General features: G+C 42.1%; 2 protein-coding genes across 4 annotated transcripts in view; both read left to right on the top strand.

The window, feature by feature from the left end:
- LOC311011505 (spectrin beta chain, non-erythrocytic 1-like) overlaps positions 1-3,270 on the top strand; it is a 34,084-nt gene extending 30,814 nt beyond the window's left edge. The window contains exons 31-36 of the mRNA XM_084006480.1: positions 953-1,062; positions 1,138-1,186; positions 1,508-1,719; positions 1,797-1,970; positions 2,327-2,369; positions 2,971-3,270. Coding sequence (XP_083862606.1) covers positions 953-1,062; positions 1,138-1,186; positions 1,508-1,719; positions 1,797-1,970; positions 2,327-2,369; positions 2,971-3,186 — 804 coding nt within the window. The 3' untranslated portion in view covers positions 3,187-3,270. The remainder of the gene's footprint in view (positions 1-952; positions 1,063-1,137; positions 1,187-1,507; positions 1,720-1,796; positions 1,971-2,326; positions 2,370-2,970) is intronic.
- Positions 3,271-9,662: 6,392 nt separating this feature from the next.
- LOC311010396 (echinoderm microtubule-associated protein-like 6) lies at positions 9,663-66,583 on the top strand. Of its 3 annotated transcripts, XM_084004868.1 has the most exons (43): positions 9,663-10,489; positions 21,079-21,238; positions 22,115-22,213; positions 22,345-22,413; positions 22,820-23,005; positions 24,096-24,231; positions 25,024-25,225; positions 25,311-25,448; positions 25,658-25,914; positions 26,604-26,813; positions 27,310-27,477; positions 28,516-28,622; positions 28,699-28,799; positions 30,089-30,275; positions 30,354-30,459; positions 31,722-31,815; positions 32,635-32,735; positions 33,306-33,508; positions 34,437-34,548; positions 37,205-37,332; positions 38,031-38,172; positions 41,972-42,124; positions 42,204-42,335; positions 43,013-43,101; positions 43,176-43,343; positions 43,437-43,638; positions 46,771-46,897; positions 47,000-47,078; positions 47,149-47,278; positions 47,370-47,468; positions 49,782-49,802; positions 49,881-49,898; positions 56,055-56,228; positions 57,026-57,234; positions 57,315-57,472; positions 58,188-58,302; positions 59,171-59,359; positions 59,442-59,614; positions 59,703-59,865; positions 60,063-60,166; positions 63,554-63,707; positions 63,814-63,914; positions 65,378-66,583. In XM_084004868.1, the coding sequence occupies exons 1-43, from the start codon at positions 10,293-10,295 to the stop codon at positions 65,400-65,402; spliced, it is 5,886 nt and encodes a 1,961-aa protein (XP_083860994.1). In that variant the 5' UTR covers positions 9,663-10,292; the 3' UTR covers positions 65,403-66,583. The 3 variants fall into 3 exon arrangements, with proteins under 3 accessions (XP_083860994.1, XP_083860995.1, XP_083860996.1); XM_084004869.1 differs by lacking the exon at positions 49,881-49,898; XM_084004870.1 differs by lacking the exons at positions 49,782-49,802; positions 49,881-49,898.
- The last annotated feature ends 3,732 nt before the right edge of the window (positions 66,584-70,315 follow it).

Below are 70,315 nucleotides of genomic sequence, written 5' to 3'. Positions count from 1 at the left end.
AGTGCAGAGACCAGACCAGACTATGTGGAGACTATGGCTACGTTCACACCGCAGGTCTTAATGCACAATTCCGATTTATGGCTCAAATCCGATTTTTTGTTTGGCTGTTCACATTACCTCTTTAAATGCGGCCTGTCTACGGATTGCTGTGTGAACAGCTCACGCTCCTTAAGTGACCCGCATGCGCAGTTGATCATTGATGACATCACGCCACAGCGGTGTTTACGGAAGCGAACATGGCAACGGCAACCGGTAACGTGGGACTGTATGGCTTCATGCTAAAAACAGTGTGTGGCGGCAGCTGGCAAATTTGCTTCGCTGCTGTCCTCCATGTTTGTTTTGGCTCCCGCCCGCTTTTCAATCAACTTTATTTGTCATTCATTTACAAAACAGTGCAGCGCGGGTCAGAATGACGTCAAAGTCGCGTTAAATGCGACCTGGCTGTTCAGACTGCGGTCGCATTCAAAAAAATCCGATACGTATCCGATTCAGTACCACATTTAAATGTGGCCTGAATCTGATTAGAAAATGTCAGATTCAATGCGACTTGTGCTGTTCACATTGTCAAAAGCAAATCAGATATGGGTCACATATGAGCGAAAAAATCAGATTCAGGTCACTTGTAACTGCGGTGTGAACGTAGCCTTTGTGGTCCAAACAACAAGGTTGTGGCCATATTCTAGATGACCTTATTTGGAGTGTTGATGGAGCAGCTACAATGTTAGCATAGCATAGCACCCATCAACCAGACTCCATTCTGCTTCCAAACTCTCACCTTCCTGACGAGAACAAATAAACACAAGTGCTAGTCTGTTTACTTAAAAACGTGGCGACCCTTAGTTTGTTTTCTTTTTGTCTCGCAGATGTTGATTGGAATGGAAGAAAATGTGAAATACAATGAAATGAGGCAATCACAGCTGTCTGTCTGTCTGTCTGTCTGTCTGTCTCCCAGCTGGAGCTGCTGGAGGTGAGGAGGCTGCAGGAGGAAGAGGAGAGGATGAGGAAGCCGCCGACTCCAGAGCCGGTTGTGGTTCAGCAACAGGACGAGGCTCAGCAGCAGAGGTGACCATCTTCACTGACGGCCGGGACAGGAAGTGCAGCTCGGAGAGTAACTGATGTGTTTGTGTGTCTCTGCAGTGGCGTCATCACTCAGAACGGACTCCCATCAGACCAGGACTCTCCTCAGGTCAGTACGCTCATCGATGACATCACTGGATCCCTTCATCTCAGTGATGAAGTCTGTTTCCACCATGTTGACCACCAGAGACAGGAAGTGAAGCAGTGCCTTACATGAACTGCTGCAGTTTATGTCCTGATCTCAGAACAGCTCAAACTCACCAGGGATCATTGATCCCGTTGGATCGATCGGACATCCTGACCTCAAAATGACCATTGAATGATCCGAAATGAACTGTTCACCTTCTCAAATCACAAACACAGTTTGTAATGGAAGTGAAAGGAGCAGGTCCCTGATTGGTTGGTTAACATGTGATGGGTTCCTGTTCAGGACGGATTGGATGCTGGAGATCTGGTGAACGGTGTGGCGGAGCGGAGCTCCAAGGAGCCGAGTCCCGGGGCCTCGCCGACCTCCGGCAGGAAGAGTAAGACCAGCCAGTCGTCCACGCTGCCCTCCAAGAACCAGGACTCCTCCTCGCAGCTGGAAGGACTCCTGCACCGCAAACACGAGTGGGAGGCCCACAACAAGAAGGCCTCCAACAGGTAACTGCAGTCCTCTGCTGCAGCAGACCTCTCGCTCCACCGTCCACCACCTGACCCCGCTGCTCTTTGATTGGCAGGTCGTGGCACAACGTGTACTGTGTCATCAACAACCAGGAGATGGGTTTCTATAAGGACAGCAAGGCGGCGGCTCAGGGAGTCCCGTACCACAACGAGGTCCCCATCACCCTGAGGGACGCCACGTGTGACGTGGCTTCAGACTACAAGAAGAAGAAGCACGTATTCAAACTCCGGTGAGAAGCGTCGTTATTTATCCATGCACCAATCTAAAGTGTAAACCCTTCACTTTTAGTTTTTATTTGATCTATCTATGATATTTTTATTGAAATCGAAATTGGAGTACATTATACAGCACAACATGTATACATCATTTTCTTTTTCTTTAAAAAATGGAGAAAAAAACTACTAATTATATACTTATATTTGTATTTATGTATATATATATATATATATATATATATATATATATATATATATAGCTGCCATTGTGAACCCAACCTTCTCGTCAGTGTGTACAAACTGTGAAACTGAGCAGAACTAAAGACGAGACCAGCTGTCGGTCCTGACTTCCTTCCTGTCTTTGTTTCAGAGTCACCGATGGAAACGAGTTTCTGTTCCAAGCCAAAGATGAAGTGAGTTTGATTGGGTTTCTTTCACTGACATCCACTAAATTAGACTCAAACCTCCACTCTCTTAATCTTTCCATTGGAGTTTCAATGTCTCATCGAACACGTCAGCAGAACTGGAAGAAGTACTCCTATACCACCATCAAACAATTCAATTTCAAATGATGCTAGATTCAGTTTTTCAGTGCAATCATTCAAGTTGAGCAATTAAGATATAAATGGTTCAGTTTCTAGTGATGAAAAATGTCTGCCTGTAGGCTTCCACCAGTAGAGGGCAGTCACTATGTATGTTGACAACACAATATGTAGATTATAAATACTTTGCACTTGAATGTCCAGTTTTGGACCTGAATTAATGAACATCACTATAAATACCAGACACATTGGTTTTAGCTGTTTTGGGGGTTTAGTTACTCTTTAGTCATTTAACTAAAGCTGTCAGATAAATGTAGTGCAGTAAAACGTTACGATATCATATTTACTCTAACAAGTCGAAAGTAGCAGAATATGGAAATACTCAGTAAAGTTAAAGTACTTAAGTACAGTTCTTGAGTAAAAGTTGCTCCTCCGTGTGACGTCTCTGACCCGTCTCTGTTGCCCCCTGCAGGATGAGATGAGCACCTGGATCCAGGCCATCCTCAACGCCAGCGCCAACCGCTGCGACTTCCAGGGCAGCAACCCCGGCACGCCGACCTCCGGGCGCGCTCAGACGCTGCCGGCCGCCGTCATGCTCACCACCGAATCGAGTCCTGGCAAAAGAGAGAAGGACAAAGAGAAGGACAAGGAGAAACGCTTCAGTCTGTTCAGCAAAAAGAAACAGTAGAAAATCAATCGTGAGGCGCTTTGGTGAAACCGGCTCAGTCTAAACCCTGACACACGCTCTGACGTAGGAGACTTCCTGTTTAGCTTCTCATTACCTTCAGCCGGAAAATGAAAGAACCGGAACCTGCTGCAGAGCGTCGGTCCGGATTAGCTGCGTTCAGCTTCATGAAGGTCTTTTCCTGCTGATGCTGCACACGGGAGAACAGGTGAATGCATCGCTCACCTCGCTCTGAGAAGACCTTCGTGAAGTTTGACTGTTTAGCAGCCTCCGACATTTCCTGTTCCTACAAACCAGTCTTCAGTGCTTCAAATAGTAAACTCCCTGATGTCCGTTAGAGGACGTCTGAAGAGAGTTTAGCCACAATTACATCAGAAAAAAATTAAAACACATAATTGTCCTCAAGTTGTGACACTTTGTGCTCAGATGACTTGAATTTGGTATCAAAGGTTGCAGCTGTTAATGTCTGATGATGAACATCCATGAGCGCCATAAAAGACATCACAGGATTTCCATTCATAACGAGTGATTCCTCAATAGCCAATGACGGAGGTTGACAAGCGAGGAGCAGAAAACTGTAAAAGTTTCACCAAAGTGTGACATTGGATTGTTTTTTGCGTTTATTCTCATTCTATTTTGTCTGTATTTTTTATATTTCTGATTTTGTTCCGGTGGTTTTTCTGGTCGGGAGGCCCGTTTCGCTTCAGACGATGTGATGTCACAATACGTCATTATTGACGGGCCGACAGACAAACGAGTGAGAGTGGCGGCACTTTCTGTCTCAATGTTGTGATGTAACTGCTTGGTTTTAGACTTTGTGATGTAATGGAGACGCTGCTGCTGCTTTTGGTTCTAAACTGCAGATAAATCCCAACGTTTTGACAGAAAGAGTCTCGGCTCTGTCGTCTGATGCTTCGATAGTTTGCAGACGATGAACCGCTGTATTTCACCGCGTCATGAATGACACCACTCTCTCCTTAGCTGCTTGGTGTGTTTGCTGGTTTGTCAGTGACAAACTATTGGTGCACCACGGAACCTCTCGCTCTTCCATCTGTTTGCCGCTGATTAATCACTTTCATCTGCATCTAAACCTCTCGCTCTGCTGTCTGACGGCTCGTCAGTTCATCAACAATGACCCGCTGCTTACGTCGACACCGAAGCCGCCGCCTCTCTTGCACTGACCACACACTTCTCTTTGTTGTCGTTTGTTTCATTTTCTTTTGGTTTTGTTATTTTTTGTACTTTTTTGTTTTTTGAAACAGGTCAGTTTTGTGAGGGTGTCTTCAGAGACGACCCGCGTTATTCCTCTGCCGTTGAGAAATTGGACCAATAGTGCATTTTGTTTTATTGGTATTTTTACTTTCTGCCACAAAGCAACCGTTTCCTGTTTCGTCTTAAAATCGGCCAATCACCTTCCAGAAGGTGTGTGATGTAGAAATATCCCACCTGCATGCTTCGTCAGGCACAGAGAGTCGCCTGAAACACTCACCTGAAACTAAACATCTCTTTGTTTTGTATCTTTTATGTTCCAGATAAAGATGGTCAATATGTATAATAAACACTATAAAGCGTCGATGTTAAATGGTAAACGTACATCATGTACCGCAGAACGCCGGTGGAGAAATGAAGGTTGCTTGCTTATCGTCGGCTCTTCGCGCTGAGTTCAGATTTTCTGCTCTTTGATACTCGTGTTGCTCTGCGTCGCTGTATATCTATTGTACTGAACATGTATGGAAGTTAACGCCATCTTACTGCACAATCAGAACTACATCTATAGGAATGAAGAAGAAGAAGCTGAATATTTAAACTGAAGTTAGACCATAAAGGCTTTTCTCATGTATGAAACTGCACCTGTAGACTTTAAAGCTCTCTCTCTCTGTCAAATATGTGCGATGTCATTAAAGCTTTTAAACTTTACACTTCCTGTTGTATCCTCTATTTTCTTCTCTTTTACAAACAGGTGATTAACTATTCATACAGTCAGTTCTTTTGTTTCTTTAGTTTAAAATCACAGTAGACAAACAAACTGGAACTGGAGGATTTCTGATATTTTTGCTAAAAACAACAACAAAACATGAAATATTCCATGTTGCATATATGTTTCAAAACAAAATCCGAAAAACTAAAAAAGCAACTTTGTTTTTTGCTTTAAAAAACAACGGGGAAACATAAAAACAAACGGGGACAGTTGTGTTTTGTGTTGTGTTTGTTTGGTCCGTGTGATGCGACGGTGAATGTCAGCGAGCAGAATCCATGATGGAGATGCAGCCTCGTTAGGGGGAAGCAGAACACAGCCAGGAAGTTTTGTTTTAAACTGCTTGTCAAGAAGAAGTTAGTACGTTTAACGTGGACCGTTCTGGCCACACTTGACTTTGTTCATGAACCTTTTGAGACGAGACGCACTGGAATCAGAACCGCCCTGCAGCGTTCTGGAGTCCCGCAGGGCTGTGACTGAGGTCAAACCAGCCTCCACGTTGTTTTGCTATTTGGTATCCCGGTAAGAGCGTGGAAGAACTTCAAGATAAAAGCAACGTTCTGGTGAACATAGTCAATACTTTTTTCAGTATAAATGAATGAATAAATAAGTAGACAAACAAAAACATAAATTAAAGCAATATAAATGGAAATGATACATTTACAACATTTACTGAATGATAACTCAAAAAGAATAATTACCCACTGCAAACTATAAGCCAGACAAAAATATTATTCCAATAATGTGAACATTAAGTCAAACTTCTGAGTAAATTATAGAATTCCAAAGACCAATATGACTTTAAATGACAGTACAACACCTGAAACTCAGAAATTCATAGCAGACCGTTTCAAAACTGCATTCAAATCCTGTCAGGACGTCCTGATGTAGATTTTCATGATTAAAGCCGATGCGATGTCATTCAGAGTTTCTTTGCTGTAAAATCGGATTAGAATAACGAGGAAATGATCTACTTTCACAAACTCATTTGACTGTAGATTAATAGCAGATCAGCTCAGAAGGAGAATCTCCTGATACTGTCTGAAGTACATTCTCAGGTGGTCTGCTATTAATAAGCAGTGAAAATAGTGCATGACTATGGCCCCTTTCCTTTTACATTTAATGTGAAATTCAAGGGAAGTTCAGATATGGGATTTTAAAGGCAGAGTAGGTCATTTGGAAAAACCACAGTCTTTGAACACATCACCGAACCTGAAAAAGTCCCGCCCCCTTCATTCAGACCTCTGTTCAAAGCCGCTAGATCGTAGGTTGTTAGTCTCATGTTGTGCAATAAAAGTTAAATCTGTTAACAAACACCTCATGTGCTTGATAATATTAATAATAATCATAATAACAACAATAAAATAGGTAATTTATATAGCCCTTATCGAAATGAGCAATTAACCTACAGTGTGCTTTAAGAGGCAGACATAAAAAACACACACATTAAATATAATACAGTATAACTGCCAAACTACTTAGGTGCAATAATACTTATATGCATAATATATTCTATGATACTACTACCTCAACAGCAGATACATTACTATACTGTATAGTGTTTTATGTACATAGATAATGTTCATACATTACTTTATATTTTTATACTTCTTTCTTTCTTTCTTTCCTGACTCTTATAAAGCAACTACAGCTTTCCACATTTTCCCGAGGTTTTACTAAAATATTCTCATTCTGATTTCCACAGATATTTACAAACAAATATAAATAAATGCGAACGTGGTCGTAAACTACAGATAGCCTACAGATCGCGTCTAACAGGATGTAACTTTTGGAAACTGTCTGTCTAACTGGAGCGCAGCTTTTAGGCTCCGCCTCCTGCTGCTGCCACCTGCTCTCGTCTATTTTCCAGGCATCTTTAAATCCTAGTGACGTCCCTGAACATCGCCATACATCCTCTGAGAACCATGTATCTCCAAAAGAAAAACCGCTGATCCAAGGGGCTTTTTTTCAAGAGTTTATCGATTCAGTAGCAGGGGAGTTTTCTCAACACATAAAGTTTCCTCGGTGTGTGATTATACAATGACTATGTTGGACTTGGTAGTTTTCTCTGGTCCCCTGCAGACTTGGCTAGTGATGACATGTGTCGAGGTGTCCAGATAAGCATGTGGGCTACAGAGATGGAGCCTGGTCTGATTAGGAGAGATAACAACCACCCCACTTTGATGTCTCTTATCCACAAATAATGCTGAGTTTATTAGTAGTCCTAAAACTTGACAAGCCAGAGATGAGACCAGGAAGCAGAGTTGCAGTCTGACACACTTCTTCACCCTTCACCTCCCCAAAACACATAAAAACGCTGTCTGAGGGATTTCACATGAAAACTAATAAAAATGTAACTACAAAATAATAGATTTAAATGTGGACTCTTAAACATCAGACCTCTGTCCTCTTGCAGTATTAGTCAATGACTTATTATCAGATAATCATATTGATTTATTCCGTCTGAAACCTGGGTGCGTGATGAAGACTATGTCAGCTTAAACTGCACTTTCACAAATCTACCTGAGGTACCCAAAGTACCTCAGCTTTGTACTTCAAGTACAAAGTACTTGTACTTAAAGTCGAGCTGAGTCATCATTTCCAGAGTCTCCGTCTTCTATGGTTAGTTAAACGGGACAGGAGGCGGGACATAACATTAATTTGATGGTTGAAAAGATTAGTGCACCTCCTTATCTAGCTCTTAAGCATGCGTCATATTTAGTTTTCCAGGAAGAAAAAACATTGGATTTTAATATAGAAATATGAAGAAATCATTATTTTGTTTTTTCTTTTGGCATATGTTGTTACATGTTACAAAATGACCGAGGATGTGATCTAAAAGGGTTAAAAGGCAAGTCTTTTTTCATTTCAGCTCCACCTTCAGTAAATGGGCTTTGTACATAGCTGTAAAGATAATCCTGTATAAATAGAGCTTTTCAGTCGTAAGAATATCAATATAAAATATTATTACAGCAACCCATATCAAAGCAGTAAAAAGTAACATGAAGTAATTAGACTGTGGTTCTGTTTGTCGATGTAAAAACATCACTGCGAAATCTGCTTTTATCTGTTTCGGGGTTTTGAATCAGAGAGTTGCGTCTGGCTGTCAAAGCATCTCTGCATCCTGCTCGGTACCAGTTAAAATACTACACCTCCCACCGTGCACCGCGAGCCCTGGGTTGATCATCGTGAAGACGCTGCGCTCGCGCGGACCTCCGCTGCTGCACTAAAATCGCACCTGAGCTGACTGGAAGCAGGAAGCTCGCGGAGGCTAGGGCAAAGAAGACCGGAACTCGGGAGATCGGGCTTCAGAATAAAATATACGTAAACGTTAATGACTCAAAGTAATAGATAAATTAAATCAAAATACACATATCAATAACTTAAAAATGTAATACTACTACACGTACCATTATCGGGTCCAAGCTGTCAGACTAGAGACATTTTACACTGCAAAATGTTGGCTTCACTTCACTACGCTAGATGTGCTTTCTTCTACTATTGTGGTTAAAATATGAAATAATTGTAACAGTTAATCCACATCCATTCATTATTAATTATTCATAACAATACATTTAAAACAAACCTAATTAGCCTACTTTATTCTGAAAAATGCTAACAGGAAGTGTAGATGTTTATTCCTTCCGTATTGACGATGTCAGTGAGCCCTGGGATCACCGTTAATATCCCGGCTTTCCTTCATCATATTTCTGTGTTTTCCGAAACAGCGGATCTTCTACGGGTCCCTGCCGGGTTCAAGCGTCTCTCGTCCGGCCTGCAAGAGCAGGTGCAGTCGGTGTCGGATGGTGCGGATGGTGGCTTCGTGGATGCGGACTGACAGAGATAAATCGGCGCCGTAATCTCCGGATCTGAAGTGGAAACAGCGAACAGACGGCGGAGGGATTTTCAGTCGTTGCATTAAAGGGAGCATCGTTCGGGATGTCGAAGCCGTCCTAACGTCGTTCCAGGCGGCTGCAGGCTCCGGGACATGAGGCGGAAAGCGACCACTGAAAGCCTCCTCTAATGGACTCACAGCTCCGGTAACCTTCAGGAAACGTTGCGGGAATGATCTGGCTGGGGTCAAACGTTCCCACAACCGTTCCGTTATTAAAACGGTCCTGCGAGAGACGAGTTCACGAAGAACACCGTGAAGATGGATGTTAATTATCATCATCATTTAAACTGAGCAGAAACACTAGAAACGCCTCTGCAACATGAAATACCATTTCAGAACTTTTATTTGGTTATTGTCATAATTTATGATAGGCCTAATGCAATCTTGGTTTGGAGCCAAAACAGTAACAGATTCACATCCCTACTAAAATATTTTGACCATGTTTCTGCAAGCTAGAAATATTTAATTGAGTTGTTTCTAAGTTTAATATAAAGGAATCAAGTCACTTTATAGTGTTCAGATGTGACTCGATTCCCATAAACTGTTAATTTACTACAAAAACGTAGTACGTTGGTATAACCACAATAGTTTTAAATGTATATTTCCTTTTTCTTTTTATTGGAATGTACCGAAGTGACCACATGGTGTTACTGCACATAGAGAGGAGAAAAAAATAGCTTTTTGTCACAACGTTAACAACTTAATGTTTGTGGTGACTAAACAATTTCTATGAACATTTAAGGAAAGACGGATTCCCTCAGAAGAAGCAGCGTGACTGTGTTCAACTAAATTAGATCTATTTCCCCTGAGAAGATTATCTCTAAATGGACTTAAAGGGACAGTCGTCAATGAGAGGCCGCAGAAACATTAAAGGCACAGAAACGTGCTCAGTTAATTATTTTAACTGAAAAACTAAACATGACACGTGAATATAAAAGTAATATTAGTAAGTATTGTTGATGAATGATCGCAACACAAACTTCTGAGTCGGTGCGACTTGGCTAACGTTAGTTAGCAGCAGCGAGGCTGAAGCTTGGAATTATGGGAAGTGTAGTTGGAAGTTGGTTTGTCAAAGAGACTACATTGATGGACTACAGCTCCCAACAACATTAGAATCAAAAGCACATGATACAACAACAAACCTGTCCACAACTTGTCAGACTTTCTTGTTGAAACCAAGAAGATTTTTTTTTTTTACTTTGTGGATCTTTAACGTTAACTTTTCAATTTGAAGCCAACATGTCGGATAAGACGGCGCCGCGCTGCCAGCTGAGGCTGGAGTGGATCCACGGATATAGAGGTCACCAGTGTCGGAACAACCTGTACTACACTGCAGGGAAAGAGGTGGTTTACTTCGTGGCTGGGGTAGGCGTAGTCTACAACACCCGGGAACACACCCAGAAGTTCTACCTGGGACACAACGATGACATCATCAGGTGAGGAGCTTGCTTAGTTTATATGTATAACATAGTTCATTGGTATGTCTAACTGAAATTAGACCTATCTGTTCATTGGTATCTTACAGTGATTAGACCTATCCGTTCGTTGGTATATCTAACAGTGATTAGACCTATCCGTTTATTGGTATATCTAACAGTGATTAGACCTATCCGTTCATTGGTATATCTAACAGTGATTAGACCTATCCGTTTATTGGTATGTCTAACTGAAATTAGACCTATCTGTTCATTGGTATCTTACAGTGATTAGACCTATCCGTTCATTGGTATATCTAACAGTGATTAGACCTATCCGTTCATTGGTATGTCTAACAGTGATTAGACCTATCCGTTTATTGGTATCTTACAGTGATTAGACCTATCCGTTCATTGGTATATCTTCCTGTGATTAGACCTATCCGTTTATTGGTATATCTAACAGTGATTAGACCTATCCGTTCATTGGTATGTCTAACAGTGATTAGACCTATCCGTTTATTGGTATCTTACAGTGATTAGACCTATCCGTTCATTGGTATATCTAACAGTGATTAGACCTATCCGTTTATTGGTATATCTAACAGTGATTAGACCTATCCGTTCATTGGTATGTCTAACTGAAATTAGACCTATCCGTTCATTGGTATGTCTAACTGAAATTAGACCTATCCGTTCATTGGTATATCTAACAGTGATTAGACCTATCCGTTCATTGGTATGTCTAACTGAAATTAGACCTATCCGTTCATTGGTATATCTTCCTGTGATTAGACCTATCCGTTCATTGGTATCTTACAGTGATTAGACCTATCCGTTTATTGGTATATCTAACAGTGATTAGATCTATCCGTTCATTGGTATGTCTAACTGAAATTAGACCTATCTGTTCATTGGTATCTTACAGTGATTAGACCTATCCGTTTATTGGTATATCTAACAGTGATTAGACCTATCCGTTCATTAGTATATCTAACAGTGATTAGACCTATCCGTTCATTGGTATGTCTAACTGAAATTAGACCTATCCGTTCATTGGTATATCTTCCTGTGATTAGACCTATCCATTCATTGGTATCTTACAGTGATTAGACCTATCCGTTCATTGGTATATCTAACAGTGATTAGACCTATCCGTTCATTGGTATGTCTAACAGTGATTAGACCTATCCGTTCATTGGTATGTCTAACAGTGATTAGACCTATCCGTTTATTGGTATCTTACAGTGATTAGACCTATCCGTTTATTGGTATATCTAACAGTGATTAGACCTATCCGTTTATTGGTATCTTACAGTGATTAGACCTATCCGTTTATTGGTATATCTAACAGTGATTAGACCTATCCGTTCATTGGTATATCTAACAGTGATTAGACCTATCCGTTTATTGGTATATCTAACAGTGATTAGACCTATCTGTTCATTGGTATATCTAACAGTGATTAGACCTATCCGTTCATTGGTATATCTAACAGTGATTAGACCTATCTGTTCATTGGTATATCTAACAGTGATTAGACCTATCCGTTCATTGGTATATCTAACAGTGATTAGACCTATCCGTTTATTGGTATCTTACAGTGATTAGACCTATCCGTTTATTGGTATATCTAACAGTGATTAGACCTATCCGTTCATTGGTATATCTAACAGTGATTAGACCTATCCGTTTATTGGTATATCTAACAGTGATTAGACCTATCTGTTCATTGGTATATCTAACAGTGATTAGACCTATCCGTTCATTGGTATATCTAACAGTGATTAGACCTATCCGTTCATTGGTATATCTAACAGTGATTAGACCTATCCGTTCATTGGTATATCCAAGGGAGTAGGTTTGATATTGAGATTGGTGGGGACACAAAAGTGCTCCAAGGCAGCACTCATGAAAGTTGACCTTTTTTTGCATTAGCAATCATAATTTTGCGTCATGAAGATGTTATAGGTTAGATTACTTAATATTAATTAATTATAATTTATAATTATAAAATCACATGCTCATCTAGAATCTGAGGTTTTATTGTATTTCCACCACAAATTTTCAACCGTTGCTCTCTTCTAAACAAATACATGAAAATAAGAATTAAAAATAACTTTAAAAAAGTGTATCTCTTTGGCATTAAATATTCTCTTTTATTCAATATCTGTATTGTTGAGCCTCTACCTATACACCCTTGAAGCAATTTACACTTTGACTCCTAAAGAAGTCTCTTATATCCACTTTTCTTTTCTTTGACATCCTTCAAATCCTGTACAGCACACACGCACACACGCACACACGTACACGCACGCAAACAGACACAAACACAAATGTAAATGACACCACTGATATTAAAATCCATCTCGCTGACGTGACCCAGGAAGAACAAATGCCGAACATGTTGACAACCTGCAGATAACATGCACTGCCTCTTGTCCGGTCCAACTAGCAGGTTGCAGGTAGTTTTAACAAGCAAAAGGAGTGACAGTGAGGACAGCCAATCACATGTAAGTTAGCGAGAAACTGGCAGCCGATCAGGGAGTGGTATTTAGGTTAGAGGCGGGACTTCTAGCAGAGACCGACATAACCCTTTGTGTGCCATAATCATTGACTAAACACTACGGACAGCGGTTGTATTGATAGTGACTACACAGTAGCGGCTGAATATTGGTAGGGACGTGTCCCTAGCATCCCTACCCAATTCTACGCCCTTGGGTATATCTAACAGTGATTAGACAGATCCGTTCATTGGTATATCTTACGGCACTTTTTCGTATTAGTACGTCATGCCGTATATACAAGAGGTTCCGTGTTCAGGCCCGGTGGGACCTGGAGCAGTGTGAGTGCAGGTCAGCGGGGGACACATGTGCCTTGTTGTCTCCTTTTACAAAAGCATCTCAGCTTTGCGGAGCCAGAGAGGCCTTGACGTGCAACACAACAGCACCACAGCCATGTGACGTATTAAATGAGAGTCCAAAATCCAATTATCTTGAACACACCAAAACAACAATGAAAGGTGAACTGCCGTCTCAGAGGGGAAACATTCCGTCACCAATTTCTGTCTCCGTCTTTATGCTGCTGTTTCGTTGCTGGAGCATCACGCCTTTTTTCCGCACGTCGTCATTGTAAACGCTACCGAGATGGAAAGGGCTGACAGAATGTTACGCCTCTGAGACGCCAACGGAGGACTTCACAGAGCCGCATCAGAGCTGGAACAGTCGGTGATGTTGTGAAGACGTGTTACCAGGGTGATGCACCAACGGATGATTTACCGAGCTCAGAACGGTAATTGTACACAGCAACATGTGACTCTCCTTTCCGTGATTACGGCGGAATCTTCTGTGTAAAAACGCAGAGTATGTTTTACAGTAAAGATGGTGTGGGGAAAAAGGAGTGATACACCTGCAACGATAAGGCAGTGTAAAAGGGACAGCTGGAGAGACAAACAACCATTCACACTCACATTCACACCTACGCAACATTTAGAGTCATCAATCAACCTATCCTGCATGTCTTTGGACTGTGGGAGGAAGCTGGAGAACCCGGAGAGAACCCACGCTTACACGGGGAGAACATGCAAACTCCACACAGAAGGAACCTGGGAATCGAACCCCTCTCGCAGCCCAATCAGATTGTTGACATTCAAACACACACACACACACACACACACACACACACACACACACACACACACACACACACACACACACAGATTTAGATTATTTTTTACTATATATAATTATATATATTAGAAAATGTATATTCTTGTATTGTATAAATTAATATAATCCATACATTATTTTATCAAGATCATCAAGTCATCATAGTATTTATTTATATAGATACAATAAAATATATATTCTAATATATGCTGCTTATCTTTGGTCCCAAATTCCACTCTGTCCCTCTGCAAACACATCCACAACCTCCAGTCACTCTGGACAGCCTGAAGAATATCTCCTGTCTCCATCCATCACTCTCTTTCCTGCCGCAGAAACACTGATCCATGTTCAGGGCTCCACACTAACTTCATATATCGGTCACTGGTGTGCCTAACTTTTTCATTTAGGGGAACCAGCACATCATTTAGATACACCCACAATTTTTCGCTGCGCCTTTTGGCACCGCAATAATACACCTATTACACCTTTTCTTTATATTTGGTAATTTCTTAACATTCAGTCAATGAACATGAATAAAGATAAGAAAGACAGAAAACTTAAGATAAATGTTTTTTTCTTTATTAAAATCTCAACACAAACAAGAAATCAAAATAACCTAACTTGTTTAAAAACCAAATTAGAATGCTGGTCTATGGTGATATAATAATCAGTGTTAAATGTTATTATTATGTCTGACTCCTCGCTGCTCCGGTTTGTGGAGCCTGATGCTCAGAAAAACATGCCGCTACACACATAAACAGACCAGCTACATGTGTGCGCCCTAAATGGTAGCACTCTGGAGCCCTGCACGTTTCATCACCACCAGACCAGACTACTGCATTTTGTACAGCTCATCATCCAACTCCTCAACAAACTCCAGGACATCCAGAACTCTGCTGATCAGCTGATCACCGAGACCACATGACCTCATCCATCACTGCCCCCTCCCTCTGGAACTCAAATGTATTATTATTATTATCATTATGACTATCATTAACCTCCTTGGTGATGACTTTTATTATTATTTTCTGCAGGTCCATTTTTATAGAAATGTATTATTAATAATAACAGTAATAATGTTAAAGTTTCTCTCATCACTTGTCTCACAGTGTAAAACCCTCTCCTAGAAACAGTCAGTTAATCTGAGTCTGAACAGAAGCTGATCGTTTCGAGATCAAACCTCCATGAACAGAAACGCTGCTGGCGATGATAGACTGAGGCAGGAAGTGGGGGTTGGTGTTTGAGTCCCGCGGCCTGATGGGATCTGACATCCAGAGGAAAACCCTGATGATAAAGGCGAGCTGATGAAAGTGCTGAGTCCTTCCCATCATCCCCTGCTCTGTCCTGTCAAGCCTCTGACCGGCTCAGTTTGTTGTCTTGTTCCGACGTCAGGTTAAAACAGACAACATAGAACATCAGTGTGACTGCCTCTTCCTGATGACGTCATCATGTCTGATGTCATAGGCCGATTATGAGACAGTGGGCCCCGGACACAGACATGCCAGAGTCCTTCACAGGACACACACACTTTATGGTACTTCAGCCTCTTGTTTAGTAGTTGTATGTTTATTTGTGGTCGTTTTGAGACTCCCTGGTTAGTACTTCAACTTCTTCAACTTCACTTTATTTATAGAGCACTTTTCATACAAAAACATGTAACACAAAGTGCTTTACACACATCAAAAAGAAAAAAAGAAAAAAAAGAAAAAACAATTACAAATAAAGCCCCTCCCTCCCACCCTCCATACTGCACACGCACACACACACGCACACACACACCTGCACACTCTCACTTCTGACAATAGGGAGACATGGCATGACACTGATGATTGAGGAAACGCTATCTTTGGGGCCATCCACACTGGGAGGAGTCGCAGGCTGTGCCACAGGGGCACCAGTGCCCAGGCCCCCCGACACCGACAGACAACAGTCAGCCGAGCCGAAGGGACCCAGGGACAGCACCCACAGCAGCAGTCCAGACACAGCTCCCAGTGTGGAAGACCCCCCTGAGGAAACACTGGAATTAAAGCTAAAAAACTAAAACACAAAAAATAAGTGACCAGCTTAATAAAAGATAATAAAGATAATAACATAAAACAATACCAATGATAAGTAAAACAACTAAAATGATTTAAGATCAATATCATCTAAAAACAAGATAGAAGCAAAAATATCAAATAAGATAGAATCACATAAGAACGTTAAGAAGAATTTAAAATACTAGTTAAAAGCCTGATTAAAAAGGTGTGTCTTTAACCTTCCTTTAAAAATATCAACTGTCTCTGCGGTCCTGAGGCTCTCTGGCAGGCTGTTCCACAGGTGGGGGCCATAGTAGCTAAATGCCGCCTCACCATGGGTTTTAGTTCTGGGTTTTGGTATGGATAAAAGGCCGGTGCCAGAGGACCTCAGGGTCCACGAGGGTTGATATGGTAAAAGCAGGTCAGCTAAATAAGAGGGCGCAAGGCCGTTAAGACATTTAAAAACTAGTAAAAGAACCTTAAAATCGATCCTGAAGCGTACAGGGAGCCAATGCAGCGACGCTAAAACTGGTGTAATGTGCTCCCGCCCTCTGGTCCTTGTCAGCACGCGTGCGGCTGAGTTCTGTAATAGTTGGAGATTTAAAATACTCTTTTTGGGAAGACCAGAGAGCAGGGCATTACAATAATCTAAACGACAGGAGATAAAAGCATGCATCAGCACCTCCGTACTGGCCTGAGAGAGAAACGGGCGGACTCTGGCTATGTTCTTAAGATGATAAAAACCTATTTTCGTCATATTTTTGATATGTGGAATAAAATTCAGCTCAGAGTCAAAAATCACGCCCAGATTTTTTACTGACTGTGGTGGTTTAAGATCTTGTAGTTTTGGAAAAAGTTTCTCTCTCTGGCCTTCAGGACCTATAACTAAAACCTCAGTCTTGTCCTGGTTGAGCTGTAGGAAATTCTCTGCCATCCATGACTTAATGTCTAAAATACAGTTAAAAAGGGCGTCAATTGGCCCTGTGTCATCAGGAGACACGGCAATGTACAGTTGCGTATCGTCAGCATAACTATGGAAGCTGATGCCGTGCCTCCTGATGACGTCCCCAAGGGGCAGCATGTAAAGATTAAAAAGAAGTGGACCTAAAATTGACCCTTGGGGAACCCCACATCCAATTTCATGGGTTCTTGAGGAACATGTATCCATACTTACATAAAAGCATCGGTCTGTGAGATAAGAACAAAACCAGTTAAGAACAGTACCAGAGATGCCCACCAGGTGTCTGAGCCTATTTAATAAAATGTAATGGTCTACTGTATCAAAAGCTGCGCTTAGATCCAGTAGAACCAACACTGTGAGCTTTTTATTATCAAAATTCCACCTGATGTCGTTTAAAATCTTTAAAAGTGCTGACTCGGTACTGTGGTTTTTCCTAAAACCAGACTGATGCTTCTCTAAATGTTAATTCTGTTTAAAAAGTCGTTAACTTGGTTAAAAACCAGTTTTTCTCAAATTTTACTTAAAAATGGTAAGTTGGATACAGGTCGGTAGTTATTAAAAACACTTGGATCTAAATTGTTCTTCTTCAGAAGGGGCTTCACCACCGCCGTTTTAAAGGCGCTGGGGAAGACACCCGTCTGAAGAGAGCAATTCATGATGTTTAAAAACTGTTCCTCGAAGAATCCATAAAACGATTTTAAAAGTGATGTGGGAATGGGATCTAAAAGGCAGGTTGTTGGTTGTTAGTACTCGTCTTTTCGAGTGCCGTTTGGTAGGTGAAGGCCAGAGACCCTAACACTTTGGCCCCTGGGCCAGGGCTTGGTGGGCAGGTAGCTAGACTTTGAAAACTTTGTCCCCTTTGTTAATCAGAGAAATTGCAATAAACATCCATTCTGCTTGTTCTATAGACCCTTGTCTCTTAGTTAACACAATGACACATTTTTGGCCAAATATTTCAAATAACACTTGCTCACAAGTTGGATTGGTTTATTAATAATGACTGACTCATTATGTACCGCCACTCACTCTCCAGGGCCCAAGGCTTAATGAGAAAGTTAGCATCTTTGGAAGCTTAATCGTTTGTCTGATCTGAGGACTGTATTATCTGTGGCTGATGGGTTATGTCTTAAACCGGCTCCTCTGTTGAGAGATGGGTCATTCCATGTAATTTCATCAAATGCCTCCCACCTGACCATCTCAGAATGTCCTGAAAAAATTCAAGTACAAAGACACACATCCAAAATATTAGGTCTCTACTGCACTGGCGTAGCCAGAAAAAAGACATTGGGTGTGCACCAGCAAATACTGGGTGTGCCAAATTTATTTTCAACAGTGTTACACCTCCACAAACATTCAAAAGAATGTATCTCTTTTCGAATACAACATTCATAACACAAAAAATACCCACACGTTGTGTGCTTCTATCAGTAATAGTCAACAGTAGTTCACATCAGGTCGAAACATTCACACATGTGACATGCTCTCAAATAAATCAATAACAAGGTAAAAAGCACACTTTGTGTTCTCAAAAATAAAACACCGCAAAAACATACACACAGACACAGTGCCCAATGAGATGAACATAGTGAAATATTGTAGCTCTGCTGGTGGATTTAATCCGGTTTACAACTGAAAACATGCGCTCCACAGAGCAACTTGTAACAGTGTTATCAGAATACGCAGTAAACAGTTCATGTTGGGAAAAACATCTTTGTCACATGAGTCCAACACTTCAATAATGGACGGGAACTGATGTCCCCCGTTCACTTTCCGTTTGATGAGTTGCGCAAACACAGTCAATTCAGAGGCCTCCAAACCAAGTCCATAATGCCTGCTCGGCCCGGGCAATGCGTCCAGCTGGCAAAACGCGCCTGATGCAGGCAGCAGGGAGGCAGCAGCCTTCATTATTCCATAAGAGTCACTCTGAAAACGGTTGTTCAGTTCGAACAGCTGTCTGTCAAGGATCATAATCCACAACGACTGCAAATCAGAATCACTCCTGATGGGTGCACACCTGCCCACTGTAGAGGCCACATGCGCGTCAGCAAACTTGGCAGGTTGCCAGGTGACGGTGTCGCAACGCATCGTCTGACGGCAATTTTTGGGGGTGTGCCAGCTGCCTCTGTGGGTGGCACCGGCACACCCTGGCACACCCGTGGCTACGCCATTGCTCTACTGTCAATCGTTTTCTCATGAAACATCATTGAATGAAGGGGTAAGGCTAAATTTATCAGCATTTAGTCACATGTAAGTCTTTGGTAAATGGTAAAAAACACAATTGAATTGCCCTGCTGTGATGTTTACTAGTAGAATATTAGGACATGCAGTACCAAAAACGGCCACAAAAACCCCACCAATATCAGGATTTAAAAAAATCACTGCGACAAATTGAGGCAAAACACCCTCCCAATTTTTTAATATGATTTTAACAAGAATATGATCTTTCAAAAAAAGTAAGTTTGGACCTGATACGTGTTGTCAGTTTTTTGGAATATGACTCTGAAGTTGGGCAAAGATGTGTTTACTTCCATATTTGAGCCTTAATATCTGTGAAACCAATAATCTAAGAGAGACCATATTTTGTAGAATGTTTAAGCTAACACCAGAGATAGAGGCAGAAGTGATAGAAGTCTTTTATCTGCAAAAATGGGAGCTCAGCCACTCTTCAAATGTACTACTTTATTTCAACAAGCCACATTTTAAGTACCTACCATACTAGGTTATCATTGAGCTACACCCCTGATATTCCATGTCTGGAGGCTATTAGTAACAGATATACTCTGTAAAGATTTTGAAGGCCACAGGTGAGATAGTTTTCCAGATATTACTGTTTAAAAATGGCTTTTCAGAGTATGATGCCAAAAACCGTCTAAACTACCCTTCATTCAATGATGTTTCATGAGAAAACTATTGACAGTAGAGACCTAATATTTTGGATTTGTCCTATTAACAAGTGTGTCTTTGTACTTGAATTTTTTCAGGACATTCTGAGATGGTCAGGTGGGAAGATTTTCAGAAATTTGATGAAATGACACGGAATGACCCAGATGGTCCTTCCAGTTTGACTAAAAATGGCTTCTTTAACCCCTCTCAGACATCATCGTCTTCCTTGGCCACACTGTGAACATTGGTGTCCCTTGTCCTTCAGATGTAGATGGACTGCTGAGACCTGAATGGAGGAACTGGCTCTCCTGTGTTGTTCCATTCGCGTTTAGTTACTCCAATGTACGGGTCTGCTCATTCCTCACTGCTTGGGACTGCATCACCACATTAACCAGATTGTTTCTGGGTATTCTGTCCTTGGGATGGACAAGCTTTATCCCAGAGTGATGCTAGGCTTGAAGTGCACAGGGATGTGGTGTTGGTTGAATATCCTCCGAAGTTTCTCAGAGACATCCGCAATGTATGGATGACAATGTTGTTGCATATTCTTTTGCACAGCTCTATTCTTTATTGAAGAAGTGAGTACCAGAGTTAACTATGAGCTAATTTACATCTGTAGTCCCTGGGCAGGAAACGGAATACCATCTCTGTTGAGAAAATTAAACTGTTAATAAAAACACAATTACAGGACCGAACATATTCACTGTACGACAACAACATCATCATCAGCAACAACAACAAGATATCACAACATTACATTTGCATTTATGTGTGGTGGGTACATGATTGATTTGATTTGCGTTTTGTGAATTTTCACAGTATGTATTAAAAAAGCATCGGACTCAGCGTGCAAGGTTTCTGTGTTTAACTGTGTTCTCATTGAACGGATGAAAAAAAGGCGTGCAAACAAAACGGACTCGGTGTGCGAAGGTTGTAAATGAGTGAAAATGAATCTTTGATTTTGCAGTTTGTTCATCATGATGTTTGTAATGAACTCTTCACCATGTACACCGGACTTAACACTGATATGTCTCTCTTTCCTTGCCTGTCTGTCCCTCTCCCTGACTGTCTCTCTCTCAGTCTGGCAATTCATCCAGATAAGATACAGGTGGCAACGGGTCAGGTGGGGAAGGACCCGTTCATCTGTATCTGGGACACCTACGCCATGCAGACTGTGTCCATCCTGAGGGACGTCCACACACACGGAGTGGCATGTTTGGCCTTCGACTCTGATGGACAGGTCAGACCACGCCCCTTCATGGTGACGCCACCGTGGCAGGGTCCATGTGCCTGAGAGTTTTTTCATTTTCTTCATAGAATTTATTTTCATCTGGAAACTCGTCCCACAAATAAGTTGTTGTTCTGCTACTAGCTGTATTCACTATGAATAGCAAGACCGATATCGCCTGCTTTAATACAGCAGTATGAACCCAAATCAAACAACTTTGTTGTGATTTAATTACAATAAAGGAAGTAACAACGTGTTTAGTAAAATGCTAACACCGTACCTTCTCCGTAAACACTTAAAATAACGTAGTCTCAGCATTAATATGGCAGCGACCTTGTTGTTCATACCACAGAAGTTTATACTCATACTTCCGTTTGGTCTTGGTGTTACATGATAGTAAATATTATATTTTGTTGTTTTAGACTGTAAACACAGTTGATGACTGTCGGATGTGGTGATTTTTACAGTTTTCTGATGTTTTATAGACCAACGACCAATTGATTATTCTTGAAAATAATCCATACATCTTTAATAATTCAAATAATTGTTAGTTGCAGCCCTATATATTACTAATATTTCAAGCACCTTTATGTACATGATATATATACAGTATATATATACATATATATATATATATATATATATATATATATATATATATATATATATATATATATATATATATATATTCCAGGCCTCAGTTTGCTGCCTTGAGGGACTCCAATGTATATAATTTACTATATACTCACATAGTGTCTGAATACTCACTGAACTCACTTAATTATGACCCGTCAAGCAGTTTACGAGTGATAGCATCGACCATCTCGTGGTGGAGTGTTTTAAATTACATCACTTCCATTCATGTGCTTCTTGTTCATGTTTTCGTAGCGCCTGGTGTCGGTTGGTCTGGATGCCAAGAACACACTGTGTGTTTGGGACTGGAGGAGAGGACGAGTCCTCGCCACGGCAACCGGACACTCGGACAGAGTATGACAATTCATTAAATCTGACTATTTGCAGATGTTTGTAGCCCAAACACAGAAATCAATGCTCGGCCCTCAGTGAAGTATACTGAATTCTATTAACTCTGGGAATCCCTGACATTTCTTTCCCTGCAGATCTTTGACGTGGCCTGGGATCCGTTTCAGTCCAGCCGTCTGGTCAGCTGTGGAGTCAAACACATCAAGGTGAGTCACAGATGCAGTTTAACCTGCTGCATGATTTCAATCAATGGCATTATTTAGGACTTTATGACGACTTGTTGGGTTTCAACTATGTTTTTTTTTTCAAGTGAATGAGTTGTAATGAAAAAAATAAGTGCAAATATATAAATCCACAAGGTGCACATAGAAAAATATATGATGCCAAATCTATGGTTAATGGTAGTGATCAGTTCATCATCAGTTCTGAGTTTTTAGTGGATACATGGATACAGATTGTTCATTATTATGTCCGCATTATGTATGTATGTATGTAAAATAATCTGATTGTCGTGTCAGTTAGCTGTGGATAGTTAAATAAACATGAGTCACACTGTTTTAAAGATAATATTGATGCACATAATTTTTGACAATAATACTCCTGTTCCTGTAGTTCTGGACTCTATGTGGGAACGCTCTGACTCCAAAGCGAGGGATCTTTGGGAAGACAGGCGACCTGCAGACCATTCTGTGTGTGTCTGCAGCCAAAGAGGAGCTAACATACTCTGGAGCTCTGAATGGAGACGTTTACGTGTGGAAAGGAATCACTCTGATCAGGACTGTGCAGGCTGCACATGGGGTATATACTGTATATATATATATATATACTGCATATATATATATGAGCATAAATTGAAAAAGTTGTAACTTTGTAAATGTTTGTGCACCACATTACTTCTTGGATTAACCTCTTTAACCCGAGCATTTCCATAAAGCCAAGTTATAAATAACACAGATCTGAAAATACTGAAATAGTTATAAACACAATAAATCTTGATCAATATTCATATGACTGAAAAGACCTACGCAATACAGACAGATACATGGAGAACACAAGCCCACAGTGCTGAAAAAGATTGAATTTGAATGCTCTGTTTGAGTGGATTACAATGATACCACACTTGCTGTCTGCCATCTGGTGGCTGTATTGAAACCCAGAAATCTGCTGAAAGAGCAAAAGTTGAAGTTTGAATGTGATCGTTCAGGATTTCTACTTTCCAGGCATGTTATTGTAGCCTGAGAAAATGATCCAGGATCTTTGCTTGTATATTTAGGTTAAATTTGTTCGACTTCATTGTTAAAATACTGAGACATTGTTTAGTTTTTGGCTGGTACCTTGAACAGATTAAGCCTCCACAATATCACAAATCATACAATCAGCAGCGTTAGCAGGGCTAACAAAGTTAGATTACATTGACTCGCAAATCCATTCGTCATGTTGGTGACAGTATGATCTTACTATTAAATCTTAGCCTGTGTTCTATTTATATATATCTGACTAAATGGCTTCATGCATCTTACCTTGTAAAAAGTCAGACAGTAATTGACAAACAGACTGTGGTCTGGTTCGATTCATAGGGTCGTCCAAAAATGTCTTTTTTTACTTGCTTTTTTCAATTGCTGAAAATACTAATATGATAATTTATATACGTTGCTTGAATATAATTTCCTGCTTTTCTAACCAGTTTTTGAAAAAGACAAAAATGCATACTATAACATTCAGCCCTGTCGAAAGACATAATGCAACATCTTAAAACAAGTTTTTAAAGAAAGTGAATCAAAACAAGTACTCACTAGTAGTAACTAAAGCACCAGCATACTTATAATATAAATTTGTGGAGGAAAAACTAGTATGAAGAAATATAATTTCATTGTAACGTGTTGTTCAGGCAGGGATCTTCAGTATGCACGCCTGTGAGGAAGGATTCGCTACGGGAGGACGAGACGGCTGCATCAGACTGTGGGACGTGGACTTCAAACCCATAACCAAGATTGACCTGAGAGAGGCCGAGCAGGGATACAAAGGTCAGACCTGGAGGTAGACTCCTGGTATCGGGACCCCAGGTGTTATTTTGTGATTCTCACCGCTGCACCGTCGGCATTACAAGTCATTAAAAATGAGTCATTACTAAAGTCATGCATCTTGTATAATGTGATGAGTAATTGTTCACATTCTTGGTTGGACCGCAGTAAAGTGGTGCCAGTCCTCTCCATGTGAGAATCTGTCCCCGACTTACTGAGTGATGGAGTTACACAGTCGTCGGCTGAGTGTCGCCGTTGCTCTTTCAAAATGACAACGGTCCTCAATTTACCGTATTCACATGGCAGCCATTTTCCTCTACTTAAAACTTAGGTTGTAAAGTAATCTTGCAGTTTCAGTCAGGTGTATTTCCTGTTTCAGTCAGGTGTATTTCCTGTTTCAGTCAGGTATGTTTCCTCTTTCAGTCAGGTGTGTTTCCTGTTTGAGTCAGGTGTGTTTCCTGTTTGAGTCAGGTGTGTTTCCTGTTTCAGTCAGGTGTGTTTCCTGTTTCAGTCAGGTGTATTTCCTGTTTCAGTCAGGTGTATTTCCTGTTCAGTTAGGTGTGTTTCCTGTTTCAGTCAGGTGTATTTCCTGTTTCAGTCAGGTATGTTTCCTCTTTCAGTCAGGTGTGTTTCCTGTTTGAGTCAGGTGTGTTTCCTGTTTCAGTCAGGTGTATTTCCTGTTTCAGTCAGGTATGTTTCCTGTTCAGTTAGGTGTGTTCCTTGTTTCAGTCAGGTATCTTTCCTGTTTCAGCTAGGTGTATTTCCTGTTTCAGTCAGGCGTGTTTCTTGTTTCAGGTCTGTCAATCCGAAGTGTTTGCTGGAAGGCCGACCGGATCCTGGCAGGAACGCAGGATAGTGAGATCTTTGAGGTCATGGTGCGAGACCGGGACAAACCTGTTCTGCTGATGCAGGGTCACAGCGAGGGCGAGCTGTGGGCGCTTGACTTGCACCCCAAACAACCGGTAGCCGTCACTGGGAGCGACGACCGCTCTGTCAGGTCGGTCTGAATACTGCAACCACCGCCACCACCACCACCAGGCTTCGTGTCCGCTGAGTTCACCTCTCGCCTGTATGTCTCTCAGGTTGTGGAGTCTTCCTGACCACACACTGCTGGCTCGCTGCAACATGGAGGAATCCGTCCGCAGTGTTTCCTTCAACAATGACGGCTCACAACTTGCTCTTGGCATGAAGGATGGATCTTTCACCGTCCTGCGTGTCAGGTGATCTCACTTATGCAACGCTGAAGGATGATGTTGATGATGATGTTATTACTGTCATGTGACAACACTATAAATTATTGTTATTTCTTCAAATAGAAAGGTAGTTTCTAATTGTCTAACCAAACAGCTACTTCAGTTTGCCAGCAAATTGCCCAAAAATTTGATCCCTGCTGAGAAACTTAAGGTAACAAGCCTTTTTTCCCCCTCAGGGACATGACAGAGGTTGTGCACATCAAGGACAGGAAGGAGGTAATCCATGAGCTGAAGTTTTCACCGGATGGTTCCTTCCTGGCAGTGGGATCAAACGACGGGGTGGTGGACGTATATGCTGTTGCCCAGCGTTATAAGAAGATGGGTGAGTGCAGTCGCTCTGCCTCCTTCATCACCCACCTCGACTGGTCGGTCGATAGCCGCTTCCTGCTGACCAATGACGGTGCTGGAGAGCGGCTCTTCTACAGGATGCCAGGTACCTTCTGACTCTGAAGCTCCAACACACTGAAACTCAAATTGTTTATATTGCCTTAGACCTATTGATTCCAGTAGTACTTCGGGGCTCACCCATCTTTACTTGGTACTTCCCTGTCTAGAGCGGGACCTTATTTTGGGCTTACCAGTCTAGACTGGAGACTTGAGGTACCTGTCCAGACCTGGGACTCAACTCAACTCAACTCAATCAATATATATATATATATATATATATTATATATAGCACATTTAAAACAACCATCTGTCAACCAAAGTACTGAACAGGAATATAAATAGTAGAAGTAAAACAAAATACAATACAAACAAAGAGAACACATAAAAACACACTAAAAGGGGTGTCTTGCTCAGCCAGAATTAAAAGCTAGTGAGAAAAGGTGAGTCTTCACTTAGGATTTAAAAGGCTTTAGGTTCTGGGCAGATCTAATGTCCAAACGTAGGCCATTCCAGAGCCTCGGTGCAGCACTACAAAGGCTGGGTCACCTCTGGTTTTGAGCCTTGTCCTGGGGACATCCAGCAACATTAGATCTGCCGACTTCAGTGCTCTAGCTGGAGTGTGACAAATTAAAAGTTTGGCCAAGTACAGAGGTGCCAGCCCATGCAGAACTTAATTGAGACTTACTAATAATCTCCCATATCGCTGACCTTTTGTTATCCTTCTTTGTCTTGCAGCAGGGAAGCTGGTTCCTAAAGAGGAGGCGAAGGGGATCCACTGGATGACATGGACAGGTGTCATTGGGCCAGAGGTGAACGGCATTTGGCCCAAATACTCCAACATCACCAACGTGAACTCTGTCGATGCCAACTACAGCAGTGCCGTCCTGGTGACCGGAGACGACCTCGGCCTTGTCAAACTCTTCAGGTTCCCCTGCCTCAAGAAAGGTTGGTCCTTTTTAGCCACTTTTAGACTTTATTTCAGTTGACGCAACCAGGGTCTGTGTTCAGTTCCTGGGCCAAATATGTCCCTGCTCTGGAGGAAGGCCTTCTGATGCGTCAACAACTACAGTGGAAATCTTTATTCTTTGAGTTTTACTTATTTATAATGTTAAATGCTGAAGGTGAAGACAAAGCTAATTGTGGCTCCTTTCCTGTAGCAGTGCATCCGTTAGTCTCACATTATAATTCCAGATGAGAGACTCCTCTGTTTTTTTTAAATTATTATTATTTGGCCTTTTTTGCCTTTATTCAGATAGGACAGTGCTAGCGTGAAAGGGAGGAGAGAGAGGGGGATGACATGCAGAAAGGATTCGAACCCGGGGCTGCTGCAGTGAGGACTTGGCCTCGGTACATGGGGTGCCAACTCTACCAACTAAGCTATCCGGCACCCCAACTCCTCTGTTTCACTCCGTAATCTGTCTGCATCTTTATCCTTAAACAGGAGCCAAATTCAAGAAGTACATCGGTCACTCTGCCCATGTGACAAATGTTCGCTGGTCCAATGACCTGCAGTGGGTGGTCAGCACCGGTGGAGCTGACCACGCTGTCTTCCAGTGGAGGTTCCTGCCCGAGGGCGTCATGAACGGTGTCCTGGAGCCACTCCTCCAAGGTAACACCAGTGCTTAAAGTGCTTTTAAAGCTGAATTCTCTCTGCTGGCCACCAGGGGGCACCTCCTAGTTTGCCCTTCAATCCAGCATGATGTTCATTTAGTACATTATGGTTCATTTAGAGTCAAACAGACCAGAAAGCAGGGGATGACAGGTCGCTACCGCACTACCAATGCAGTTAGCTACTAAGATGACTTTAACACTTGTGTAGTAATGAGCTACAACTCCATTTCATTGTGCATCCCTGTGTTGTACAATGACAATAAATTATCCTTGAATCCTTGAATAATCAGTACACCACACTAGGGCTGTTGGAATGAACTTCAGGAATCATAATAGTAAAACTATTTGAATGCTGAAATATGATGATTTGATTTGTATTTATTTATTTTTTAGAAAGTGTTTTCTAACATTGGCAAATTGCACCTACCCGCTTAAAAAGATGCTTCTGACACATGAAGTCTGATGAACAATTAAGTTTTCTGAATCACAATCTCACTATCAGAAATAGCCGACAGCGGCGCATCACGGAGATAACCAAGTTGCAGCACTCGGTGAAATGAAAACAAAGATATTGACAGACCTCTAGAATTCACTTTCTTAATTATTACTAATCTAGAAAGCTGTCAGCTGTTGGTAATTCAACACATTTATTGGTAATGTTTTTGGAACACCCTCTCGTGGACAGGAAATAAAACAACCACATTGCTGATGAATGGCATTGGCAACGTATACGCCTGTGTAGTATAGTTAATATTAATAATAGGCTGAATTTGAGAATTAATATTTGATTATAATTTGAATATTGAAAAAAAAATTGAATAAAATTTGAGTAGTATTATAGAGGAACATTCACAACTCTACACCACACTGACCCACCATTTGTTTGGTATTATTTGATCTGGAATCAAGATAATAGTCTTAAACACCAGTTGCTATTGGTTATCCCTGCACACACAGATACCTTTTCATGGTTTCCTGACCTCAGCTAATTTAAAATGCCATGTAATGAATGTGTTTTCCTGGTTGGTGTGTTCAGAGGGTTACGCGGACTCCAACAGTGGAGAGTCGGACTCTGACGTGTCTGACGTCCCGGAGCTCGACTCGGACATCGAACAGGAAGCTCAGACCAGCTACGAACGTCAGGTGACTAGGAAACAACACCAGTCACACGCTGTATGTTACCTGTCTGTCTGACTGACTCACCTGTCTCTCTCTGCAGGTGTACAAGGAGGACCTGCCTCAACTGAGGAAGAAGCTGATTGGTTCCCTGAAGCGCCAGAAAGTTCCAGAGGAGGGGCTTCGTCTGCAGTTTGTTCATGGGTAAAATATTTTCACTTCTGAAGCCAAGTATTTAATAAACTTTAACATGGATATTGTAAATGTAATGCACATAAAACTTTATTCTCTAAATATTTAATTTAAATTAATTAATTAAATGGATTATTAATTAATTGTTTTATTTTTATATGGACCCATGTGTCTGAAATAAAAAAAATGAATACAAGAGATTGTAACTTATGTTCATTAGTCATGTAATAAAATAATATGAAATAATACATGAATGTAAAATGTTGACTGAGAATGTCTGAGTCAAAAAAGTACCATAATATTATTATATATTAACATTTTTTCCCAGGTTTTTTATCAGCATCAGTCCTGATCATAACTATTAAATATTAATTCATTGTTTTTATCAGTACTTCAAAGACACATGAAACTGAGTGAATGAAAGATAATGCCATGCAGTGTACACCTCTACAAAGATGCACACCGTTTTTCCTGGTTTCAGTGGGATAATTTTCTCCTAATTTGCTGAGTCAGATTTGTGTTTACAAATCTAAAACTGCATAAAAACTAAAAATGCATCACAGATTTCTCCAAATCCTCATATAGACCACTCTCTCACATCCATATCTACACACCCACATAATTTGTGTTGCATGCATGTACTCCACTGGCCTGCTATGATCTGTAATACAACCGACAGTTTGGAATAGGGAGGAATTTTCTCTGTGTTCCTAAAATAGGAAATTGGCTTTATCTGGTGGAAAATAGTAAAAACTACAATTCTGCAGCACAAAGTCCAGAATGACAGAAAAAAAATTCATGACTGTATGCTGCAATGGCCCTGGGGTCAAAAATGAGTTTCAATGAGGACACTTTTGTCTCTAAGGGTCACAGTGTAACAACAGTGTGTACACAGTGTATTATAGACATAGTATAGAAGGTTGATAAAAACAAATCCCCAAAATACACCCTTTGGCATAAATGTATGCCATATGCATTCACACAAAATGATCGTTAAAAACAAAAATGAAAAATCCCCAAGGGTACATAAGGGTTAAATTTAGAAATTTAACAATACGTCAACCTTCAAAATCATATCATGATGACTAAAAAATGACGTTGAGTACTAAGTTATCATTTATATTTTATGTAATAATGTTGAGATTCTTTTTGTCCTCCACACAGCTGCTGGATTCGAACAGCAGCAGGGAGAAGAGCTCTTTTCTGCACAAACATTTTAGGTGTAAAATAACATCGTAACGATGACAATAACAATAATACTGTCACATGGTGTTTCCTGGGGTTTTTCCTGTTTCCTGCAGGTATCGGGGGTTTGACTGTCGTAACAACCTGTTCTACAGTCAGACGGGGGAGGTGGTGTACCATGTGGCCGCCATCGCCGTTGTCTACAACCGGCAGCAGCACAGTCAGAGGTTTTACCTCGGCCACGATGACGACATCCTCAGCCTTACTGTACACCCGCTCAAAGACTATGTGGCCTCTGCACAGGTATGCCCGACCAATCAGAATGCAGGTTCACTGTCAGACTGACTTGGAGTGTTTCTGAATGGCTGTCTGTGTGTTCAGGTGGGCAGAGACCCGGCTGTCCACGTCTGGGACATCCAGACTCTGAAGTGTCTGTCTCTCCTGAAGGGACACCATAGCAGAGGAGTGTGTGCTCTTGAGTTCACAGGTACACTCACTGCACAGTGTACCATTCCGTACCCCTGAACCTGTATTACATAAATCACATGCAATCAGTGGTTAGTCCCATTTAAACCTTTATTCATCTTTTCTACATTTTAGAATATATTATTCCGAAATCACAACCATAAATCACCATCTGTATTCCTTGAAAGACATTTTATTCCTGATTCATCCTCGAGAACTAAATTAATTATCCCATAATCACCATTTAGGTGGGCACGGTGGTGTAGTGGTGGGGACCTGTCTGTCTCTACATGTCAGCCCTGTGATAGACTGGTTACCTGTCTGTCTCTACATGTCTCCCTGTGATAGACTGGTTACCTGTCTGTCTCTACATGTCAGCCCTGTGATAGACTGGTTACCTGTCTGTCTCTACATGTCAGCCCTGTGATAGACTGGTTACCTGTCTGTCTCTACATGTCAGCCCTGTGATAGACTGGTTACCTGTCTGTCTCTACACGTCAGCCCTGTGATAGACTGGTTACCTGTCTGTCTCTACATGTCGGCCCTGTGATAGACTGGTTACCTGTCCAGGTGTATCCTGCCTTCGTCCAATGACAGCTGGGATTGGCTCCAGCCCCTCCATGACAATTTACAGGCTAAGCGGTTGATAATGGATGGATGGATGAATCTATCATCTTTTGCTATAACTAAGTCTCATCCTGTAAAAACCCTAATACCCTACTTCCTGCAAACATTAAATTACAATTAGTTTCCCTGGTGGTTCCACCTGTTAACCGTAAGCTTTCTATCATCTGTAATCCCTAAATCAGGGTTCAGGTGTTCACAGATTCTGTTTCAATAGAACAACGTCATTGTAAAGTTAATTTCTGTGTGTTTTGTTATATGGCTTCTGATGTCTCTGTCCTTTGCCTCTTGTTCCTCTGTCTTTGTTTTGATCTTCTCTCTTATCTCTTGTCACCTTGTGTCACATGTATCTCACCTCGCCTTCTTTGTCTCTCTGTGTCTTGGATATTGTCTCTTTTCTCTTTGATCTTTTTTCTCTGTCTCTTGCATTGTGTCTTGCAAATTGTCTCTCTGTACCTTGTCTGTCTGTCTCTCTGTGCCTTCTCTCTCTGTTTATTGTCTCTTGCCTCCTGTCTCCCTGTCTCTTGCAAATTGCTGCTCTGTCTACTGTTTCTCTGTCTCTTGCATCTTATCTTTCTGTCTCTGTTGGTTCGTCCATTGAATCTTGTCTCTTGCATTTTGTCTGTCTTGTCATCTTGTCTCTCTGTCTCTGTGTCTCAGCGGACGGGAAGAGTTTGGTCTCGGTGGGAATTGATGAATTTCACTCCATTGTAATTTGGGATTGGAAGAAAGGAGAGAGACTAGCCAAGGCCAGGTACCCCTGAACACCTGTACACATGAACACCTGCACACCTGCAAATCTGTACACCTGCACACCTGCACACCTGCACACCTGCACACCTGTACACATGACCACCTGTAAACCCAAACACCTAAATACCCGTACACCTGCACACTTGTACACCTGCACACCTGAACACCTGTACACCTGAACATTTGCACACTTGTACACCTGGACACATGAACACCTGTACACCCAAACACATAAATACCTGTACACCTGAACACCTATACACCCAATAACCTGAACACCTTTACACGTAAACTCCATGTACACCTATACATCTGAACCCCGGGCATCTACCTTCTGCTTTACACACCTTAAGCCTTTAGTGATATGTCATGTTGAGAGAGGCCTCAATAAAACTTGATTTAATAAATGTAAAATTAAATTTAAAGTAAACTTAGTTCTGAAATAAGTTGAAATCATATTTCAAATTAGTCATATTTAAAATGTAAGTTGATATTCTTTATGTTGAGACTCAAACCAGCAGTGAAGTGTCTCTGATTAAAACACATCAATCCCACATACAAATACTCACTCGAGCAGGAGATATTTATGGTATCCATCTGCCACTGAAAATAGTCCCCAACAAATCTGCTATTTCCTCCTGTGGGTTCAATCAAAGCTCAAGTGACCAGCTGAGTAGGAATCAGTGCTCCACAAACAGGAAGTCAAGTCATTGTGAGATGGACTGACATGTTACTGGTTTGAGTCTGAACATGAGATTTATTGATGTTGATAATAAAATATAGAACAACAGCAGACCTTGACGTTGTTTCTGTTCTTCAGGGGACATAAAGACAAAACCTTTGTGGTGAAGAGTAACCCGTTCAGGATGGACAAGCTGGTGACGGTTGGCATGAAACACATCAAATTCTGGCAGCATTCAGGTAATCTTCTTCCTTCCTTCAAATGTTTACACTTTTTTTCTACATTTTTATTCTTGTATTGCACACTACTGTTCTTTTTTTGTTTAGTGAGTTGACTGGTTCTTCTTGTCCACAACATTTCATTGCATTGTGACTGCGTGTCTACGTGCATATGACAAATAAAGCTTGAACTTGAATCTGGTTATTGATATTAAATCACAGCTAAGTAGTTTATTTGGGGTTAATCTGACTGTGGTAAACCAGCCTGCGTGTGTCCTGCTAGATCCAGTTAATCCAGCTTTCTATAGTGCTGATATGAATAAAAAACAAAAAAGTTAAAAGTTAGTCTCTTCTTTCTCTTTTTTCTTCCAACAATATTGCATGTTGATATCGTCACATTGTGTGTTTGATGTTTGACTTAGTTGTGTACAAAAATGTTGTAGACAACAAACTTAGTTGTAGTTTTCATTCAGTACATTCTTATCAATAATAGTAATGATAAAATAAATAAATAATAATAATAAAAATAATACATACATACATACATACATACTTTTTGGGATGAATCAATGATTGTGTCTCCTCGTACAGGTGGCGGTCTGACATTTAAACGGGGGATTTTCGGGAATCTGGGGAAGCAGGAGACGATGATGTCGGTGTGTTATGGTAGATCTGAGGACCTGGTCTTCTCCGGAGCCAGCAACGGAGACGTTTACATCTGGAGAGACACGACACTCATCAAGACTATCAAAGCCCATGACGGGCCGGTCTTTACCATGTGCTCCCTGGACAAGGTAGCACCTGGGTCAAACAAATAATGTATCTGTTTATAATGATTCATAGTTTTCAAATGAGGATGTGGAAGGAGCTACTCATATTATTAGGAACCACTGCTGTTGAAAGATACGTTCATTTAAAGAAAAAATAGGCAAAGATTACTGTATTTTAATGTAATGTCATTATTTTACAAGAATAATTTTGATTATTGTAGGCTACAATATGTAGTCATAATCTAACAAGATACACCTGTCATAAGATTTAGTTTTAATTTTAGAAATGTAACAAGAAAAAGTAAAGACTAATATTTTTTGATATTGCTTTTATAGTAAAGTACAGTTGAATATAAACAGAAAAGGGGAGAGGAGGAGGGATTCAGACCTGGATAAGGTGCATCGTGCCTGCTCTACTGATGAGCTAGTAGGTGAACAACTAGGTGAGCTAGCAGGAGAGCTACCAAGTGAGCTAGTAGGTGAGCAACTAGGTGAGCTAGCAGGAGAGCTACCAAGTGAGCTAGTAGGTGAGCAACCAGGTGAGCTAGCAGGAGAGCTACCAGGTGAGCTAGTAGGTGAGGTAGCAGGAGAGCTACCAGGTGCGCTAGCAGGAGAGCTACCAGGTGAGCTAGAAGGTGAGTTAGCTGGAGAACTACCAGGTGAGCTAGTAGGTGAGTTAGCAGGAGAGCTAACAGGTGAGCTAGTAGGTGAGTTAGCAGGAGAGCTACCAGGTGAGCTAGAAGGTGAGTTAGCTGGAGAACTACCAGGTGAGCTAGTAGGTGAGTTAGCAGGAGAGCTAACAGGTGAGCTAGTAGGTGAGTTAGCAGGAGAGCTACCAGGTGAGCTAGCAGGTGAATTAGCAGATTTGCCACCAGGATGTTGATGTTACAAAACTGATAAAGCTCATGAAGTTGATCAGGGATGTTTTTTCCGTGTTGCGTTCACTGTCCAGGGTTTTGTGACCGGCGGTAAGGACGGCATCGTGGAGCTCTGGGACGACATGTTCGAAAGATGTTTGAAGACGTATGCCATCAAGAGAGCCGCTCTGTCTCCGTCATCTAAAGGTCTCGCTGGTCTATATATATATTTTTTTATTTGTCTTCATGAAGACGACGATACATAAATTATGATTTCATTTATTGCACACTTTTAGCTGATGTGTCAACTGAGGTTTTCACCTTCACAGTCCTGAGACTTTTCACCTGTATGGGTTACCTGAAATACATTTTTTTTTAAAGTTTATCAGTTACTTAAGACTCTGGAGTAACCCCTCATAACTGTTACACCTTTGATCTGCCTATCTCAGGCCACAAGTTAATTTCCTTCCATGTCAATCTCATATTATCAAAACTAATATGTTTCGTACAATCACATTCCGAAATATTAAGAATATCTACTTGCCGGCCCTCTCTAATGGAATTGCTGACTTCCCTAGCAGAGTGACTTTATCTACCACAGACAAACTGGTATCTCACTACAATGATTTACTTCATACACTGTTTAGCTCTCTTGCGCCTCTGAAAACTAGGTTGGTTTCGTAAACCCACTCAGCTCCTTGGTTTGCGCCAGCACTATGCCAGCTCAAGACCAAAGGCCAATGCCTGGGGTGCCTCGATATAAAAACCGGCCTTGCAGTTCATAAAAAAAATGTACCATAACCACATACTCCAATACAAGGATGCTCTCTCGTCAGCAAAAACTACATACTACTCAACCTTAGTCAGGATGGCTGATGGGAACACCACCACACTATCAACAATATTCTGAAACCACCTGATGCTCTACCACCTCACCTACTCACCGCTACACAGTGTGATACCTTCATGACCTTCTTCAACGCCAACATTGAAAATATCCACCAGACCCTGACTGCTAGAAATAACCCTGCATCCTCTCTGCACTCCCTGCCTACATTTTCTGTTCAGCTCTCCCCTCGCCAGCTTCAAACTCCCAACTCTCCTGGAAATAACTGGTTTTATCACCAAATCCAAACCTTCCACCTGCCAGCTAGACCCCCTACCTACGCACCTGGTAAAAGTCTGCCTTCCTGCCCTGTCCTCTTTAATCACCAACATTGTCCATTCGTCACTGACTTCTGGTGTTGTTCCGTCATCACTCAAAACTGCTGCAATAACACCAACACTCAAGAAACCTGGCACAGACCCGAATTACTTAAACAACTTTCGTCCAATCTCAAACCTGCCATTTCTCTCCAAAATACTAGAAAGATCTGTTGCAGCCCAGAAAAACGCCCATCTGTCTGCCATCTGTCCCCTCCACAGCACTAACCCTCACAAAAATCACCAAAGACCTCCTGATGGCATCTGACTCTGGACTGACTCTCCATTCAGGTTCTCCTCGACCTGAGTGCAGTATTTGCGCAGTCTCTCATGACATCCTTCTGAACAGGCTAGCCTCCATTGGAATCACAGGCCATTCCTCCCCCTGGCCTGGTTCCAATCCAATCTTCTGGGCCGCACACAGTTTGTCCAACTCAAGAACCTGAGATCCAGCACCTCTCCAGTCTCCAGTGGTGTTCCCCAGGGATCCGTCCTCGGCCCCCTCCTGTTCATTATCTATCTGCTGCCTCTTGGTTACATCCTTAGGAAATTCCATATTCAATTCCACTGCTACGCCAACAATACCCAACTCTACCTTTCCACAAAGCCCACTGCCACCCTACCACCCAAGGCCCTAACCGACTGCTTACTGAAAAACAAATCATGGTTCTCACTCAACTTCCTTAAACTAAACAGTGACAAAACCACGGTCCTCCTCATCGGAACCAAATCCACTCTAGCAACACTGAACACTTTCTCCATGTTTATCAACAATGCCACTGTTACACCTTCCTCCCAGGTAAAAAGCCTGGGTATCATCTTGGACAGCACTTTATCCTTCAAGGCCCACATCAATAATGTTACTCATACTGCATACTTCCACATATGCAACATCAACTGTGTCCGTCCCTCTCTTACACCAACCTGCACTGCTATCCTTGTTAACACCCTGATTACTTCCTGTCTGGACTACTGTAACTCTCTCCTCTTTGGTCTTCCTCTGATATCCCTCCATAAACTCCAGCTGGTCCAGAACGCAGCCACTCGCATCATCTCAAGAAGTCCTTATACTGAACACATCACTCCTGCCCTGCAGCAACGCCATTGGCTCCCTATCAAATCATGCATTGACTTTAAGATCCTACTCCTCACTTTCAAGATCCTCCAGCCTGGCACCAGTGTATCTCTCTGAGCTCATCCACATACACAAAGCGTCACGCACTCTCCAATCGCTGCATGGGGTGTAGTGGGTAGCACTGTTGCCTCACAGCGAGAGGGTCCTGGTTTGCTGGTCGGGTTCGGCTTCCTTGTGTGGAGTTTGCATGTTCTTCCCGTGTAAGCGTGGGTTCTTTCCGGGTTCTCCGGCTTCCTCCCACAGTCCAAAGACTGCAGGATGGAGATAAGTTTATTGATGACTCTAAATTGCCCGTAGGTGTGAATGTGAGCGTGAATGGTTGTTTGTCTCTACATGTCGGCCCTGTGATAGACTGGTGTCCTGTCCAGGGTGTACTCTGCCCAATATCAGCTGGGATCAGCTCCAGGCCCCCCCACGACCCTGAATACAGCATAAGCAGTAGACGATGGATGGATGGATACCTGGGAGTGTGAAAAAACATTTTTTGTTAAAAGACAACTTGTTTCTGTGGTGTTTGTGGACCAGGTCTTCTGCTGGAGGACAACCCGTCTATCAGGGCCATCACTCTGGGTCACGGTCACATCCTGCTGGGGACAAAGAACGGAGAAATCCTGGAGATCGACAAGAGTGGACCGATGATGCTGCTGGTTCAGGTCAGACATGTAGACACATTGACATCGAGGTCAGACCATCACATGACTCTGGCAGATCAGAAACAGGAAGCTTCTTTATTAGTCGTCACATTAATACAGAGAAATTCTGGGGGAAAAAAAGCTTTTTACATTACTTTCTTTTTTTTGTGCACGTTCTTGGTAGCCTTCATTGTTTATATATTGTTTTTATTTTGTCTTCTGACTCAATAAAAAACAAATGGTAATCAAACAACACATCAGAGGAGGATGATGGGAGGTACACTTAGGTTTTTTTTACATAATCTCATAAAATAAATATCTTTTTCTCTTGTATATTAAAAATGTAAAAAAAATGTATTAAAAAAAAACATTGTTTTCTACTGTACCTCAACACCAGAAACACAACTCACTGGAGATATATAATGTTGAAGTAAACAATGTGAAATAATATGTTTTTAAAGTTTTAAATCGCCATCATGTGGGTCACACTGTTCAACACATTAACTACATCTGTTTATTCTGAATATGAATGTGCTTTCTTGAAGTGAACAGGTTCCTGTTAAGCAGACGACCCTTTAAAACTCTGATGTCTGAGTTTCTTTGAACATAACAGTTTCAGTTGTATAATCACATGATGGAAATCAACTTTGACAAAAAGAATAAATACAACAGTTGACTAAAGTTGTCTGTGATGTATTTACTGTTCGTGTTGTGTTCAGGGTCACATGGAGGGAGAGGTGTGGGGTTTGGCGGCTCACCCTCTACTTCCTGTTGGTGCCACTGTCAGCGATGACAAAACTCTGAGGATCTGGGAGCTGTCGGCAAATCACCGCATGGTTGCTGTCCGTAAACTCAAGAAGGGTGAGCACGTAAACCAGTGTTACATAAGTGTGTTACCCAGGTGTGTAACATAAGTGTGTTACCTGGGTGTATTACCTGAGTGTGTTACCTAAGTGTGAAACCTGGGTGTGTAACATAAGTGTGTGACCTGGGTGTGTAACATAAGTGTGTTACCTGAGTGTGTTACCTGCGTGTATAACCTGGCTGTGTAACCTGAGAGTGTTACCTGAGTGTGTAACCTGAATGTGTTACCTAAGTGTGAAACCTGGGTGTGTAACACAAGTGTGTGACCTGGGTGTGTAACATAAGTGTGTTACCTGGGTGTGTAACACAAGTGTGTGACCTGGGTGTGTAACATAAGTGTGTTACCTGAGTGTGTGACCTGCGTGTATAACCTGGCTGTGTAACCTGAGAGTGTTACCTGAGTGTGTAACCTGAATGTGTTACCTAAGTGTGAAACCTGGGTGTGTAACACAAGTGTGTGACCTGGGTGTGTAACATAAGTGTGTTACCTGGGTGTGCAACGTAAATGTGTTACCTGGTTACCAAAGACAGAAAGGAAACACACAGACTAAATACACCAGGGCTGATTAGGTTGACGACAGACAGGTGTGGAAACACAAGGGCAGGCTAAGGTGATTGGGGAGAACGAGAATCAAAATGGTAAATGGCGTCATTTATATAGCGCTTTTCTCCAAAGCGCTTTACAGTAATGATTGACATTCACCCATTCACACACACATTCACACACTTAGGGTGAGGTGTCTTGCTCAGGGACACCAGGCACTCAGCTAGGAGGAGCCGGGGATCGAACCGGGGATCGAACCGGCAATCTTGCGGTTGCCAGCCGACCCGCTCTACCTCCTGAGCTAAACCCCCCCACGGATGAGACAATGAGACCCAGCTTGGAGACAGAAAAAAAGAGGGAAACCAGACAGGAAGCAAAGCACGTGACAACACAAGACAGAAGGACTACAAAATAAAACAGGAAACCAACACTACAATACCCACAGTCGTGACAGTACCCCTTAAGGGATGGATCCCAGATGTCCCAATAGTCCACAATTAAATAGTCCAGGAGGGCGGGCAGAGGGGGCCTGGAGGAGGGGCTCGGGAGGCCCGGCAGGAGGGCAACCAGGCGGACGGGGCTGCTCGGGAGGCCGGGCGACCTCCACCGGGACTGGTGTTGGACGGACCCCTGTCGGGAGTGGTGACAGATGGACCTCCGTCGGGACCGATGGCGGACGGACCTCCGTCAGGACTGTTGGAGGACCGACCCCCGTCGGGACTGGTGACGGACGGTCCCCCGTCAGAACAGGAACGGGCGACGAGTGGACCTCTGGCAAGCTGCGTGGAGTAGCCTGCGTCTGACGGACCACTGTCAGAACAAGTGACCGACGGACCACCGTCAGAACTGGTGACCGACGGACCTCTGTTGGGACTGGTGAAGGACGGACCCCGGACAGTATGTGTGGAGTGGGCGTCGGGCGGTCCCCTGTTGGAACAGAACCTGGCAAGGAGTGGACCCCCGTAAGCTGTGTGGAGCAGGCGTCGGACGGACCTCCATCAGAACTGGTGCCTAAACTGTTTGAGTTACGTCTGTCAGTTGTTGTGGGAACTAGCAGGAGCATATTCAACACCAGAAAAGATAACCAAACCCTGACTCAGTCTCATTATTAAAGGGTTTATAGTATACTCAAATGCCAATAATTAATAACTGTTAGCATATAAGGGCAAACAGTTGAAGGAATTTGGAATTATCTAGGTTAAAAGCATTCATTCTTACATACATTAATACACAGCAGTATGTTCAAAAGGGTTTATTAACAATAAACACATGAGCACTAAGACGAGGTGGCCTATCTAACTAACTACACTCTGTGTGTGTGTGTGTGTGTGTGTGTGTGTGTGTGTGTGTGTGTGTGTGTGTGTGTGTGTGTGTGTGTGTGTGTGTGTGTGTGTGTGTGTGTGTGATTGTGTCTGTGTGTGTTATAAATGGTGGCTGTGGGTGTTGACTGTTAGCCATGTAGTCTAGTTAAAGAGAGCAGGGTGAAGAAGCAAAGTTGGATTAGTGAGCAAGCTAAACTGCATGTTCTAAACCACTAACAACTGAACCAAGGGTACAAACTTTACTAAACAACACATCAAATATAAAATTACCTTGAAACATTAATGTCATCACGTTGACCAGATTGTTACCAGTCCTTGAGGAAGGGTTGGTTCTTGGTTGTTCTTTCTGAGAGAGTTTGCAGTCTTCGGGTTCCTGTGAAGGAAACTTGCTGTCCTTCAAGTTCTTGGGGATGATGGAATTTCTAGTGAGTTGTGTCTTGGCCAGGAATCCTTGGTTTCTTGGGAGGTTTCAATGAGGAGACCAGATGAACTGGGTCTCTCTGTAGCAGTCGCTTGTAGGCTGAACAGCTAGCTTGTTTGGCTGTTTGAAGGAGGCAGCTTGAGGGACTTGTGGCTCAGGCGAAGTGCAGGAGAGAAAAAGAGGGACATGAGACCTCTGTCGAGGTCTGAATCCCAGGAGAAAGAGAGGGAGATGACAAAGAGTCACTGTTGGTCTACTCAGTTAAAGAAGCAGAAATCAGCTCAGCCAGGTGCAACTTCTGAGTTCTACTGCAGTTGACCAATCACAGTGGAATCTGGATCCACAGGTGGATGTCGGAGATAGTGGGGCAGAGATCAGGCCAACAGGCAGATGGGGAGGGGGAGCCCCACACCCCCTGTACAGGAGTGTGACTGTGTTTTCACACAGAAGACTCTCCCATCTCAATATTCCAAAACAATCTGCAATCTGCATCCCTGAACTGTTTCATAAACACAAACCTTGAGGTTCCAACACTGTACAAAACCTGCTTGTGTTCCATCTGTCAGTTACCTGTATATAACCTGTGTGTTACATGTATATAACCTGTGTGTTACATGTATATAACCTGTGTGTCACATGTATATAACCTGTGTGTTACCTGTATATAACCTGTGTGTTACCTGTATATAACCTGTGTGTTACATGTATATAACCTGTGTGTCACATGTATATAACCTGTGTGTTACCTGTATATAACCTGTGTGTTACCTGTATATAACCTGTGTGTTACATGTATATAACCTGTGTGTCACATGTATATAACCTGTGTGTTACCTGTATATAACCTGTGTGTTACCTGTATATAACCTGTGTGTTACCTGTATATAACCTGTGTGTGATATGTGTATATCACCTCGGTTTTACCTGCATATAACCTGTGTGTTACCTGTATATAACCTGTGTGTTACCTGTATATAACCTGTGTGTGATATGTGTATATCACCTCTGTTTTACTTGTATATAACCTGTGTGTGTTACCTGTATATAACCTGTGTGTGTTACCTGTATATAACCTGTGTGTGTTACCTGTATATAACCTGTGTGTGATATGTGTATATCACCTCTGTTTTACCTGTATATAACCTGTGTGTCACCTGTATATAACCTGTGTGTTACCTGTATATAACCTGTGTGTGATATGTGTATATCACCTCTGTTTTACCTGTATATAACCTGTGTGTCACCTGTATATAACCTGTGTGTTACCTGTATATAACCTGTGTGTGTTACCTGTATATAACCTGTGTGTGATATGTGTATATCACCTCTGTTTTACCTGTATATAACCTGTGTGTGTTACCTGTATATAACCTGTGTGTGTTACCTGTATATCACCTCTGTTTTACCTGTATATAACCTGTGTGTGTTACCTGTATATAACCTGTGTGTGATATGTGTATATCACCTCTGTTTTACCTGTATATAACCTGTGTGTTACCTGTATATCAGGTGGGCGGTGCTGCGCCTTCTCACCTGACGGTAAAGCTCTGGCGGTCGGTCTGAACGACGGCAGCTTCCTGGTGGTGAACGCCGACACGCTGGAGGACATGGTGACCTTCCACCACCGAAGGGAGCTCATCTCAGATATCCGTTTCTCTCAAGGTACCTGAACAAACAACACGGGTGTGACACAGGACGAAGGTGATTGGTCTGTGATGAGTCACAGCTCTGTGTGTTTCAGACGCGGGGAAGTACCTCGCTGTGGCATCCCATGATTCCTTTGTGGACATCTACAACGTCCTGACCAGTAAGAGAGTCGGCATCTGTAAAGGAGCCGGCAGCTACATCACACACATCGACTGGGACTCTCGAGGTGAACTGCTTCTTCGCTAACTGTTAGCCGTAGAGGCTAACTGTTTGATGGGCTTGATGTTCTAGACAGTAGTAGTAGTATAGGGCTGCTAGTTCAAGGCTGTTTCACCAAGTAAAAGAGACACTATGACTTATTAGAAATATATATCTAAAACCACATGTATACAAATAGAAACATACAATGGCTTATAAGGGCCAAGTAAAACAATTCATTAAAGCGCCTTGGGAGGACGGTCAAATTTGCAGAAAAAACTCTGAAAAATGAAAGTGGTAAGTTTACACAAAGAAAACTTTTTGTTATTATCGTGGCTCTTCATTGCTTCACTTTGGTCGGATCAACGTCATGACACCAGATGGCGCCATGAAACAGGAAATACCACATGTACAGTGTAGTACTTCATCAGTCTGGGAACTGGCTACATCCTTCATACATCTAAGTCTGAATGCTCGTGACCAGATGTGATTATACAATATATACAATCAAATAATAATAATACATGGCTACACACTGCTGCGTCTGTGGCTGATTCAACTTTGAATAGAGAAGCAAAAGTTTTCTCCCTAATTGTACCACTTGAAATATTACTCCCTCACAATTAAATGTTCTTTTTGATCTACAGTGGCTGTTGTACATTAATGTTATAATCCTCAAACTGTATGGAGTGTGTCTTTTTGCAGGTAAACTTCTGCAGGTGAACACTGGAGCTAAAGAGCAGCTGTTCTTTGAGGCTCCGCGGGGACGCAAACAGAACATCAGTGTGGCCGAGGTCAGTCTGTGTTATTAATTATTATCGTCAGGGTGTTTCCATTTCTGCAAGTTTACACGTGTTTATGTTTGCAGTTTGAGAAGCTAGATTGGGCCAGCTGGACTTCTGTTCTGGGTCCGACCTGCGAGGGAATATGGCCGCCGCTCAGCTTCGTTAACGCTGCTTCGCTCACAAAAGATTGTAAACTGCTCGCCACTGGAGATGACTTTGGCTTCTTGAAACTGTTCAACTTCCCATCGAGGGTGAGACGCTCTCTGATGGTCCTGTACCGCTGTCACATTTAACCTACGGTGTCCACATTGACTCATGATTTCTTCTCATTCTGACTTTTTCAGGGCCAATTTGCCAAGTTTAAGAAGTATGTGGGGCACAGCACCAACGTGACAAACGTCCGCTGGTCCAATGATGACCTCATGCTGCTGTCAGTGGGTGGGGCCGACACAGCACTGATGATCTGGACCAGAGAGCCGGCGGGTCACAAAGAGAGCAAAGCTGTGGACAGCGAAGAGTCAGACGATGACACGGAGGAGGACGGAGGTAACAGCCCTTAGCTTTTATTTTGAAAGTCTTCCCTCAGTGAAGCGTAAAAGAGGAAAAGCTGTGCTCTGGTCATGGTGAGGTACCCCTCATGGGAATGCAGTCATGTGATTTGCTGAAAACGAGGGAGGCGTCTGATTGGCTACAGAGAGTTCCTTGTTGAAAAAAAATGCAATCGTGAATCCAGCCAATCAGGAGAGTCTCAAAAGCTCACACATACAAATACAGACCAGTTCACAAATGAAAAGCGTCTTGTAAATTCAAGTTTAACAGTTTGTATATAAATGTAACAACATCCAAATACATTTTTGATGAGAATTGCAAATATTTTTTTTATTAATATATTTATGGATTTATATGACATTTATTTAAAACAAGACACATTTGCGTGTGGATCAGAAATGTGTTTGTGAACCTTATTTTTGTTTATGGATTGATTTTACATTTTTACATACCGATATCCATTTGTGTGTATCTTGAAATGTATTTGTATTGTACGTGTAAACATACACGGAACAAACGGGACGAAGTCTGCACCAAACCAGTGAGTGATGAGTGGAATAAATGACTATTTCCTGTGAGGAATAGACGTCCTGATGCTTATTGTGCACAACATGTCACTTCTTCTCCAGCTCTCAACGAAGGCGGACGCATCTCTCTCTCTCTCCCACTCCCTTATCTTCCCTGCTTGCTTGTCTTGCTGCTGGTCTTGTCTCGTCTCTTACTTTGGGAGCCTCTCTCTGCATTTTTCTCCAAATCTTAAATCATGGAATTGGTCAGCTGGTCTCTCAACACAACTGACAGAATCTTCTTGATGAGAAGCTCGGGTCCGGGGGAACCTGCCTGCCCTGACGGGACGTTCGCCGCTGGTTACATGATGGACTCATGGGAGCAGTGGAGGGTCGTGTGCCTGGCGATTCTTTCTGTTGAGGACATTGAGGATGTGTACATATTCGGAAACATGATAACGGCTTTTTGCTGATTGGATTAGGCACTGCCCTGGTGTATCGGAAAATTCTGAAGACGGTGTCAGCAGTCCAAAGCCCTGTGAAGCTGCCCGGCACGATTGATGGAGTGAGTGGAGCCGCTAGCGCTCAGACTGTGGCTATAAACCGCAACATGGATTACATCTTGGACAAAGCTGTCAACGCTCTGACTGTGGTAATGAACCGTAACATGGTAAACATCTTGGACAGAGTGTCCAATGCTCTGACTGTGGTAATGAACCGTAACATGGACAACATCTTGGACAGAGTGTCCAATGCTCTGACTGTGGTAATGAACCGTAACATGGACAACATCTTGGAGAAGCTTTCGGCTTTGCTAAGGCGAATGGATGGACTTGAAGACCAACAAATTGGACAAAGAGAGGGAGTTGTGTCTACTGAAATGCGACTACTCGCCCTAACCCAAACATCCATCCATCCATTGTCTACCGCTTATCCTGTATTCAGGGTCACGGGGGGGGGGGCTGGAGCCGATCCCAGCTGTTATTGGGCGAAGGCAGGGTACACCCTGGATAGGTAACCAGTCTATTTAGAGTCATCAATGAACCTATCCCCATGCATGTCTTTGGACTGTGGGAGGAAAACCCACGCTCACACAGGGAGAACATGCAAACTCCACACAGAAGGAACCCGTTCCGACCCGGGAATCGAACCCGGAACCCTCTCGCTGTGAGGCGACAGTGCTACCCACTACGCCACCGTGCAGCCCCTAACCCAAACATCTACAATCTAATCTGCATTCCGGCCCTCGAGGCACCCGTCCCGCCCTGGCCAAGGTCGCTGCTGGAACAACTCCTCCAGGAGATCCCTGCTGTGAGAGGCTCTGCAATACTGCGTTACTATTCCTCCCTCCCTTCCTTCATGGACACCTGATTGTTGACTCTGTCCGGGACCCGATCAAAGATCTCCATGGCAACTTGCTGTGTTATTGCAATGACATCCTGACAAACTGAGGCACTGTCTGGGGCAGGGCGATGCAACTCTCCAGGCTTATGATTCACACACGCATCCATGGACACTTAACACACATGCACATCTGCAATACAGGAGACGAGCAGGCAGGTAGGCAGGCACTGGGGATTTCCTGGAGAGCGAAGCCACAAAACAGGCGTTAGCGGAAACAGCTACGGTACACGGAAGTACGTTCAGGTTTACAAAAGAGAGCGATACGGAGCACGTCAACATCACCAGATGACTGAATCATCTGGCGATGAAGTGGTGGAGAGACCAGGGTTAAGTAGGCTGGAGCTGATGAGCTGAATAGGAACAGGTGCGCCTACTCTGTCTCGGCTGCCGGCACGCCCACCGGACACACCCCGAGGAGGGGCCGGTGAGGGAGAGGAAAGGAGGGGGAAGACAGACAGGGAAAAACGCACAAACAGGCACAAAACCCCAGACTGTCCCGGCAGAACCGTGACACATTCATTATTAATGAGACTGAACTGACCACATACAAAGATAACAAACAAAAGAGACCTAACTAAGAAGGCATCAAATAACAATATATATCATATCAATATAATAATATCAAAACACCAGGAACCAAAAGACAAACTAACCCTCCGTGCCTAACAGATGGAATAACAAAACAAGCAGTCCACCACTACTCAAGCAACGAAACTACTAAACTAACGATGAGCAAACTTCTTTGGCTGGTTGGGAGGAGGTGATGATGGGTGGTGCCCCTCACACTGCGCTGTAGCCATCTTGAGAGCTTTTCTAGCGACCTGATGAGCCAGCCCATCCACCGCCAGCTTTGGAACCAATCCGTGCGCAGCCGTCAACCAGACCGTCCACGAATTGTCCTCATGTACTCGCACGCTTTAAACAAAAAAATAAATTAAATGAAAATTCTCTGAGATCAAAGTGATACATTTCAGAGAAAATGTTGTTATATTATTATTGTTGTTTGTTAATCGTTCAAAGTTATTTCTCTTCTCTTGTTCATATTTGTAACAAATGAATCTGCAGTACCTTTAATGTACAACTGAAATGTAGAAGTGTCGATTGCAAAACAATATTTTGGGGGGGAAAGCTCACCTAGGATGCCAAATGTGCTCGATCCAGCACTGTGTTAACAAAAAGATTGACTCTGAGGGCCGTCACAGACTTGTTTTGTCTCCAGGGTACGACAGCGACGTGGCTCGGGAGAAGGTGGTGGACTACGTCACCAAGATCTACTCAGCCAGCATCAGGAACATGACAGGAACCAGACCTCACCTGCAGCACAAAGAGCTCCCTGTGGAGGAGAGGTGATCAGACACACACACACACACACACACACACACACACACACACACACACACTCTCTCTCTCCTCTATCTGAACTGGTTCTAAACTGGTTTCCTGTTCAGGCCTCCTGTGAGTCGAGCTGCGCCACTGCCGGACAAACTGCTGAGGAACAACGTGACCAAGAAGAAGAAGGTGGTGGAGGTCAGTCTGGACTTGTGATGCTAGTCTACAGATATGCGCCCTTACTGTAAACAGCTGATCTCGTTTTCAGGAGCTGGCGTTGGAGCACGTCTTCGGCTACAGAGGCTTCGACTGTCGCAACAACCTGCATTACCTCAACGATGGCGCTGACATCATCTTCCACACGGCTGCTGCCGTGGTCATCCAGAACCTGTCCACCGGTCAGTTCAACTCACAGACTGGGCTTCTGATGGCAAATGTTGTTGTTGTTGTTGATGATGACATCACAATACCTGCTTCCTGTCTTGACAGGAACCCAGAGTTTCTACCTGGAGCACACCGACGACATCCTCTGTCTGACCGTCAATCAGCACCCAAAATACCAAAACATCATTGCGACAGGACAGATCGGTGAGTCACACCTCGACTAGGGACGCAAAACAATAACAACGAGATACAAACAACCACACCGAGACCCAAAACTATTACAGAGACACAAACAACCACACCGAGACACAAAACTATTACAGAGACACAAACAACCACACCGAGACACAAAACTATTACAGAGACACAAACAACCACACCGAGACACAAAACTATTACAGAGACACAAACAACCACACCGAGACACAAAACTATTACAGAGACACAAACAACCACACCGAGACACAAAACTATTACAGAGACACAAACAACCACACCGAGACACAAAACTATTACAGAGACACAAACAACCACACCGAGACACAAAACTATTACAGCGACACAAACAACCACACCGAGACACAAAACTATTACAGAGACACAAACAACCACACCGAGACACAAAACTATTACAGAGACACAAACAACCACACCGAGACACAAAACTATTACAGAGACACAAACAACCACACCGAGACACAAAACTATTACAGAGACACAAACAACCACACCGAGACACAAAACTATTACAGAGACACAAACAACTACACCGAGACACAAAACTATTACAGCGACACAAACAACCACACCGAGACACAAAACTATTACAGAGACACAAACAACCACACCGAGACACAAAACTATTACAGCGACACAAACAACCACACCGAGACACAAAACTATTACAGAGACACAAACAACCACACCGAGACACAAAACTATTACAGCGACACAAACAACCACACCGAGACACAAAACTATTACAGAGACACAAACAACCACACCGAGACACAAAACTATTACAGCGACACAAACAACCACAAAGAGACGCAAAACAATTTAACCTGTTAAACCCGATCGGCCCGTCGAAGTGCTGAACAAACTACAGCCATATTAATCTGCAAAAAAAAAAAAAAAGAACAGGACAATGGTGTTTCTTTTCAACTGTTGCTCAAAGTTTAGACGAAAGTTTAGTTTATTTGTTTATAAAACAAGAACGTGTATTATAGTGCAAATATTAATCTTTAGAAAATGGGTTTGAATTTTTTGGGGCTCATTTAACGCATGGGACAAGAAGAACTAAATGATTGTTATCATCGTAAATCCATTCATCGTGCGGCCATGTTTGTAGTCCAATGAAAGGGGAGAAGCTACTCTGTTGAATGATACCAAACATCCTATGGAACACATTACCCAGTCGACTTAAAATCCTGTGTACCGACGGCAACGTCATTGTGTTGCAGGAAGCTTTTACGCAGAGCGCACGGCAGCCGAACGCACAGCGCCACATTGGACGACAAAGAAGTTACACACAGTTTTATTTGACACCGTGTGTTTTTCCTCCATGGCAAAGAACATTCAGAACACTGAGAAGGACATGACGGAGATACAGGAGCAGTCAGACATTGCATTTACAGTTTCTTATTATAAATGTTATTTGTTATTATTGATTTTATAGTGTGCACAATAGTAGAAGTTGATGAAGCATGATACATTTCATATCCAAAACCTCCAGTAGATGACAATAGACTCCTGTAGTGGATAAGCTGTATTTTCCATTTAGAAGTGGAAAATAACCCATTTGGCACACTTTGGCACATTTGGTGCCAAAGTGTGCCAAATTGAGTTTCTGCCTGGTGGTGTCCTTCCTAATACCTTTGTGGAGGCTTTGCCCTTTGCTCAAATTCTATCAAATGAGGTACATTTGTAGTCAAGGAGTTGCTGAAGGTGGCATGGTTGTGCCTGGAATCATTGTTAGCATGGTTTTTTCCTCTGTCAAATAGAGGAACACAATAGGCAAGGATAGAAATGTCACCTTTCTTCTTTGACTTATTCCAATGTACTCAGCATTGTAACAGACACAATATTGTTGACACTGGGAATACATTCTCTGAGGTCCTAGCCCTCCTTAGACACTAAGAACATCCATATGAACCTTATTATTGTGGAGTAATTCTTCATTTACTTTGGGTATGTCTTTTTAAGTGTTTTTTTTTCTGAAAATATTGATAGAGAGAAACGAACATCCACAATGAGACATAAAACAACCAGAAAGAGACACAAACTAAATGCAAAGAGACACAAAACAACTTCAAAAAGACAAAAAACACCACAAAGAGACAAAACGATCACACCTTTTCTTTCAGAATTGAACAGTATTATTATTTCAGTCATAGATTTTGTGTGTCTACATGTAACGCCCATGTTGTCATCATACATAACCGACTGCTTTTTGCCCATCACACTTCTTTTCTTTTCCACTGCTTCCTCATTGTCACTGCCTCACCTCATCACCAGGTGACATCACTGACCTGCCAGGTAAGTCTGCTGTCACTCATCACATACACTCATGTGGAGACCTCAGTGTTTAACATGTCGTTGTCTGTCATTGTGTAGAGGCGAATGAAGTGTCCGGTGAGTATTCGCAGTCAGGATCCTATTCAGGTCTGTTTGTAGTTCCACCCCAAAACCAAGACCAGGTCTACACTAATGTAGATTCACATGAAAACACAGCTTCTTTGTGCAATCCATTCACACTAAACCAAAGACTTTTCAAAACCAGCAGTGGTTAGATGATGACTTCCTGTGTGCTTCAACTCAGTCTGAGCTTCCTCTGGCCTCACTGCGTCGGAAAATTTGTCAAATGGCCATGTCAAATTAAAAGCCCACCAGAGCATTGAACTATTACCAGGTTTCCTCCACCATGGCTGAAATCACAACTATTGCTGCTTTGTACATGTTGAAGTCCCAGATCCACCAGGAAACCAAACGTGCCTGTCTGGGTTCATGACATCGTCCGTCGGCTGGCTTACTACAGCTGGATGAACCCAAAATAAACAATTTAGATGTGATTTAATATCAATAACCAGATCAAAAGGATGCTGAAATAACTCTTTAATGATGGTGATCAGTATAATAAAGTCATGCTTTGTTAGGTCTGTCTGCATGACGGCAAGCTAACTACTTTTAAAATGCCTGTTTTCTGAATGGAGTCTGGTTGATGGTGCTAGGCTATGCTAACATTATAGCTGCTTCATCAACACTCCAAATAAGGTCATCTAGACATAAATAAGACAGATACATTGTTGTTTGGACCACAGACAGTCTCTGGTTTCTCCACATAGTCTGGTCTGGTCTCTGGACTAATGTGAGCTACTATCCTAGACCTCTTGGGGACCACAGACAGTGTCTGGTTTCTCCACATAGTCTGGTCTGGTCTCTGGTCTAATATGAGCTACTATCTAGACCTCTGGGGGACCACAGACAGTCTCTGGTTCCTCCACATAGTCTTGTCTGGTCTCTGGACTAATATGAGCTACTATCTAGACCTCTGGGGACCACAGATACAGGAGGTGACATTTGTTTCCTCCATTTTGGATTAGACGTCAGGACGACAGGAGTACGATCTCAACGCTGAACACAGCACAGCACCATGTGACTTTCTCGCTTGAGTTAAAATATTTCGTAATTCACCTCAATCGTGCAACCTAGATGCATATTCACATCTTTGCACTTTACGTTTGGTTTGAACACAGCATAAGAACGCAGGTGAAAGAAATATTGGGGTTTAAGAACAGATCATAAATCAGATTTCTTGTAACCTCTCTCTGGAATGTATTACCTATTTTATTGGTGAATGAGACCTAATACCCCATTAATTCAGAGACTTTCAGAGGAAACTTTGTCTCACATTTGAAGCAATTTGCTTAGTTGTCATTGAAATGACTGAGAGCCAATAAGAGCTTCCAGTGGAGGAAGATGAAGAAGTGACTGAACTGACTGGTTTTGCAGCACATAAAAAAACAATTTGAAAACATTAGTGTGGATGGAAAACTTTTTGTAAACAGTGTTTCAAATGTGTCCATTTAAGTGTGAGCATGACAGTAGAGAAACTGAAGCAAGTCAGAACAAAGCCTTGCTTAGTGTTAGCATGGTCAGCTAGCTGGGCTAGTGTGTTGTATTTGGTGTCCGTACTGTTGGTGGTAAGACTGTGATTCAGAGGCTGTTCCTTCTAGAACACCTAGATCTGTTCTGTTGATGCAGGGGATTTCATGGTATGAATGTTATAACTGATTTCACTGCTGTTTTATTAACCTTTTAAAGCCATGATCACATGGGACTTTCTACACCTTCGTCCAGAGCAGAACATCTACTCGACAGAATATCTATATTTATGTAGATATTCATGGTATTCACAGGATTAATCGTAATGATGGGTTATCAAGAAGCTAGGTCCCGTCTCTTCCTGTGTCCCCCTTTTTTGGATCTTATGTCAATAAAAATATGTACAGGAGTCAACAGTGAGAGACAAATATTTTTTTTATCCCATTTTATTTGTACCATGAATGTGGAATTCAGAGAACAATAAATACATGCATAATCAATGCAGAACCATTTACCATTTACAATTCAGACAGGATCCAAAAAATAAAAGTCCCTCTTTGTTGACTACTGTGCCTAGTTTTTTTAATATAAGGTTCCATTGGGGACAACAGAAGGGGCGGGACTTAGTCTCTCTATTGAAGTACATTCAAAACAAAGAAATTATTTACAGATAAATGAAATATACAGTCAAATGATGTTAATTGAGGGGACAAAAGTAATTGTAAAAAAAAAAAAAAGAAGTCAAAATGTCATTTATACTGACACAGGACAGAAGCACAAGAAAATTGGTTGAATCAGAATGTTTTGGCGATCCAGCATGTGACACCCTTGTGACAACAATAAAATAGACTGAAAACCATGAACTTTTAAAAAGAAATGAAGCAGTGTCATCAGTGTAGACGAGTTGTGGAATGTTGTATTTTCAAAAAATAGACCTGTACAAATACATTAGGGCCTCAAATGGATGTTTTCAGTTCCAACTGATACTGAGCCATCCATCAAAGCTGTTCGTGACGACCCTGTCAGTTTCAGTCATTTTCAGCACTTTTGTGACTCTTAGTGAGCACTGTATAAACTCAGTGGACTGGCTAGTTTGGTACTTCAAGCTTCACCCCAGGTGTCAGTTAAAACACACACGCAAACAGCTCTCCTTTAGTTTGACCCTTTAATAGGACGTAGCAACAGTACAGAACAGAACTGCTAAGTAAGAAAGAAAAACTTGGTCATATATTACAAATGCACATCTGTACATACATTATAATTATTATATTAATGCAATAGAACCAAATAAGTATAAGCAATGCACCCACACAAACACAAATGTAAAACAAAGGCACCTTCACATTTATCTCTCTCATAACTTGACTTGTTTTGACCTGAGTTTATCCCTGAACACAACTCGTCTTAATTTGCACCGACGTTAGGCTTCAGAAGAAAGGATTCTTATGTGACCATGGCAGAAAGTGTTAATAGCTGGATGAAGTGAGTTTTGCTAATTTGAATCAGCATGCCAACTCCCAAACAATATGGAGGTAATGAATGATCCTTAAAGAGAGGATGTCCAATGAGTGGGCCCCGACATGTCCTCCCTCCACTCGTGAATCTTAGCCTGTTCTCTCTGATACTCAGCATTTCTATGATTCCATATCACCCTTTGTTCCTAGGTTTCTTACCTCCTCAGTCCATTGTTCCCTTCCTTTCTTCGTATTTTTCCTCCTTAATTCCATGGCTCCTTGAATACTTTGGTCTCTGCTTCCTTGGTCCATCAACTCCTCTATTACATGATTTTTCCATGATTGTTCTGCTGTTTCTCTGTTCTTCGGTTCCTTGGCTTCCAAACTACGCAAAGTAATTGGTTCCTTAAGTTTCCCAGGTCTTTGTCTGCTCTCTTGTTTCCTTGGCCTGTTGGTTCCTTAATGCCTTGCCTTGTGTGTGACCTTTGGAAATTTGCTCCTTGATACTGTGGATCTGAGGTTTCTTAGTCCTCCTGTTCTTTGAATTCTTGCTTCTCCGTTTTCAAGGATCCAAACAAATGTTCAAAGATCCAAGATCCATCTAAGTGATGCCTTGATTCCATCATTCCTTGGCTACCTTTATGCCTTCGGTCCTTGGCACCACAGTTCCTGGGACCTCATTTTTTCAACTGTGCATAGCAAGGTTCTAAATGATTTCTTATTAATCAAATTTAGAATGTGCCTAAGTATAAACAAATCTGTATTTATCAAAAATGCCCACCCGGGTCCTACGCACACCAGTAATCAGCGTTAATAAATCCCACATGTTCTAAACCACCATGCTTGTGCACATTTGGGGTCATTTGCATTCAGAAACGCCCAAGGACTTGGATGTGTACAGGAATGGCGTTCCGTTTCTCGCTCCAACAGCTCCCAAATCATGGCATAAATCTAGCTATATCTGTTTGGGGAAGCGGTACCTACTCAGAAGCCACTCTCTTACCAAACAGATCAGCGTTCTCTGAAAACGTGCTGCAGTAATGCAAGATGAGCCATGTTATATTTTCAATTACCTCTTTTATAGATTCTGACACCAATTAGGCTACATGTCTGTTCCTAAATGAACTAATTGAGTAAATATTATTCAAAGAAAATATACAAAGAGAACATATGTGGATATTGAGATTGTTTGTTTAATACATGTTGTGACACTTGCAATGCTTTCTATTAGCAGTTCCCCTATTCTACCACGAGATGCTGTGCATAAGCATGGTCAGAGCTGTGCTTATATTTACACACATTTCTTGTTGATAAATTCCACACTTTCAGTAGGAATGATCTTAGGCACCCATTATGCACACAACTGTGTGCACTGTTGATAAATGAGGGGCCTGACATTCTTGGTTCTTTGAGACTGTAGTTTCTTGGACATCTTCTTTACTACTACTATCTTAATTAGTTGGGTCTAATGCAAGCAGGGTGGCAACATCTCCTAAGGGCAGTAAACCAGCCAATGCCACACCTTGTTTAGCTCACAGAAGCAAACACATGATTACAGATTCTGATTTAAAAACAAATGTAATGGACAGCAATACCTTCCATCTGTTTTATCTCCCTTTAATGATGGATCAATAAAGCCGGTCACACAGACCCCTGATAAAGTTATTTATAGCTATAAGGCTTAAAGGAGTCATCACCTGGTTTTATACGTATCCAGCCCCCCTTGGATCGCTTTGGATCAATTCGTAAAACTTATTAGAAAAAAAAAAAAAAATTTTAATCAAACATTGAGCTTGTTCTGACCCTTTTTCGTACCGCGATTTTATCACGCGAGATTACGCGCGAGGTTTTGACTGGTCCGGATGTGCATTGTATAATATGTAATGAGGCGCGCGTTGATTCGCCGCAGGAAGGACAGAGCCGGGGGGGCTTGCCTGCATGCAGACTCCAAAACATAATGGCGGCGCTTCGGCGATTTCAGGTAGCGGACGGGGCGGGGTTGGGTGGTGAAAGAGGGGTGGGCTTATGCAAGTAGCCTCCACGGTGACGTCACCGTAGGCGCAGAATCAAAATCTCGTGCTTTAGGAATGCACACCCTTGTGTGCTATTCCTGTTCGGAAAAAGAGCAGAAGCGAAAAAACGGCGCCACTTTCAAACTCCAGCCTTTCAGGCAAGTTTCAACTGAGGTCAAACACAGATATGCATGTTTTAACAAGAGAAATTGCGATTTCCAGGTGATGACTCCTTTAATAAAGCTCATGCCTCTGATTAAGCTATTTTAAAGTGAACACCCCTGATAAAACTCTTTCAACGCTAATGCTTAATTAAGGTAACGCCGTTGATTAAGTTAACATTTGATAATGTTATTTTAAAGCTAACACCTCTGATGAAGCTATTTTAAAGCTAACGCTTGATAAAGATAACGCCCCTGATTATTTTTTGACACTAATGCCCCTGATGAAGCTATATCGAAGCTAATGCTTGATAATGCAATTTTAAAGCTAACACCCCTAACTAAGTTGTTTTAAAGCAAACACTTGAAAATGCTATTTTAAAACCCTGATGAAGCTATTTTAAAGCTAACGCTTGATAAAAACCTGGCTACAATGATCTGTCACAAAACAAAAAGAAAACAGACAAAAGGTATTTCTGTCCATCAAATTTGAATTAACCTTTAATCATAGGTTTTTATGTCAAAATGGACACAAATCTGCCAGAGATGGCAATGTGAGCTATCACTAATTGGCTCAGATTGTTTAATTAGGTCATAGAGAAACTGAATTATAATGTTTTTGGATTATTTCATACTATTAATCAGAGAAATTCTAAAGTAATTTGAGCAATATTTGACCAAATGTATGTTAAGAAAAGAAAAGAATGTTTTGTTTTGACATTTTTTTAATTCTGTTGTTATCTGATTCATAATTGATTAATCAAGGTAATAATCAACAGATTAATTGATTATCAAAGTAGATGTTATTTGCAGCCCTAGTTCCTGTGCCCTTTGGTTTCTTGACTCTTGGGCTACTGAGGTATGTTAGGTCTCTGGTTCTACAGTTCTAGGGAACCTCAGTTCCTTGGCCCATTGATACTATGTCTCTTAGGTTAAGTCTGATGGTTCTAGGCCCACCTTACTTTCTTAGGTCCTCTGATCCACAGTTCCTGGAGCCTTAGCTCATAGATCACATGATGCATTCCATGGTTCCTCAGTTTTTTGGTTCTCCTTTCACAGGTCTTGCTCCATCTATCCATGTATGGGATGCCATGACCAAGCAGACATTGTCCATCCTCCGCTGTTCCCATGCTAAAGGTGTCGGCTACGTCAACTTCAGCGCCACAGGAAAGCTGCTGCTCTCTGTGGGAGTGGAGCCTGAACACACCATCACAGTGTGGAGGTGGCAGGAAGGTACAAATCGTATCTTAATTATTTTTGAAGGCGGTAAAGTTCAGATCAGTGGTTCGATCCGGGGCCCGTGGGGTCTCCATGTCTACGTGACCTTGGGCAGGAACCTGACCTCAAACTGTGCAAATAGGAAAGCAACATTTTCTCACCACAGACATTTAAATGGATCCAGTATCATATGTGTTCCACAGAGTCAATAAAGGGATATGATCAAAAACCTTTATTACGCTGGTTTGTGGTGAGCATCAGAAACTTGGAGAAAAAAACGTCATTGTGTGTAAAGCGTCCTATGGTCCCTTGAAAGGCTCTGTAAATATTTATGATATTACTATTATTGTTAAAACTTGCTCATGTCTCCTTATATTAGGGCTGATCCACATGAACACGTTTCACTTTTTTCAAGTTGATTTGGGATTCATAAAATGAAGTTGAGCACTAGCAGGCATATGTGAGGTTTAATAAATGAGAATGTTTTTCACTGTGCAAATGAGATCCCTGATCTGTGACAGATACATTTATATTCCACACACATATTCATGCAACCTGACACCGGATACGCGGTTGAAGATGTGACGCATATTCACAGAAGCGATGTATCTTAGTAGCTGAAGCTAAGATATTTTTTGACCCTTTGGTGGCAGACAGTTTGCCAAATATGTGTAATTATGATATGATATGATATAATATGAACCACAGCCTTCATATAATATACAGTCCAGTCTAAAAAAAAAGCAGAATTCACAATGAATATACCATTGAGAATCATCCGCTTGGAAAGTGACCTTTGACCTCTCTGCCAGGCACCAAGGTGACCTGTAAAGGAAGCCATGCTGAGCGGATCTTCGTGGTGGAGTTCAGACCGGACTCTGACACCCAGTTTGTGTCGGTGGGAATCAAACACATCAAGTTCTGGACTCTGGTTGGCGGTTCACTCGTGTACAAGAAGGGAGTGATTGGCTCGGTGGAGGACGGCCGCATGCAGACCATGCTGTCTGTCGCATTTGGTGCTGTAAGATAAAAACCTGTAGTTGAGACTCACCTTTTAATATACATGCTATAAATCTGTAGTAAGTCAGTGTTTGTCTCCAGAACAACCTTACCTTTACCGGCGCTATAAACGGAGATGTTTACGTATGGAGGGAGCACTTCCTGGTACGAGTGGTGGCGAAGGCGCACAGCGGCCCAGTTTTCACCATGTACACCACCCTGAGGGATGGACTCATCGTTACAGGGGGGAAGGAACGGCCGTGAGTACCCAAGAATCAACACTTTATTTAGTCCAGAGACCAGACCAGACTATGTGGAGAAACCAGAGACTAGGTCTCTGTCTTATTTATGTCTAGATGACCTTATTTGGGGGCTGCACGGTGGTGTAGTGGGTAGCACTCTCGCCTCACAGCAAGAGGATCCCGGGTTCGATCACCGGGTCGGCCCCGGGTTCCTTCTGTGTGGAGTTTGCATGTTCTCCCCGTGTAAGCGTGGGTTCTCTCCGGGTTCTCCGGCTTCCTCCCACAGTCCAAAGACATGCAGGATGGGGATAGGTTGATTGATGACTCTAAATTGCCCGTAGGTGTGAATGTGAGCGTGAATGGTTTTTTGTCTCTATATGTTGGCCCTGTGATAGACTGGTTACCTGTCCAGGGTGTACCCTGCCTTCGCCCAATGATAGCTGGGATCGGCTCCAGCCCCCCTGCGACCCTGAATACAGGATAAGCGGTAGACAATGGATGGATGGATGGATGACCTTATTTGGAGTGCTGATGGAGTGGCTACAATGTTTGCATAGCCTAGCACCCATCAACTAGATTCCATTCAGAAAACTAGGATTTTAAAAGCTGTTGCCCCGTGTCGTCCCTCTGTTGCCATCATTGGCTACAAACTGTAAAAGGATCCATAGGGAAGAAGTGCATTGAGTCAGAGCTGTGAAAATAAAACCATGGTGTTTGTTTGTGTGTTTGTTAGAACTAAAGAAGGTGGCGCTGTGAAGCTTTGGGATCAGGAGATGAAGCGATGCAGAGCATTTCAGTTGGAGACGGGCCAACCGGTGGAGAACGTCCGATCCGTCTGCAGAGGAAAGGTACCCAACACAACAACTCTTATGCAGCGTCAATGCAAAAGTGTCTCAGTCAGTGCTTATTCACAATCATTTCATTTTAATTTAATATGTATTTTATTTAATAGAGACGATGCAAAGTAGTTCCAAACCAGAGCTTTGTTTTAAAGTCAAAAGCACAGCTGTGTACTACTGCTGCGAGTTTGACCTGGATGGTTTTGGCAGTGCATCAGATGTTGTTAGTTGTAGCATGCTAGTTGGTTTAGCAAGGTAAGTCAGATAAATGGACCCAAAAAAAGGACCACAAAAAGTTGTTGTTTTCTGTTTTGTACCAACAACGTACTGAACCATGAATGTTGTATACTGTTAAACCCCTAGTAATTAATACAGATTTCTATATTATAAAACCACAATATATTACAAATATGGAAATACAATAAAATAAACATACCACAAACACCAGTACAGTAGTGGTAAAATAGGATCCAGCTCTTGATTGCTTTTAGCCAGAACCTTGTTGTAATGGACTTTATATTAATTAGATGTGACCATTGTAGTTTGAAGGTGAAATAACACTTGCAATTTACCTCCAGTTATAGGGGGAAGGCAAGTTTATTTATATATCCCCTTATCACACAGAGGTCATTCAACGTGCTTTACAGGCAAAGAAAAAAAGAAAGATACTAGAGAAGTATATAGAATAAGATGATACTAGAGAAGTATAGAATAAGATGACTAAAAGTGCAGACTAGTTTTATGAGAGTTGAAAACTAAATGAATAAAATAATATAAATATAAAAAATCCCCCCAACTGTTTTTTCCCCTAAATTTAAGGTAGAATGATCACATTTCAGCATGTTTTGACCCATGTCGCTTGTCTCTTATGATTCAGGGTAAAATCCTGGTGGGCACCAAAGATGGCGAGATCATAGAGGTTGGTGAAAAGAATGCTGCCTCCAACACAATGATCAACGGACACACTCAGGGAGGGATCTGGGGTTTGGCAGCTCACCCTTTCAAAGACGTCTTCATCTCCGCCAGCGATGACGGGACCATCCGGATATGGGACCTTGCTGATAAGGTACCTCTCTGAAGACTGAGGTGTGAGGAGTCAGTACTTCTGCCATCTACTCATACGCTCGGTTGTCTATGTTCTGTGTTAGAAACTTCTGAACAAAGTGAGTTTGGGTCATCCTGCCAAGTGCACCTCCTACAGTCCCAATGGAGAGATGGTTTCCATTGGGATGGAGAATGGAGAGTTCATCGTCCTGCTGGTCAACTCCCTCACCGTCTGGGGCAAGAAGAGAGATCGCAGCGTCGCCATCCAGGACATACGGTACAACATCACTCTTTACAGATATCAGGACACTTTGTGTTGTACCTCAATCAACTGCACATCTTTCTGTGGTTTTCATGTGCTTCAGCTTCAGTCCAGACAACCGATTCTTGGCGGTGGGTTCGGTTGAAAGTGCTGTGGATTTCTACGACCTTTCTCTGGGACCGTCCCTGAACAGGATCGGCTACTGTAAGGACATCCCTGGCTCTGTCATCCAGATCGACTTCTCTGCTGACAGCAAACACATCCAGGTTAAAAAGACTAATCATGACACGTTTGGTCAGGAGCAAATGTAGGTTTGATTTCTGTTGATGCTCATGGTCTTGTGACCTCTGACCTTTGATGGATGGGGCAACAGATGCTTTTCCTGCAGTTGAGCTCACTGAAAATCCTTCATCGCAGCGACACACATCAGTGAAACATGAAATGTCTTTCACTTCCATTCCAGGTGTCCACCAGCACCTACACAAAGGAGGTGCATGAAGTTCCCTCGGGGAAGATCGTCACAGAGCAGTCTGTCTGCGAGAGGATCACCTGGGCTACCTGGACCAGGTGAGGCTGTCTATGAGATGAGGAATTAGTTAGTTTTAGTTTTGGTTGAGGGAACATGCTCCATACTAAAACATACTGGCGGGTCTAAGGAACAAACCTTTTCTGAGCGCTCCACCTTTTTTGTGTTTGCCACTCCGACCGCTTATTATTTGTTTTTCCTTTCCCTTTATTTATGGAGAGGACAGCATGAGAGTGTACTCTAAATTGCCCGTAGGTGTGAATGTGAGCGTGAATGATCTGTCTGTCTCTACATGTCAGCCCTGTGATAGACTGGTTACCTGTCTGTCTCTACATGTCAGCCCTGTGATAGACTGGTTACCTGTCTGTCTCTACATGTCAGCCCTGTGATAGATCGGTTACCTGTCTGTCTCTACATGTCTCCGTGTGATAGACTGGTTACCTGTCTGTCTCTACATGTCTCCCTGTGATAGACTGGTTACCTGTCTGTCTCTACATGTCTCCCTGTGATAGACTGGTTACCTGTCTGTCTCTACATGTCTCCCTGTGATAGACTGGTTACCTGTCTGTCTCTACATGTCAGCCCTGTGATAGACTGGTTACCTGTCTGTCTCTACATGTCTCCCTGTGATAGACTGGTTACCTGTCTGTCTCTACATGTCTCCCTGTGATAGACTGGTTACCTGTCTGTCTCTACATGTCAGCCCTGTGATAGACTGGTTACCTGTCTGTCTCTACATGTCGGCCCTCTGATAGACTGGTTACCTGTCTGTCTCTACATGTCGGCCCTGTGATAGACTGGTTACCTGTCTGTCTCTACATGTCAGCCCTGTGATAGACTGGTTACCTGTCTGTCTCTACATGTCAGCCCTGTGATAGACTGGTTACCTGTCTGTCTCTACATGTCAGCCCTGTGATAGACTGGTTACCTGTCTGTCTCTACATGTCAGCCCTGTGATAGACTGGTTACCTGTCTGTCTCTACATGTCAGCCCTGTGATAGACTGGTTACCTGTCTGTCTCTACATGTCTCCCTGTGATAGACTGGTTACCTGTCTGTCTCTACATGTCAGCCCTGTGATAGACTGGTTACCTGTCTGTCTCTACATGTCAGCCCTGTGATAGACTGGTTACCTGTCTGTCTCTACATGTCTCCCTGTGATAGACTGGTTACCTGTCTGTCTCTACATGTCAGCCCTGTGATAGACTGGTTACCTGTCTGTCTCTACATGTCTCCCTGTGATAGACTGGTTACCTGTCTGTCTCTACATGTCTCCCTGTGATAGACTGGTTACCTGTCTGTCTCTACATGTCGGCCCTCTGATAGACTGGTTACCTGTCTGTCTCTACATGTCTCCCTGTGATAGACTGGTTACCTGTCTGTCTCTACATGTCTCCCTGTGATAGACTGGTTACCTGTCTGTCTCTACATGTCTCCCTGTGATAGACTGGTTACCTGTCTGTCTCTACATGTCTCCCTGTGATAGACTGGTTACCTGTCTGTCTCTACATGTCAGCCATGTGATAGACTGGTTACCTGTCTGTCTCTACATGTCGGCCCTCTGATAGACTGGTTACCTGTCTGTCTCTACATGTCTCCCTGTGATAGACTGGTTAGCTGTCTGTCTCTACATGTCGGCCCTCTGATAGACTGGTTACCTGTCTGTCTCTACATGTCTCCCTGTGATAGACTGGTTAGCTGTCTGTCTCTACATGTCAGCCCTGTGATAGACTGGTTACCTGTCTGTCTCTACATGTCGGCCCTCTGATAGACTGGTTACCTGTCTGTCTCTACATGTCGGCCCTGTGATAGACTGGTTACCTGTCTGTCTCTACATGTCAGCCCTGTGATAGACTGGTTACCTGTCTGTCTCTACATGTCGGCCCTCTGATAGACTGGTTACCTGTCTGTCTCTACATGTCTCCCTGTGATAGACTGGTTAGCTGTCTGTCTCTACATGTCAGCCCTGTGATAGACTGGTTACCTGTCTGTCTCTACATGTCAGCCCTGTGATAGACTGGTTACCTGTCTGTCTCTACATGTCGGCCCTGTGATAGACTGGTTACCTGTCTGTCTCTACATGTCAGCCCTGTGATAGACTGGTTACCTGTCTGTCTCTACATGTCGGCCCTCTGATAGACTGGTTACCTGTCTGTCTCTACATGTCTCCCTGTGATAGACTGGTTAGCTGTCTGTCTCTACATGTCAGCCCTGTGATAGACTGGTTACCTGTCTGTCTCTACATGTCGGCCCTCTGATAGACTGGTTACCTGTCTGTCTCTACATGTCGGCCCTGTGATAGACTGGTTACCTGTCTGTCTCTACATGTCAGCCCTGTGATAGACTGGTTACCTGTCTGTCTCTACATGTCAGCCCTGTGATAGACTGGTTACCTGTCTGTCTCTACATGTCTCCCTGTGATAGACTGGTTACCTGTCTGTCTCTACATGTCAGCCCTGTGATAGACTGGTTACCTGTCTGTCTCTACATGTCTCCCTGTGATAGACTGGTTACCTGTCTGTCTCTACATGTCAGCCCTGTGATAGACTGGTTACCTGTCTGTCTCTACATGTCGGCCCTCTGATAGACTGGTTACCTGTCTGTCTCTACATGTCAGCCCTGTGATAGACTGGTTACCTGTCTGTCTCTACATGTCTCCCTGTGATAGACTGGTTACCTGTCTGTCTCTACATGTCTCCCTGTGATAGACTGGTTAGCTGTCTGTCTCTACATGTCAGCCCTGTGATAGACTGGTTACCTGTCTGTCTCTACATGTCGGCCCTCTGATAGACTGGTTACCTGTCCAGGGTGTACCCTACCTTCGCCCAATGACAGCTGGGATCGGCTCCAGCCCCCCCATGACCCTGAATACAGGATAAGCGGTAGACGATGGATGGATGGACAGCATGAGAGTGAAAGAAGGAGAGACAGGGGGGCGACGCACAGCAAAGGGCCTCGGGTCGGACTCCAACCCGGGACTCAGCAGCCCCCATGTGCTGAGCTTATGTCCTCCTCTCTAACGTCACGGCTATCAGATTGTAGAGACAGGCTCATCATACAAAGTATGAAGCAGCATCCTCTGGTTGGTGCTCCTGGAGAAAGAAGAATGTCAAAAAAATAGGTGCCAGTCCAAACAGATAGTAAAAAGCAAAGATGATGCTAGTCAAACAACGATGGTTATAGCGGTGACATGTTGTCAAGATATAATTGCATAGAAACATGTTTTCATGTAGGCAAAAGAATATAATGTTTAAATCACACCAAATAGTGAGGGAAGCCCCGCCTCCTCCATGTTTCGTCTAGCAAAAAAACCTAAATGATCCTGTGGTTAAACGAAGATTCCCTTCACATTTTGTGTGAACACAGCATTAGGAAAGATCATATATTAGTAACATATTGACAATGATGGTGATGTTTTTTGTTTCTCAGCATTCTGGGTGACGAGGTCCTCGGAGTTTGGCCTCGTAACACCGAGAAGGCAGACGTGAACTGTGCTTGTGTTTCCCACACCGGCCTCAACCTGGTGACCGGAGATGACTTTGGCCTCATCAAGCTCTTTGACTTCCCGTGCTCAGATAAATTTGTAAGTGAACTTGGTATGACAGTGACGCATCTTCTTCTCTAAGTCTCTAACAGATAATAGAAGAGTTCTGTCCACCTCTTATTACCTCCTTCTCATCTGTTCACAGGCAAAACACAAGCGCTATTTCGGTCACTCTGCTCACGTCACAAACATTCGTTTCTCCTGCGATGATAAATTTGTGGTCAGCGCCGGAGGCAGCGACTGCAGGTGAGATGAAGTTAGAGCAGCTCTCTCAGAGCAGACAGAGGAAAGGCCTTTGATTCAGGTGATGAGTCAGGTTGAATAGTGAGATCAAAGAAAGAAGAATAATGTCCATTCAGGCCCGTCAGAAGAGGGTTTTTTGCATTTATTGTTCATTTATTTAACACAGTTAATGAAAGCACATATTAATGATTTAAAAAACAGACTTTTCACACTCACTGATGAAACATTTCTAAATGTAAAAGAAATCAACAAATAGTATTTGAGATATTAATTAGGGGTGGGAGGAAATTGAAGCTGCATAGTAATGCTATGGTTTGCGTGGCAATGTATTTATACATGGAAGCCAATCATCCATCTTTTAGGCAAGTTTATTTCTACAGCACATTTCATCAACAAGCCAATTCAAACACTTAACACAGAAAATCAAAAGACAAAATGCAATTTAACACAGATATTTAAATACGATTTAAAAACTTTTACGATTTAAAAAATTCAGAGCAAAGGTAATTTAAGGAAAATTAAAAAAAGATAGATGTGAAATGAAGATATAAAATACAAGAACTATTTGTTAAATACGTTATTTATGTATTAAGTCTTCAGCGTTGATTGTTGAAAGCTGATTGTTTTGTAATCGATATCACAAATACAGGTTCAATCTTTTGGTAGCAGTAGCTTTTTCAGTCCACTAGATGGTGCTGAGTTTTTTTCTGGTAGAATCAACTGATTGGCAGGAAGTTGGTACCAAGGCGAATGAAAAATGTATCTTATTAGATAAAACACATGTTAACAAACTGTAAAGTCTGCATTTAAAAAAAGTAATACGTGTATGTCAAAGCAATACTCAACATATGTTTAAAATTAGAGTAAGATCATACCATGACTTAAGTATCCTGATATCATCATATCCTGACTAAATTACCGTGATTATATTGTATCGTGACTCAATTATCATCATGATTACGAATTGTGACATAAGTATCCTCATGATATGGTATTGTGACTTAATTATTGTGATATTTCAGTAACTTCATAATCTTCATCATATCATAGTGTAACTTTAGTATCCTGATAATATGGCATTGTGACTTAATCATCGTGATATTGTCTCATGACTTTATTAGCATGATAATATTGTATTGTGACTTCAGTGTTTTTAATGTTTCTCTTTTCTCGAGGAAGACAGCATCAGTCTCATCCAGCGTTTTTAGTGTTTTTCCAAAACAATGCAATCATCATTTGATCAAAGAAAACACAGATCTATTATTATTCGTTCCCAAAATTAAATGTTGTAGCTCCGATGAATGAACAGTCAGTCAGAGCCTTGGTAGAGTTTGAGAAAGTTACAATCTTATATATAGTTTCAATGGTAAATTTCATGAAAATTCAAGGAATATGTATGTATTTCTAGAAATCACTGAATAACATACACTGTCAAATAAATCTATTTCTCTCTTTCTTCCCTCCAGTTTATTCGTATGGAAATGTCAGTGAGATCCTCAAACCCCCACCAGAGTCCTGCATCAGAGCCTCTTCCTCTTCTCCTTCCTCTTCTCCTCCTGTCCTTCTTCTTATTCTTCTCCTCTTCTCCTGTGATGCTGCACTCACCTCTCCTGATGCTTCAGTCCTTTGACCTGAAACCAGGCATGACAGGAAGTCTGAACACAAAGAATTCAAGCTGTGGATGTTCACTGAGCTGAGTTACCTGCTGCTGACAGACTCACGTCACATGATATCAAACATGTGACATTTCCTCTCCGGGATGCTCCGGTCCAGAAGCTAACAGTACTGTATTTCATTGTGACGTGAAGACATTTGATGTGAAACTGATGAAACAATCGTTTATAGTTCAGGTCTCTGTGTTCAAAGGTTTGTGTTGTTAAATGTGTTGAAAAAGATCCAGAAACATGGAAAGTGCAGTTTTTCTGTTTTCCAGTTGAACCTCTTTAAAAGAACTTGTAGCTGTTTCACGTAGCAGTGTTTCCGTTTGTCAGTATGTGCCTTTTTCACAAACTCTGACCAAACATTTGATACAACTTTATTTATAATTGTGGTGCTATGAAACATGATAATTTAGGGCTTTTTACAGATATGGATGATGAATACTGTCCTTGTATTGTTTTGCATCTTGTACTGTCTGATGATGATGATGATGATGATGATGATGATGATGCAGTTATACTTCACTGCACTGAGTACTTAATGAAGTAGAAGAAAATAGAGGAAAGATGGATCTTAGTTTGATCCCAGTCATAAAATTTTAAGGTGTGAAAATAGTTTATTAACAAAAAAAAAAAAAATAAGTCTACCTCACTAAACGAAATAATAGTAAATAATATTAAAGGTAGAAAATAAATATGAACTAGAATTCATTGAGCAGAACAAACAACATCATGGACGACTTTGAAACCTTTCCTGTCCACAGGGTTGCGTTTTGTATTTGTCTCCTGCAGAATAAAACTTGAGGAAACTGAACGCTGCTTTTGAAAGTCTGAATGAGGATTGAAGGGGAGAACCAATCAGAATGCTTTGAGAAATAATTTCTAAAGAAGTAAGGTATGGATGACAAAATGATAGCACACACGTCCTAAGTCAGGATGTTTGATTGAAGCTTCTATGTTGAAAACAGGTGTCAACTCAAGCTGAAGGTGTCTTGAAATTGCATACTCTCTATTGGCCAGCAGGGGGCATCAGGAGGTTGAAAAATAAGTCAGTTTTCATGGAAGTCTATTAGAAATTTAGTCTTCTTCTCTCTTGATTTATAATCTCAGTAAACATAGTAAACATGAGTTTATGTCTCAATCTCTAGTTTCAAGTCTTCTTCAATCCAGCATGATGTTCATTTAGTACATTATGGTCCATTTAGAGTCCAACAGACCAGAAACCAGGGGATGATTTAGGGGGCGGGGCTACCTGCTGATTGACAGACGGCTACAGCGGCGTTTTATGGAAAGTTACTTTTTTTTTAGCAGTTTTACACCAGAATCCAGATGAATAATAATAAAACAAATCAGGTGGATGAATAATGGTAAATGCAATGTTTGCACACAGAAGAATGTATCTAAATGTGTGCTGGGGGGCTGCAGGTGGACCAGGATTTGCAGCGGTGGGGTTTAAAATATCTAAAAGTGCATCTAAAGAGAGAAGACAATTATATGACCATTGAGTGTTATATTTTATTAATAATAAAACAATGAAAGCAGTACAAGAAAAGAGATGGAAAACAAACATATGCATAGTGTTTGGTATACATAACACTAATAATGAAAATTCAACTTTATCATCATAACAATGAAATGCTGTCTCTAACCAAAGTGCAAAGAAGTGCAGTGAAATATATAGGGAGGCTAAGATGTGGAGTATTAACAGTAATAATGTGCACTATACCGCTGATGGAAACTTGAACAAACACACTTGTATAAACTGTAACCCAATAAACCAAAGGCTTACAACCATTACTTCTAAAGCAGATGGAAGACGAATAGCATTTTAATTGACTATTACAAGCAGAGCAGACATCGGCTAACCAGATGTCACCCAACAGGTGAAAATAAGGTTAAAGGGATAGTTCAGAATTTTGGACATAAGACCTATTTTCCAAGTGAGCCGGTGTGTTCGAGACATCTGGAGAAGTTTTCAAGAAATTTCATTCAGTTCTTCTAGTTGCCGAGTTCGCTTGTGCTATGGCTAGCGCAAGTCAATCGTTCTAGTTAGCATCGCATTAAAAACACTCCACAGTGCACCCGAGGCAAATCAATTAAAACACTAGACTGTCGATGTACATATGTGTGTTGATAGAATAATATTTGAAACAAAACTAACCTTGCATCGCATGAATCATCCATTTTTTGAGGGACTAGTTTCTCAGCAGCAGCGGAATTTTACTTTGCTCCGTCGGACTCAAAACTCTAAGACGCGCTGCTCGGAATCCAGCCCGTAAATACACACCTGAACACCACCGATTTGTCGGCCCTTAAGCCCCCAAGGCAGTTTGAAAAGCCCTCGGAGCTCACTCAAACACCGGGGGCAGCCCACGGCCACGCGAACCCACAATTACGCACCGTGAACCCGAACCTCTGCTCCGTCCGTAGAACCATAAACCCTCGGATTCCCTCCTGGCACCACCAGTCTCCGTCTGTTCGGTCCCGGTTCTCAGCTCCAGCGGGGGCTATCTCGGTCTCCACAGACACTCGTTCACGTTCTGCCCTTTGAGCATCCCTCTCGTGCAATTCTTCCTCTGTATATTCAGGCTCGTACAGGTACGGTTGGGTTTGGGTGGAAAAAAACTCCTCATTAGAGTCTTCAAAAGTTTCAGTATATTCTCCAAAAGTGTCCATTTCTGTGAGATTGAAGAAACTAGCACTGCAGGCTACTCTGCGTCTGTAGCAATGACAGCAGGTAAACAAACTATTATAGAACCGGTAACTTATAAGTGCTAGGTGATAACAAGTATCAGGTCCAAACGTACTTTTTTTGAAAGATCATATTCTTGTTAAAATCATATTAAAAAATCGGGAGGGTGTTTTGCCTCAATTTGTCGCAGTGATTTTTTAAAATCCTGATATTGGTGGGGTTTTTGTGGCCGGTTTTGGTACTGCATGTCCTAACAGCCTACTAGTAAACATCACAGGAGGGCAATTCAATTGTGTTTTTTACCATTTACCAAAGACTTACATGTGACTAAATGCTACTGATAAATTTAGCCTTACGAAAACATTAAAATGTAGCACAGTTGTAGTTACAGAGGCAATAAGTCCTTGGATGTGAGTTAAACATGCTGAAAGCAGCTTTTAAGGTCTTAAACCATGAACAAACATATGATACCATAATATTGAAGACTACATTTTGTCATACTTTAAGTATATACACAAAGATTACACAACCAAATCAAATAATAATCTTAATTTGAGCATAAAGATTTTACATTACAGTAGAAAAGTCTCCAAAGTTTGATATTGAATAACAGTTTGTCTCTATGCTCACTACGAGACAATATGTGAGTTATGATCAGAAATGGTGGATAGGAAGTATCAGAGATGTTTCAGATGAAGATGAAGATGTACTGGTTCAGTTCATGCACCCACATGGCCCTGCCAAGAGTTTCTACTGGCCAAGAAGCGAAGACATGTGTAATGTCCCACTGCAGCATAGAATTGCAAGGATTGACGTTCCCTCTACAGAAACTGGGTGCATGTATGCCATCAAAAAAGATGAGCACAACAGAGCAGAGATGTACATTAGACAATTTGTAAAGTGACTGCCAAATTAATGAATGTGACTAAGGAATTGGATCTAAAAGATGAAAAATGTGTGATAACCTCATAGTGAGCATAGAGACAAACTGTTATTCAATATCAAACTTTGGAGACTTTTGTACTGTAATGTAAAATCTTATGCTCAAATTAAGATTATTTGATTTAATTGTGTATTGTTTATATGTACCCTGCCTTCACCCAATGACAGCTTGCATCGGCTCCAGCCCCCCCGCGACCCTGAATACAGGATCAGCAGTAGAAAATGGATGGATGGATTGTTTATATACTTAAAGTATGACAAAATGTACACTCTTCAATATTATGCTGTTTGTTCATGGTTTAAGACATTAAAAGCTGCTTTCAGCATGTTTAACTCACATCCAAGGACTTATTGTCTCTGTAACTACAACTGTGCTACATTTTAATGTTTTCGTAAGGCTAAATTTATCAGTAGCATTTAGTCACATGTAAGTCTTTGGTAAATGGTAAAAAACACAATTGAATTGCCCTGCTGTGATGTTTACTGGTAGGCTGTTAGGACATGCAGTACCAAAACCGGCCACAAAAACCCCACCAATATCAGGATTTTAAAAAATCACTGCGACAAATTGAGGCAAAACACCCTCCCGATTTTTTAATATGATTTTAACAAGAATATGATCTTTCAAAAAAAGTAAGTTTGGACCTGATACGTGTTGTCAGTTTTTTGGAATATGGCTCTGAAGATGGGCAAAGATGTGTTTACTTCCATTTTTGAGCCTTTATATCTGTGAAACTAATAATCTAAGAGAGACCATATTTTGTAGAATGTTTAAGCTAACACCAGAGATAGAGGCAGAAGTGATAGAAGTCTTTTATCTGCAAAAATGGGAGCTCAGCCACTCTTCAAATGTACTACTTTATTTCAACAAGCCACATTTTAAGTACCTACCATACTAGGTTATCATTGAGCTACACCCCTGATATTCCATGTCTGGAGGCTATTAGTAACAGATATACACTGTAGAAATTTTGAAGGCCACAGGTGAGATAGTTTTCCAGATATTGCTGTTTAAAAATGGCTTTTCAGAGCATGATGCCAAAAACCGTCTAAACTACCCTTCATTCAAGGATGTTTCATGAAAAAACTGTTGACAGTAGAGACCTAATATT

This window comes from Eutrigla gurnardus, assembly GCF_963514095.1.
Source record: "Eutrigla gurnardus genome assembly, chromosome: 3".
NCBI lineage: Eukaryota > Metazoa > Chordata > Actinopteri > Perciformes > Triglidae > Eutrigla > Eutrigla gurnardus.
Note: the sequence above shows the minus strand (reverse complement) of the source record. Positions and strands in the feature narration are given on the sequence as shown.

Excerpts from the sequence above, each read along its gene's own strand:
- LOC311010396 (XM_084004868.1), top strand. The coding sequence starts at position 10,293 with ATGTCGGATAAGACGGCGCCGCGCTGCCAGCTGAGGCTGGAGTGGATC. Across the intron at positions 42,125-42,203 it reads AGATATCCGTTTCTCTCAAG|ACGCGGGGAAGTACCTCGCT; the intron begins GTACCTGAACAA and ends TGTGTGTTTCAG. Across the intron at positions 42,336-43,012 it reads CATCGACTGGGACTCTCGAG|GTAAACTTCTGCAGGTGAAC; the intron begins GTGAACTGCTTC and ends GTCTTTTTGCAG.